Below are 72089 nucleotides of genomic sequence, written 5' to 3' on the forward strand. Positions count from 1 at the left end.
TCGCAGAGCATCGCTTCACCGCCGGCGATGGGAACGTCCTTTGCAGTGAAGCGGCAAATGCAATAACGACGATCGAGTTGATCCAGTCCATGCTCTGAAAATATGCCGAGAGAATTGGGAGAAGTTGAAAAGAGGCAGTCAAAGTGTGCACGGCATTCGTTACACGCGGTGGAGCTCTCACAACGTAGAGGAACGGTGAGTTTTTGAGGAAATCTTCGATAAGCACACTTCTCTTCGTAGTACGGGCACCGTCGTGTTTATTAGTGCAGCTAAGCCACAACATCAAGCACTATACTTTTTCGAATACAGGGCAATTTTTTTCATGTCAGTCGTACAAGGGCGAGGCCAGCGGGGGACACAGGGGCGTGGAAGTTCCCACAAGATTTCTGTCTGCGCCCCCCCCCCAGGAGAAAACTTAATTCAAACAAAACGCAGTTGTGAAGTTGTGACATGTGTATTACACTTTCTGCGCCCGACGCAAAAGGGTTAACTGTTCTACACATGTATAAACCACACACACACACATGCACACACACACACACACACGCACGCACGCACACACACGCACACACGCACGCACGCACGCACGCACACACACACACACACACACAGGTGATGTGTGTGTGAGAGTGTTTGTTCGCTATGTGCCATATCGTGCCAAAATTATGTTTCCATACCGCGATTGTTACATGTTGTTATAATTACACTTTCTATTGTTTTTGTGTATTATCACATCAGTGCACACAGACTTCGCATAAGCGTCCTCCACCCTAATGCCAGAGAGGCGTTGCAAGAACCATGCAAATGAAAATACAATAACTTCTCCACCTCTATACCCTCCTGACAGAACTCATTTGTATATTCGGTGCCCCCCTTTTCTCTAACAGTAAGGAAATATTGAAGCCATCCCTGCACTCGTATTTAGCTATGGACCTGCATTCACGGTCTTATCTGGCGAAAGTACAAAGCCAATACATTTTCTCTGTAGCATCGTATATCGTTGTTCAAGCAGCACCACGCGCATTTGTGCAATAAATGTTGTTATTTGCGGCAATGTTATACAACATAAACGAAAATAACCACACCATTAGTAAGGCTAATAAAGAAACGTATGGCAGCTCCATACGATGACACCTGAAGAAGCGCGTCACAGGGGCAACAGCCATTTCCTTCGTAGAGTTTCTCGCTGCTCCGTTTACCAAGGCGGCAATGACGCCAATGTTTGAGGGGAGCATGTGTGGTGTCCACGGCGCGTTAGGTAAAATCTTGTTAAACTGATTCTCAAAGTCGATGTGCGACATGTGGGAAACATTTTTCCTGTGCATTATAGTATAGTGCCTAGAATAGACTGTCTAGTCACTATAATTATAGACTTCATGCTTGTGATGGCAGTATAGATACGCGTCGTTACAGCGAGTTCCGTCAAGCTGTTTCCCCACCAGGTGTAACCACGTGGCGACGCGTTGGTGCAGAGGCATTCGCTCTCTCAGCGAGGCGTGTTATCTGTCGTTAAACCGAATAACTACTTCAAAATAATTTAGCTGTACACGTGTGTAAGGTTGTTATGGAAAATGCCTTGCACGTAAGAAGAATGGCTATTCGGGCTAGTTGGTTTGAATTCATGGTAATAAGGGCTGCAGCGCGAGCACGAAGGCGCGAGAAGAAACAAACGAAAGGCGATGCAAGAAAAGCAAAGAGGACAATACGAGCGCTGCTTGAGAATACGGGTCCAAAAAGGTAGGACTGCCCTGTGTACTAGAAATGCATTGAAGAAGAATGGCTATTTGGGCTAGTTGGTTTGAATTCATGGTAATAAGGGCTGCAGCGCGAGCACGAAGGTGCTAGAAGAAACAGACGAAAAGCGAAGCAAGAAAAGCAAAGAGGACAATTTTTGGTCCTCTTTGCTTTACTTGCCTCGCCTTTCGTCTGTTTCTCTTTTAGCACCTTCGTGCTCGCGCTGCAGCCCTTATTCCTTGTACGTACCCGCACAAAAGAACAGGCTCAAGATCAATGGCTTCCACGCTTCCCGGCTCAAGAGCAATGTTCAGACTGCACTACCCAACCAAATTGGGTAGTGCAGTCTGAAATTGGGGGAGATGGCAGCACACTCTCTCCTGTGTGCGTTCGCACTTCTTGCCGAGTCTCACTCTCCTTCGTCACTGGTTCTGTGTTCCTTGTAGAGACCCACTTTTCTTGCTTATCGCTTTGTCTGGCTCGAGATGTTTGCTCTCAGAGTTTGTTACTAGCGTAGGCGACCTCGTTTGAACCCGCTCTAAAGTGGAAATCCGTGAATTAGTATGACTACTTCTTTGCCATTTCTGGTGATTACGTTCCTTTACACCTCCAAGAAAGTTAGACGACGCAAAAAACCGGAGGTAAAGAATCAAGCGAAATGAAAGAGCGTCAGCTTGCAACTGATGCTTATCTGAAACGAAAGACATAATATACCCTCGCGTCAATCTCGTGCATATGCACAAATCATCCTATGAAGGGTTACATGTAACAATCTTACAGCGGGAAATTTGATGATTTGATTTCTTTTTTACGCGCTGTAAGATTGACCAGTGTAATCTCTTGTTGGATGATGCGTGCATATGCACGAGATTGATGCGAATGTATATCATGTTTCTCCTTTCAAATAAGCGTCAGCCGCAAGTTGGCGCTCCTTCCTCTCGCTTATTCTACTGCTGCTTTGCGTCGTATAATTTTCTTGCAGTATGGACCAACTCACCTAATCCAAGGTAGTGTTTACACTTTGTTCGTTCATTTTAACCCTGCTTTCAACATTGCAACACATTGAAAGTCAATTATTGAGCGTTTTACTGTAAAAGCAATCACGTCTCACTATATGCATTGATTCACGACAGGACAGGGCCCTAAAGTGGTCCACACTCAAAATAGTCGGATATCACCGGGAATGATGCCGACTTTTTACTGATAGCCCACCGTAGGTGCACTCACTGGTACATTCAGTTCAGATATTACGTTGATGGATAAAGTCATCGAGATGAAACTGTATCAATCACACAACCATGATCACTGCGAGTTATTTATTTGTCACCAACACCTGGCAAAAACGTTGGGAACAAATTTAAGCTTTTGATCACGTGTATCTGAAACATTATGCATTTTGTGCATGTCTATTAGGAATAACAAGTGCCTATCATCAAAAGTAGGTCATTGCGTAAATTTATCCGTTTTTCGCTACACCTGGATGACTGAATTCTAGCCAAACTGTAAGACCATTTATACGCATCATAGCCTCCATCAGCAGACGGGAGTGCCCTTGACGTCGCTCTTCCACAAACTCACGTCGGATTGCTCGGTATACTTCTTCCACAGCGCACCAAAAACGGATGGAGTAGTTTGCAAGAACAACAAACCTGGACGCAAGCTGCAGCTGCAATCACTTCACCGAACGCGTTACTGACAAAGCCGACGTTGATTGAAGTGACTATGAACAATGTAACACGATCGTTAGCTTCGCTAATACTCTTTCACGTCGTCTGGCTCATTTTGATGTGTTCTTCCAAAGTATTAGTGATCGGTGATTCAACCATATATAACTATTATAACGATACCGCGTACTGAAACTGATGACGCCTATTGTAGTGTTTGCATACATTCTAGGTAGCTTTAGATAATCCTGACTACATACTGAACGAAATTTGAATAAAATGAAATAGACCAACCCATGAAAATTCCAGGAAAAAGTTTTCTAACCGAAACATTGTTGGAGATGTTGTTACATGAAGGGCGAGAAATTTGAACTTGAATTTAGCTATATACACATGAACAGTTTGCAAAAGAAAAGTACAAAAAACGTCAAGGCGCCAAACACCCAAGATACACACCTACTCGCTTCTTTAGGTATATGGCGGCGTTGGGGCGGCTTGATGTTGTGGTCACGACTGACGACTTTTGGGAGCTATGCAACAGAAGAATAGAAATTGGAGATGCGAAACAAGTTTTCTCCGCGCGCAACAGCTGAGTGCGGCCTCTCCAAACTTGATGTGAAACTAGGGCTGTATTTGTGAAAAGTGCGTCTGTTTTTATTCCTGACAAGGACACGTGGTCCTAATGAGAGGCGTTGGGGGCGTGTATTTTTACTTTCAAACGAAGCTTGACTTCAGTTAACCGATTTTGGCGGCGGCAGAAAACCCGCCACCAAAGTGCTTTGGCGTTCAAACGCGGCGCCTGTCACACACGTCTGTCTGTCTGTTTGTCCGTCTGTCTGTCTGTTCAGCTGGTTAGCCATCAAATAAATGCTTCCGCGCTTTGCTCTCGTTCTCTTTTCTTTCCTCTCTGTCTCATCTTTATGCCCCCTTCCATTCCTCCAGCGTAGGGTAGCAAACCGGGCGTGTGCCTGGTTAACCTCCCTGCCTTCCCTCCTGTTGTTTATCCTCCCCCTCCCCCTTCTGCGTTTTCCTGAAGTTCGTAATCATAAAGGAGGTGAAGCGTCATGGACGCTATCACCCACCACGGACAACAGGACCAGGTGAGCTTACATGCAGGACACAAAAATCACGATCATTATCCACCATAACTGTAACGCTCGCGAAGCAAGACGAAAATAGAGTAGAGGGTATGTCCACGAAGCAGGAGAGTGGGCAAGAGTTCACAAAAGGATGAAAAAAAGGAAGCTACGCGTAAATGAAGTCTTTCCCTATACTTTCTACTATACAATCTTTATTCTTCTCATACTGCCTACTATTTTTATAAAACCACTCAGTTCTTGGCCAATCTCCCTCAGTAGGTCTGCGCCACGAATGATATGTGCACAACAGGGAGGTTTTAAAAAATTGCTGGAAAGAAAATCATCACCAGGAGTGAAGCCGTACCTATGGTAAGATGGCAGCTGCGGTGGCCATCTTACTAGGGGCATGATAAAGTATCACCGCTCAGCGAATAAGAACGAAGCGTTTCCCTCGCATGCGCAACGAGTTTAATGTGCAATCTTTTTTGGGTCACATAGTGCTTCAAGTGCATCCCCTATTGTTACTAGTTTCCCCTCGTAAGCCTCTGATTGGAGGCAAAGTTCTTTGGAGATTCAGTCACCTATAAATGTTTCCATGTGTTTCGTCGGGAACATCTTATAATATAGAAGTAACGTAGCATTCACACTAACATATCAAAGCCACTTGATGCCTAAGTGCGCACTACCAGAAAAGGACATGTTTGCGACATCTTGGCAGTGGCAAAAGCTGCTTTCACCTCTACTGGCAAGGCATTCCGTGAGCTTCCGCTCTTGAAATTTTCCTCGAATCCTCCTTGGCGAACATGAACAAGAACAATCTAGGAAGAAGAGGAAGTGCCATGGCGGCTGCGTTGCCCTGGTGTCTAGCCATCGTATTTGCCACGGCACCATTTGCAGTGGGATGTCCTTGTCCGGACTACGTGTGCAAAATGTTCCGCTACAACTGTCGGCCACTGCCTTCGTGGTGCAACGGCCGCGTCGCACACGGAGCCGGCTTCTGCGGCTGCTGCTTGCAGTGCATCAAACAGATCAGTGAGTTCACCGGAAAATTGAAAGTTGAAACGATCTTTATTTACGTAGTATCCAACAATAGTAATCGTAGCCGGAAAGATCTCCTTGCGACCAGTGCCATACCATGAGAACGATGCAAATAGTAACTGGTTAGAGCGTAAGATTGAATACAAGTTCCACACACAGCCCTCTCTCATCCAACCGCATCTGATAATTTTCATGACGTCATTCACTAATCGTGTGATTCATGTGTTAGATGTACTCATGCAGGCATGTTCGTCTCACTGGTCTGAATGTAAGTCCTTAAACGTTCTGATCAAGTTCATGAAAGAAGCTTACATCGTTGCTTAGCAAATGATAAGGTTTTGGGTACAGAAGCAATAAAACTTTATTTTTTTATATGAATGGTATTTATATACTTGGCGACAGCTATCCTTGGCATCGGAGCGAAGGTTACAAAGTCACAATGCATGAATCCTACCGCCAGTGAATGTAGTCTAACAATAACGCTCGTAATTTCAACGTGAAACACAAACATTTCCCTTTAATTTTCTACGTGAAGCTATTCGAGACTGCACGCAGCTCACACCATTAAGGAATTCGTAATTCTTGTAATTTATTCGTTGTCACTTCGCGTTTTTGAACGCGTGAAAATTCTCCCCTTTTCACGTGCGCCTCAAACGCTAAGAGGCGTCTGGGTCTAAATAAAACGCTGATGGTGCGTCCCCGTCACTTTCCACGGCGTTACGAGACGCGCAAGACGAACTCTATACTTCGTAGTGCTGCATGCGCAGAAGCTCCGCCTCCATAGCTATCCCTTCGGTGCCTAGAAAAGTTGTCACCATTATAGAAACCCAGAAAAAATACGCATTACTGAATAGAAAAGGAAAACCACATCCACAATTCTTTTACCTCAAGATCGACAAGTGCGCGGAGGTTCTGCAGGCGGAATTTATATTTATTCCAGGTTGTAACCACGTTTAGTGTGTCTTACGGGTGTGGCTAAGACATGACAGCTTCTTCAATCTAGGGTGGACACCAGAGCGTGTGTGTTCGGCATGATTTGAGGTTAAAGGTGCCAAGATGATTATGGGCAAGGATGAAGAGGGACACAGACAAGGTGCCATCGACTTCCAACAATGTTTATTCCAGAGAAAAAAAAGTGTGCACTATTTGTACAGACAGCACTGTCACAATTCAATGGAGCTTTCATAATATTCTTTTCACGAATACGACGGTTCGCCGACAAAATGAGACAGCACTGTGTGTGTATCACCCGTTTTTTTCGTTTTTTTTCCTCTGAATAAACACTGTAAGGTGGTGCATTGAGTATGTATTTGTGTCTGCTTGTTCATAGCCGTCTTCGCTTTATTAAAGATGATAGCCTATCATGGTATACTCAGAACGCAGAAATGTGGTCTGTCTGTCTGTCTCTCTGTCTGTCTGTCTGTCCGTACGTCCATCCATCTGTCCATCCATCCGTCCGTCCGCCTGCCTGCCTGCTTGTCCGTCCGTCCGTCCGTCCGTCCGCCTGCCTGCCTGCTTGTCCGTCCGTCCATCCGTCCGTCCGCCTGCCTGCCTGCTTGTCCGTCCGTCCGTCCGTCCGTTCGCCTGCCTGCCTGCCTGCCTGCCTGCTTGTCCGTCCGTCCGTCCGTCCCGTCCGTCAGTCTGTCTTTCTGTCTGTCTGTCTGTCTGTCTGTCTGTCTGTCTTTCTGTCTGTCTGTCTGTCTTTCTGTCTGTCTGTCTGTCTGTCTGTCTGTCTGTCTGTCTGTCTGTCTGTCTGTCTGTCTGTCTGTCTGTCTGTCTGTCTGTCTGTCTGTCTGCCTGCCTGTCCTACAATTCAGCCACTCGTCGAAAGTTTAATCCGGTGCTCAACGAGCAGTCATCTTGATCTAGTTGTGGTGTTCATACTTGTGAACATTGTCAATCAAACAGCAAACATAACGATACTTGAAACGCGTCATCACTACGTAAGTATTAGGTAATGTGTTTTGTCGTTTATAAAATGCACAGATGCACAATTCTAAAGGCGGAAGAGTTTATTTCTCGTATACGCTGACAATGTGAATCAATGAACCAAAAAACGTGTGTTTCCTCGCTAAAACGACACGGTGCAGCCTCCTACCAGTAGCTTGTGGGATAACATAGCTTTAATGTTTCCGCACTGAAGGTTCTACAACAACTACCCCTGAATTGGGGCACACACTCGGTTTTCTTGCTTCTTTCGGGCGAGAGTGTTCTTATCGCCAGCGCCCGTGTTTGGGGGCATCGCCGCGACGTGCAGGCGCAGACGCGGCGCCGACCCGTTTCACCCCCCCCCCCCTACGCAGATTGGAGTCGTCAAGGTTGAAGACGTTAGGGGACCCGCACCTGGCGTCCAAGGCGAGTGGTGTAGGGCGCGAGCCTAGGCGTTGCGGGCTGTTGTCGGCGAATGACGGGAGGCGTGCGGGGGTTGGTAGGCTCCTGGGAAAGAATGTATGATGGCTTTAGGTGGTCGATGGAAACGCGTACATTCTTCCCACTGATTTGCAGGGTGAATGTTTTGTCGTCGCGACAAATGACTTTGTATGGTCCGGAGTAAGGCGGTTGGAAAGGTGCGCGTACGGTGTCGTCACGCAGGAAGGCATGCGAGCATGTTGCCAGGTCCTTAAACACGAACGGGGTCGGCTTGGTGTGGCGAGCCGCTGGTGAAGGGCGTGCCGTTCCGATTGTGCGACGGAGTCTAGCAACAAAGTCTGCAGGGTCCGAGCTGATTACATCAGAGGTTGGAGCGGATAGGAGTTCTCCAGGTAGGCGAAGCGGCTCCCCGTGTACGAGTTCCGCGGGCGTGGCTTGAATTTCTGGCCTGAAAGTTGCACGCAAACCAAGAGCGACGGCGCGGAGAGCTTGGAGCCAGGTTGAGTGATGGTGGCACATGATGGCTGCCTTGAACTACCGGTGAAACCGTACAATCATCCCGTTGGCGCAAGGGGGGTAGCTAGTTGCCCATGAACGCTCGAACCCGGTGGAGAGCCCGAGGAGCCTGAAGAGTTGAGATTTGAATTGCCTTTCTTGATCGGTTGTGATTCGACGAGGAGAGCCGAAGCCTGATACCCAGCCGGAGAAGAACGCTGATGCGATGTCTCCTGCGGTGATCCTTTCGAGCAGCCACACCTCGGGCCAACGAGTGTAACGATCGATGGTGGTGATGCAATAGCGGTAAGGGCCGGCTGGTGAGAGGGGGCCAATGATATCGATATGGACGTGCTTGAACCGTTCCGACGGGAGGGGAATTCTCCGAGTGGCGACGTGACGTGCCGTGTGATTTTGGGGCGCTGGCATTGAATGCATGTGCATGCCCAGGTGCGGCAGTCTCATTGCATTGAGGGCCACACGTACGAGGCGTGTAGAAGCTCGGATGCCGGGATGACTGAGGTTGTGTAACTGGTTTAAGGGGCTTTGGCGATGCAAAGAAGGGACGTATGGTCTCACTCGTCCTGTTGATATGTCACAGTAGAGAGCGTCCATTAACCCAGGGATGGTAACTTTTTGAAGTTGAAGGGAAGAGCCATTCTCGAGGAGCTGCTGGAGTTCGGTGTCCGTTTTCTGAGCTTCGGCGAGAGCGTCGGTTGTAACGGTTCGTAGCTCGACAGCCGAGACACGAGAGAGTGCGTCGGCGACCATGTTTTTCTTTCCGCTGATCTGGTGGATATTTGTGGTGAATTGATCGATGAAAGACAGCTGGTTCTGCTGGACCGGTGGAAGTTTTTCGCGGCGTTGCGAGAAGGCGTAAGTGATATGTTTATGGTCAGTGTATATGGTGCAGTGCTGTGCCTCGAGGATGTGGCGAAAATGTTGGACTTCTTCATAGATGGCAAGAAGCTTTCTGTAGTAGGCTGCCCAGGTCGTCTCCTCAGGGGGCGAGGTTGCATCGCCGATGCTGCCGGAAGGTGGGGGCGGCTTCGGGGAAGAGAGTTTCTTCGAGAAGAACGCCAAGGGGCGCTAGTTGTTTCTCACACGCTGCATGAGAGGCTCCGACGGTGGTGCTAGAGGCATCTGTGAAAAGACCCAGGGGCGCCTCTGGCTTGGGCTGGGAGAGCAGCGTAGCGTTGCAGAGGGCAGTTTTGAAGTCTTCGAACGCTTGCGTTATGGCTGGGGTACAAGTGACAGAATGGTTGCCACGTTAGCCGGCCAACGCTTCATGGAGAGGGGCCTGATATGTGGCCGCTTTAGGCACGAAGCGCCTGTAAAAGTTGAACATGCCCAGAAAACGGCTAAGGTCTTTCCCTGTGGCAGGCGGCGCGTATTTTTCAGGGGCAATGTGGTCAGGCAAGGGTCTAGTTCCTTCTGAAGAGATTTCATGGCCAAGAAACGTGACGACGGGAGCGCCGAGCATGCTCTTCAGAACGTTTATGAGTAAGCCGTGTTCGTCGAGACGCTGTAACAGTTGACGAAGGTGTTGGCGATGTTCCGTTTCGTTGCGGGAGAAGATTGAGATGTCTAAGTAGACGAAACAGAAGTCCAGGCCGCAGACGACGTCGTCGTTTAAGCGTTGAAAGGTTTGCCCCACGTTGCGGAGACCAAAAATCATGAAAGGGAATTCGAATAGGCTGAAAGGCGTGATATTGCGGTCTTAGGGACGTCATCCGGGTTCAGAGGAATTTGTGTGTAGGCCTTTACGAGGTCCACCACTGATAAGATAGTGCTGCCGTCTAAGCGGTGTGCAAATTTCTGTATATGACGGATGGGGTGCCTTTCGGGAACGGTGCGGGCGTTGAAGGCGCGATAATCTCCGCAGGGGCGCCAGCCATTGGTCTTCTTTGGTACCAGATGAAGCGGTGAGGCGTAAGGTCCCTTCGAGCGGCGGGCAGTACCTTCGTGGAGCATGGCTTCGAATTCGGCCTGTGCAGTTCGTAGGTGGTCTGGGGCTAGCCGACGGGCACGGCATGAAACCGGGGCGCCGGGAGTAGTACGAATGTTGTGCACAGTTGAGTGGCGCACCTCTCGCGGACACCCACTAGGTCGAGTCAGGTCGGGAAATTCTGCGAGGATGTCATGGTATGGCGACTGGTTCCCAATGGTGAGTGCCTTGACGTTAGTCTGTTGGGTGGTCGCACGTTGGCCCGGCATGGAGAGGCCTGTTGTAGCGTCGATAAATTGGTCATATCGGCCGTCAGAAGATTGTAGTACGTCAAGAAGTCGGACCAGATGATCGGCTCTGCGACGTCGGCGATGAAGAAATTTCATGGATAATCTCGACACAGGCTTTTGAAGTTGATGTTGAGGCGGAGCGAGCCGTAAGTCTTGATGATCGAATGGTTCGCCATGCTGAGCTCAAAGGACGTGCAAGGACGCTTGTCACGCAGGAAGGTTCGGACAAAGCAACAGATGTCGGAGCCACAGTCGACGAGGAACCACCGCTTTGCGACTTGGTCGGTGACAAATATGCGACGACCTCTAAGTTGGCAGCTCGCGGCCGTCTCTACGGGCTGCCGTTGAAGTTTCCCTGACGTCCAGCTGCACAAAGTGGTTGACATTTCCGAGCTTTGTCCCCGAAGCGGCGATGGTTGTAACAGGGGCCGTTATTACCGTGCGATGAAGCGGCGTTGTTGTCTTGGCTTTGGGAGCATTTTTGTGGACGCAGCTTCGGGTTTTGATTCAAGCGCCTTTGAATTGAGTCCAGCTAACGGGTGATTTCGTCGACACGGCGCGCGAGCTCGCTGCTGAACTGTCGGGTGTCAACGGCGTTTACGGTGAGAGGTGATGCTGGCAACGAAATCTCGACGACTTAATCGGCGATGTGAGAGAGCTGGTCCAGCGGCGGATTCGGTTGCACCTGGAGGATGGCCTGCGCATGTGAGGGTAGACGCTGAAGCCAGATGATACGGAGGCGGGAGTCGTCAACTGGGGTGCTGCCCAAGAGGTCACGCATGTAACGCAGGAGCTGCGATGGCTTGCGTTCACCGAGTTCTTCGTGCTGGAGTAGATGACGCACCTTCTCGTCTTGTGAAGGTGAAAGCCGGTGGATCAGTTTTCTCTTCAGGTGTAGGTAACGGTCATCAGCCGGGGGATTCGCAAGTCTATCGCGAACCTGAGCCGCATAGCGAGAGTCTAGATGGGTGACGACGTAGTCGTAGCGCGTCCTGTACTGGGTGATGCATGCCGTGGAAAACTGCGCCTCAACTTTAACGAACCACACGTCAGGCGCCTCTGCCCAAAACGGTGGAAGTTTGACGGCGACGCGACAGACGTCCGTGTCGGTGGCGGCCGCAGCAATGGAGGCGCCCGAGATGGCAGCGACTGCTGCAGCGAAGTTTTGGGGGCCGTGGCCCAAGTGGGGTGGTGCACGGTCGTCAGACGAGAGTGCTTCATATTCATTGCGCTGCTGCTGTTGCCGAAGCTGTTGCTCTTGGTTCTGGATCACTTGTTGCTAGGCCTGCAGTTGTTGCTGCAGTTGTTGTAATTGTTGTTGAAAGGCAGCAAGGATTTCCTCGTCGGCCATGGCGGTGTGGTACGTTCGTTTTCCGGGTCACCAGATGTGGGATAACATAACTTTAATGTTTACGCACTGAAGGTTCTACAACTGCCCCTGAATCGGGGCACACACACAGTTTTCTTTCTTCGTTCGGGCGAGAGTGTTCTTATCGCCGGCGCCCGTGTTTGAAGGCATCGCCGCGACGCACAGGAGCAGAAGTGGCGCGGACCCGTTTCTCCACAAGCTCTTTGTTCTAAAAAACTTTATTTCTTCCCATTACCGCCACAGAGCAACATAGTAAACTCTATGTTACCATGGAGACGTAGGTGCAGTGCTGGTAGTAGCAAACGCGTGTTTCGTAAACTCAGTGTTTTGAGAATTGCTGTGTGCGCCACTTTGGGCTTCGACGCCAAACCCAAGATCCTTTGATTTCACTAATGACGAGGAGTCCACGGACACCAAAACATCCATGTGGGCAAGTTATTTTGGAGTCTTATCTACGAAAAACCTCGACGAGTGTGAGAGACACTGCTGGGCCTTGGGCCTAGCAGCAAGTATACGAACGCATGATTGCCCCTCAAGCCATGTCGACGCAACATCTGCAGCCCATTATTCATGGCTTCGACTTGGAAAGTATGCAAGTTCGAGAAATCCAGCTGGCCGCTCCATCATCGGCCAATTTTCCCCCTCATTACAAGGGTGTAGTTCGATAAATGCGTTGCAACCACGTACACTCCTTAAAAAAATAGTAGTGCTTGCAAACCCCCGCATAGTAGTGGTTTGTCACATATGTCACAACCCTGGTAGTAAGTGCAGTTAGTAACGGCGAGGGTGGTAACAGTCACTACTTTTGGCGTTACTAACAGCTTTAATAACTGTTACTTTACTAGCCGTTACCACCCATGGGCAGTAACTTTAGAGGTCTTCAAAAAATAAAAGTTGGACGCGATACTACCGTACTCATTTAGCCACATTATTTCCCCATTGTTAACAATAGTTAAATTATGTCTCGTTACTACACAACTTTTGGTAATCTTGCATGACATGTGAACGCGAGCAGTACATGTGTTTAGAAAGAGTGGGTAACGATTTAGAGTACTAGGTACTCTACTATGGGAGAGCTTAAAGCCGTCCCTCTTCGGGCGAGGCAACACTCAGGGTCTAATGCTATCAGAGCAGTACATAGCCGTAATATCGTACACTGTACTGCTACATTGAGTGATCGACTCGCGCAGTTCATATAGCCCCTACTTTAAGATGCATTTTTGGCACAGGTGAGCACTCATTTTTCAAAATGAATTATAATAATTGCGAGCCGAGAACACTATAGCATACTACCTGACTATGCGTCTTTGAAGACGCAGCACAAGACATTTAATCAACCATACTTATAAAAATGATGTGCCATATCTATTCATTATGAAAGTGCAACAATAATGCATTAACTACAACGGTCGAAAGAAGGTACCGAACTTATTAACATAGTCTCAATGCATTGATTTGTGAGATTTAACGTCCCAAAACCAACATATAATTATAAGAGACGCCGTAGTGGAGGTCTCCGGATATTTTGACCAGCTGGGGTTCTTTAACGTACACCCAAATCTGAGTATAGTCTCAATGCAGTTGAATATTTCGCTTCACTAATATATCGTTGGTTAGAAGGTAATAATATGTTCTGGGGTTGAATGTGCCAAAATCACACTAATATGAAACACGAGGTAATGAGAACTCCTGATTAATTTTGACCATCTGGTTAATTTTGGTCAGCTTGTAATGTCAGTGGGTTGTAATTTACTAAGTTTGGTGTAATTGCCTATTACAACGCGTGAATCACTTGATTATGGTCCGTAACCTTACTTTTACGTTGTGATAATAGTATAATGCTGCTTACATAACTAGTTTCGTAACTTAAAATAAATGTTTTTCTTTATCCCTAGATATCTAATACGTCTCTTTTCCGTTTCAAGATGGTATGTAAAAAGGACTTCTTTCATGAATCATTAGAATATGTATCAGTTTTTAATTTAGGTTAGATAGTTCATGGCCGGGTAGCAAAAAGGTAGTAACCGTGCAAGAAAGTAACGGCTTCAGTTACAACCTGTTTCATTCTAGTTACTGTTTACTAACTTTGGTAAACAGGTAGCAAAACCGTAGATACTGTTTCAGGTAGTAACTGTTTACTAATGTAGGTAGTCAACAGGTTGCGAAAGGTTAGTAACGGTTTAATAAAGGTAAATACCTATTTGCTTTCAGTTACTACCTTTTTACTAACTTTTTTTATGACTGTAGGAACTCACATCACCTACGAATGCGGAGACGTTGACAACCACAAGCTGTGCTACAGGAGCTATTTGCAATCTTTGCGGGGGTGGACCCTGCAAAAATATCGGCGCACCCCGCTACACGCGTCACAAGACTTCCGATAAGCACGTAATGAAACTCAGGCGAACTTGCAACTTGAGGCAATAAGTATACAGGCAAAGGCAGCATTGGCAACGCCATACGGGCAGCCATCTCTCAATGTAGAGTCAACGCAGAAGCAGACCCGAACCTGACAGATCAATGCAGCCTACACCAAGTGTAGACCTTTTCTTTGGAAACAGAATGTGACCGTCATGGGCTCCAGAAATGAGTGTGTGCTGCGCATTTTCCTTAACTTGGAACAGCTGTGGTTGACTGACAAACTATCAACGTGCAAGTCTACCTCAATGCAACAGGCAACATGGGCAAAGGCGCAATCCAGCTGGCCAACACATTCACCGTAGATTACATTCTAGAGAACACCACCTCGGCTAGCAACCCAATCATCGGGGACTGGAGACGTGGCTTCCCCAATGTAGTGACGCTCTCCCAAGTCTCTTCTTCCTCAACGAAGCCGCCTTATTGCAAAAGTATAGGAAAACCAATGCAGTTTGTGCCATCTGCGAAAAGCCTGGACACCAAATGGACGTGTGCCTCGAGCCCGTGCCGAGAACCGAACGATATGCGCTCTGCGGCAAAACGGGGCCGGACGTGTCGCTGCCATGCGAGTGCCATCTAATTGTCTGCTCTGTGGGTGGTCGCACGCTACCTGCTCTCGGAACTGCCGGCGCAGATATCACCAACCTGCAGCCTCCACCAAGCCCTCAGGCTAGCAGGCTTGGCCAAGCACGCAACCACAGCCGGACACCATCTGGCAACCATGCATACAGCCACAAGAAACAGCAAGAAAGCATCAACGTGGCCGCTTAGTGACACGGCGCCACGCACTTTCTCCATGGAGAGAAAGCAAACAATGCGCGTGGCATGCTGTGCGTCCTCTCTTCATAGGGAGAGAACGCGTTGACATGCGCTGGCACGCTGCATCAGATACGTGTGGTCGGGTCTTAAGAAGCGTTGCACCTTATAATGTTGCACCTAAAATAGTTGTGTATGAGGCATGCCGGCGCGAAGCTTTGCGTGCTCTTAGTTTTTCGATAAGACTAGAGCTCCTCAACATTTTCTTCTTGTGCTCTCTCTTCTTCAGATGAGAAATCATACCTACTAACACATCTTTACACACTACATCACTGTTGCTATTATGAGCAGTATGCGATAGCCCCTGAAAAACGACAACAGTATTCGGACGTCTGACCTGAACGCGACAATTGCCTTTCAGGTATTGGAAATTCCTGTGTTCCTTCTGGGCTTTGTCCTGGTCCTTCAGAGTGCAAGGAGTCTCTGTACTGTGACCCGGACCAAAGGGCCTGTCTTCCTTTTTCAATGCCGCCCTCTGAAGAGATTCTAGGCTACAACGACACCCTCCATTCCATACTACTCGGACCAGCCCAGAAAGAGCCACGGAAGCCTAATCCCGTAGACACTGTCAAAGTGATGAACAATGCTTAAGCGTAATAATTTCATGTTAACCGAAAATGTCCCAACTAAGTGACAAATGTTCAGTATAGGATAAACAACCAGCAGTAAATGAAGAAGTGCTGTTTCCGAAGCTCAATCATTTTTTTAGTTCTACGTGCTATAACCACTGCACGATTGTGGGACTCGCCATAGTAAGTGCTTGGCTTCATGGTATTTAAGACCATGGCCTCTGAGATGGCGGGCTCGTCGTGCGCCCGCTATCTCTGAGGCCATGGTAAGACCAATTAAAGATAACCAAGGTGCACTAACCATCAGAATGTGGGCATTTTCGCGCTTCTCTTCTGTTAAAATTAGGCTGCCACAACACGGAATCCAATCCTAGTCTCATAGTTCAGCACCACTCTATAGTAGTCATGTCATGGAGACCTTATGGTAATTGAAAAACGTAGTGTCGCCTTTGGCACAGCTGCTTCTTACAGCCGGAGTGTAAGGTTACAGTCGACGCTCGTTTGACACTCAGGCGTTGGACTCTCACTTAACATTTAACCCGCTCTTCTAAGTTGCGCGATTCATTGGTATGTGCAATGTTTAGGCTTCGTTACAAGAGGGATTCCACATACACTACCGCATATCACTGCTTCATGTATACTATTGCCTGCTATATGCTTGTGGTGCGGGCTGAGGATTTCTTTTTCATACCTCACAAGAATGTCTAAACGCGGGAGCACGAGCAGCTTTTGCTCTGCTGGATGGATGGGCGAGTGTCAAACAATCAAACAGATAAATGGTGTCATGAAGGACTCTACTAGTCCTACTTAAGTTCTGTAGCTTGCTCTACCGAGTTGTGAATTCTCACAATCACCTTCTTTTTAATTTTAATCGTCACTGCAAGCTTCTTTTCAGTCAAAACTCTGCGTAATTTTTCGCATTCGTTCGATTATTTTTTTCTGGTCTCAAGTACAAATTCATTCCTCTTCACAAAACTGTCCTTGCAGCGGTTTACCTGGGGTTGACTTAATCGTCTTTCGGTTATTTTCTGCTATTTTCTATTTCTGCTATAGATACCTAGGCTTCAGTGAATTTACTAAAACAAAACCCTTCAAAAACACAAGTCATTTTATATACGCCTAAAGGAAAAACCTTGATAAATAAGATGAGCTTATTTCTGGGATCTCAGCAGTTAGACATGGTTGATTCTGTTATTATTCTTTGTGTATATTTTTCACGACACCTTACGTGGAATGTACATGTTTATGTTCTATACTCTAAGATGTCATTGGCCATTGGTTTCCTTGCACGTATGCGATCTCTTCTTCCCACTAAGGTCAAAATTATGATATACAATGCACTGGCATCATCTTTGTTACAATACTGTAGCCTAGTGTGGTGCACAACCCGAGTGACGAATTTGTGCAAGTTGCACTTACTACAGAAAAGGGCCGTACGGCATATTGCGGCTGAACACTATCTGTCCTCTACAAAACTTCTTTTTCTAAAATAATATATTCTTCCAGTTTCTTCTTGTACAATTACAGGCTGATGTTACGCTATAAATGGTTAGTCAAACATGGTACCAATACCACAATACATCTTGCTAAACTTGGCGTAAACACAAGTGTTCGACTCACCAGACACAAAGAAGTTTGGACTGTACCCACCCCAAGAATTCTTTGTTAAACGTTTTAAACTGCGAAGATTTCGATCCTTTCTTAAAACAAAACTGTCAGATTAAACACTTCGCCCAACTGATACATTATCCTCAATGATACATCTCTGAGAATTTATGCCCATTCTTTCCTTTTTATTATTGCTTTTCATGTTTATGCCACTTCATGACCATACATTTGAATTACTCTCTTTTTGTGTTAGCACGGTTTTCATAAACTTTTTGTATTACTTTTTTGTGATGTTATACCTGTATGTTTTTTCTTATTTGTTGTGCATGATTTACTGCCATTCCTGCTGCTTTGCCAACTTGTGAACGGGGTCAGGACCTCGTCAAGCTCTTGAGCTTTTAGTCCTGTACTCCACCTTACCTAAAGGAAATTGATTGATTGATTGATTGATTGATTGATTGATTATTGTGCGGATATATTGACATTCGCCTAGAGTACGCTTCATGCCATCTCGAGGTTGCTTAGCATGCCGGCAGGTGGTAGCAATAGGAAACCAACTTCACTTTTGGTGAAGTCTCTTGGTGGCCAAAACAATTAGGCAAGACTGATACGATAGCGCTTGGTAGATTCCCTTCTCTCGATAGAAGTTTGTTCTAGCCGCAAATCTGGGTTGGCGATGGGTAGATACGAAAAAGAGCAAAAACTCACGCCACAAGTAGCCAAAGTGGCCATGACATTCAGCTGTAGCATGAAATTCGTAGCAATATAGAAGATAAGTGATATCTGGAGCAGAGTTTCGTTATTGAACAATAAATAATATGACTTTGAATAACGACTGGACAAGATACATAAAGAGCTCAACATTTTCCCTTTGATACCACTTGAAGCCTAAGGTTAGCGAATAACTTTAGGTGAGTTACATGCGCCTTAATGCAGCCCCGCGGCGGTGGTCTTGTGGCTAAGGTACTCTGTTGCTGACCCGCAGGTCACGGGATTGAATTCTGCTTGCGGCGGCTGCATTTCCAATGGAGGCGAAAATGTGCTCAGATTTGGGTGGATGTTGTAGAACCCCAGGTGATCGAAATTTCCGGAGCCCTCCACTACGGCGTCTCTCGTAATCATATGGTGGTTTTGGGTCCCTAAACCCCATATATCAATCAATACGCCTGAATGCACCCTCTCAACAATATATGGCGTTATTGCGAAAGTCGTTTTGGGTGAACCTAACTGAATCAACCTAACGGCTTGATTTTGACAATCCGGGACTCTTTAAGGCGCACCTAACTAATCTAAGTACACAAGTGTTCCTCAGTTTCACCTTCATTAAAACGCGACCACCGTGACAGGGAGTAGAACACATCGTCGAACTTATCAGTACGACGCCTAACGTGCTAAGTTATCACGACGTTTAGATAACTCCAAAAGCGGGTGGGCCTTGTCTTTCAGCGACTGGCTAGCGCTCTCAGCAAGCCTCGCTGCTGGGGAACACAAGTCATGCTCCCGCATGCTCTATTTTAGGGGCTGGCTCTATATTGCAGTAGTCGCGTAAGGGCCGTTCTACGCGTTTCCCGCACAGCCGCAACGCACGAGCCGGGACCCCTACCACACGCAAGCGGGGGACAAGTGAGCCCATTGGCGACACTGCGGAGGGTGAAAGAGCGTCGACAATTGGCTTATTTGTCCCCCGCTTGCTTGCGGTAGGGATTGTGGCACGTGCGTTGCGGCTGTGCGGGAAGTGCGTGGAACGGCCCTAATACTGCCCCGAGCCGCATGCGGTCCGCAAGCCAGTAGTATGCAGCTCCCGGCACCATGTCGTAGCGCCACCCTTGTCAGGTTCTATCTGAGGTCTGACATGTCAGTTTTGAGCTCCAATACAGATAGACAAGCAGATCGCTTCCTGTTGCATCTTTCACCGTCTCCACATTTTGCGATTGTTGTCATGCGTATTATTGCTAAATCACCCCTTTCGCTGATAATAGATAACGAGACTCATCTAGTGACAACTATAATTATAACAGCTACCTATATCTTTTGATTAAAGATGACGGTTCCCGTCGATTCATTGAACTTTGTCTCATACCATGCAAAGCCCTCTTTCTCCTGTCCCTCCTCCCATGCGGCAGAAGGCCTCGCTGCTCCCGCTCTTCCGCCCGCGACGCTGGAATGTGTCAGCGTATTCGATCATTCCAACGACTATTCACGGCGAGATTGGGCTAAATAGTAGTTTTAATACGCCCATGCAAGTTGTTAGTGTACATATATCGAAGATGAAACTACATATATGGACATGAAGTCCTCAGCACAAACGTTTCCTTCGTTGTCACAATCAGGGATGTCGCACAACCGTCACTGACCTGCAAGGCATTCTCGTGGTTCAGTCTTGCTGCCCAAACGCAGTTTTGCTGAGCACTTGAAATACTTCATCCGCAGCACGGCACACGAGTCTACGCACTGTTGAGGCTCCGTGGCTTTGTAAACGTTGCTGGGAGTACAACAACCACAGAAGAACACTGCGTAGCTAGCAGCGTGGTACAAAGCATTGATATTCTTTGCTATGGGTCAGTAGTTCGAAACCTACCGACTATAATACCTCGATGCCCGCTCTTCCGCTGAGCTTGAAGACATCTGCGGCGGCCACAATTATCACTCCCACTGCATACAGGTTGTGTTCTGGCGAATAGTGGCCCACTCACTATACACAAGTGGTTGTAGCCCTGAATAACTCAAAACTCGGGTAAAACATGCCCAAGAAAACCGGCACGTATGCTCTACAGCTTGTCAAAGACGCTGCAGGCCCCACAATGGTGGAGGACGCAGTACAAAAGATGGCAGCACCCTTATACGGAGGCACACATGCTGCCTCTATTCCACCCTGATGCCCCCAACACTCATTGCTAGACCAGCTGCACTGCACAACCGCGGCCGCTGGATGAAAAAGCGGAAGCTTTTTCATCGAGTGGCCGTGGCACAACACGTAATCATATAGCAAGGCCGCAGTTGTGCCCAGTAGATATGGGTGCCATGACGCCATTACCTCTACACGTTTCCCGTAGCACGTCTGCTGGACATGCATCCTCTCCTCTCATTCTGTTGCTCGGAGGATTTAGAGCAGAACGATTCTGCCGCCCGTGATCTCCGACGCCAGCGTAACTCTCTACAACTGGTTTGCCCTACGCGACCTCCTGACACCATACAGCTTCCGCCATGTTTGCCCCTTCATCGGACTTCTTCAACCGGCTCCCACTTTTCAAAGGGTCAGTCAACATGCTCCGAAACGCGCAGGATAAGCTCACGCATTTTTTTTCCTGCGCGTGACCAACCTCCTTCAACGCACAGTGACGTCAACTCGGCAATCCGTGACGTGACGTAGCACGCAGCTCGTCGATCGGTCTAAAACAGGTATCAATAAAAAGTAATTGAGTCAACGTCACCTATCGCCGAGTTGACGTCACTGCGTGTGAAAGAAGGTTGATCAGGCGTTTGAAAGATGCGCGAGCTTTTCCTGCGCGTTTCGGAGCCAGTTGACTGGCCCTTTAAAGACGATACGATGCTCTTTTTTAGAGTACTTCAACGCAAAAAATTTGGTCTGTCTGTCTGTCTGTCTGTCCACCTAACGATACCCCAAACGGCCAACCCTATCTGCAGCGCCCACCAATATTGCTTAAGTTTCATCGTTAATACTTGTGTGATTGTCAAATAAAAAGCAATTGTTGCATATGTCTGAGGCACCATAACAACACGTCAATATTTTGTATAAAAGTCTTTATACTAGAAAAAGCATACTTAAGTAATTTTAAGGACCATAGCGTTTATCAGACTGCACTGACGATACAACACGATGCTCAAAAAGACAAGTGTTTCCAATACTTTGCTAAAACGACACGGTGGTGGCACCTGCCAAACGCTTTTTGTTCTACACCTTATCACCTCCAAGATAGGTGTGCATGCATTCCTTCGTTTTCGAAGATAACGGCCAGATAGCGCTCGTGTCCAACGTGCCTCGATGCGCTCATTGACCTTCGCTGCAGGCTCGAGCCACTCTAACGCAGCGCCTCCAGAATACAATTCACCCATATTTTCGCGCAGCAAATCAAGTAATCGTTTTGTTCACTCTCTCCACACGCAAGACTGTCGTCTTTCGACGACATTTACAGTGAAACATGCAACAACGGGGCCAATTTTTTTATCTCCTCCTTTTTCGGCTGCTTGCCTGTCCTATTTCTTTATCTTTCAACTATTATTTTTACCCCTCTTCTCCTTTCCTCTTTCCTCCACAAGGCGCTGCGCCGTGTCACCCAAGAGACAGACAGAAGATTAGGTGCCTATTTCCTCCCCTCAACAATCACTCATTCACTGATTCTTTCCTCCACGGTTCCGGAGAAAACGTCACTACAAAATTCATAGACTCGTAATTAAAAAACCTACTGTTTCTTAGGCTGCACTAAAAACGTGACGCCACATACATAAAAGCCCTCTGCTGGCAATCGGTGCAGCCTACTTACGCAGGCGTCTACTCCAGCGCGCCAGTAGTTCGTGTGCACACCCTTTGAGCCGTTCACGCAATAAAATAAATGCATGTCTTATAAATAGTTTTTGTTTGCAAACTAGTTCTGGTTTGCAAACTGCCGAGCTGAATTCAGGAGCATGATAATGGTCAGTAGGCATACGCAGTTTCGTACCGCTCTGCAAGTCTCATTGATTGATATGGGGGGTTTGGTGTCCCAAACCCACCATATGAGTATGAGAGACGCCGTAGTAGAGGACTCTGGAAATTTCGACCACCTGGGCTTCCTTAACGTGCGCCCAAATCTGAGCACACGGGCCTATAGCATTTTCGCCTCCGTCGAAAATGCAGCCGCCGCAGCCGGGATTTGATCCCGCGACCTCTGGGTCAGCAGCCGAGTACGTTAGCCACTAGACCACCGTGGTAGGGCTGTCTCAGTCTCGGCGTTAACGCGTTAGCAAGAAACGAACACTCCACCCTGCATGTTTCCTGCATCGTAGAACAAACCGGACCCTCCATGGCACGATAATCATGATACGTTCTTGCGAGACGTGAAGTTTTCATGAAAATGAGCGACAACTCGTGCTTTCGATGATTGCCCACAGAGTACGCATTTTTCTGTAGCAACGTAAGTTAGTTAAATGTTGACGTCGACCTTTTGAGTTCAAACTCGCATTGCTTTGCATGCATATAGCATTGTTCAGTGCTTCTTTAGTGCACGAATTCCATAACGTCGTACGCGGAAAATCACGCGGGCCCACAAATGGCACTTATATAACTGAGCCACTTTAAATTCGACAGTGCTGTGCCACTTGTTTGTTTATATGATATGGCAGAGTCCCAACCGGTTGTGTGGGCCGTGAGCACTCTTGATGCTCTCGTTTATCCCTCTATCACAATTGTGCGCTCATAAATGTTGCTGCGCTCGCTCGTTGCGTTACACTATCCTAGAAGCACTGGATCTTCACATTGTGGCACGCACAAGGTAATACGCACAAATTGAAGGGGGGTTAACATACGCGGTACAAAAAATAACTCCACACACAAATGAAAAAAACACTCAAACATACAAATAAAAAAACTAGTGAACACCAGCGCTGCTTCGCATAAACACATGATTCCCTTTAGTTGGATATGGTGTAATTTTTCTTTGTTCCTTGTTTTTTTAAAGACCTGAGAAAGAGAGGCTGTTGTCAATTGGAAACATTCCACTGATGACCTTGACACCAGCTCGGCCCGAACATCTCTAGTCGTGGTAAAGCATCGTCGGAATGCGGGGCTTCTTTTCGCATCTGGACGCAGCTTCGTTGCAGCGAAGGCCTTCTTTGCATTCGCCCCACTTTCGTACGCCGTACTGTGCGAAGGAAACGCACACTTCTCCCTCGTCTGAAACAAAACAAAGTTTCGTTTTAGCCATAAATGCGTTGATATGCCCATGCATATAAATTATTAAGTAATCATCAACGTACTTACTTGTTACTTATTAATTCTCTCCGCAAAACTTATTGCCAGTGCAGGGAAGACGAGCGCGTAAAAAAATCATGAAGTTCTCATCACACAAGGTAATATTTGAGGTTGTCCAAATATTCTAAATTTAGAATGCGATTTTCGAAAAAATATGGCAGGCCTGCAGCCCTGCGCGCCACGCGCAGCGCAGACACAGCTCAAGCTGGAAAAGTGGTCTTTCACAGTCTCTTGTTAACACTCTTTGGGTAACTGCTACAAACGCACTTGCCGGGTACCCACACTACCATGAGTCATCTTATAACTTTTGTGTAGTCTAGAGGGATTCACTGTGCCATCCTTCGTCAATCTTTGTAGAAGCGTGGCACCCGCTACCTTGTGTATTTTGTGTATTTTTATGCTGTTGCAGACGACAATGAAAAATTATGTCTGAAGATTTAGTAATGGGTTGCCGAACTTGAAGACCAACTCGTAACGCAATTCACAATGTTTGACGCCTTGTTGTTCCTTGGGTGTTCCAAAACGCTTTATGACGCAGACTAACGCGATTCCTTTCCCGTCATCAAGCCTGCCTATATAGGGTCAGTTTGCGGTGAACTTTGAAGGACCACCAATAAAGGAAAATGGCAGCATATCCACGGAGTGCATGATGGAGAGTGGGGCGAAGCATCCGTCTGTCCACTCGTTCTTGCATTCGTCCGTCCATGCGTTCGTCTGTGTGACCATCCGTGCGTATATTCGCCCGTCCGTGCGTGCGTCTGTTCATGTGTCCGCACGTCCATGTGTGCGTCCATAGCTGCGTTTGTCCATGAATCCGCCCCTGCGTTCGTCCATGCGTCCATCCGTCCGTGCAGCCATCCGTGAGTCCGTCCATGCATCTGTCTGTGTGTCCGTTCGTCCATTTATTCAACACTCCAAGTACTACCATCTCCCATCTTTTCATCATATATTCCACATATGCACTGCCATACAGCGGACATTCCAAGGTATAAACGAGAGGTGGCACACGCACACTTTCTTACGGCTTGCGCTCGTGTCTACTTCCCACCGTTAATCACCTCCAGTTCATGGTATATACTAGTTCACTGTATTAATGGCACTGCGGCCCAACGCTCGCTAAACCTTTCTAAAACCAAGGAGGTTATGCCCCGCGAGTATAACATAGCAACCCTTTCTTGTCAGATAGTGCTCAATGTACATGCCAAAGGCTGCTAAGGGGGAATGAGAGACAGGAGAATTCATCTTTTGGTTAACGCGCACACTGCGAATTTTTTATCGTTCAACAACGCACACAATAAATCTCTCACCGGCACCACCTTGTAGGTCAAAATGTAAGACAGGTTACACACTGCGACTACGACTACGAGGGACAAACGGGTGCCGCTATAAGGAGCTTCGCCCCTAAAAAGCCGCCAGGCCTGCGCTGAACGCGCTGCACTGTCAGAACAAAAGCTGTAAGATTGGTCCTTAAGAGCTTTTTTTAACACTGTTTTGGTAGCTGCTGCAAGCATACCTTCAGGGTACCCACTACACTTTTAGAAAAAATGTAGTACTTACAAAGCTCGGTTTACGAAGTACTTGTCACATATGCTACTAACTGGTTAGTAAGTAAAAACATTTTGATATATCACTGAGTAATTGCGCACATCATGTCACAAAGGCGAACACCATAAATACACAGGTCCATGCGAGAAGTACGCCTGCTAAGCGGTTCCAGGAGTATTTATAGCCCTAGCTTCTGAGAATGCAGTTGGTGCTGGTGGGCGGCTATGCTGTATGTTGTATAATTTAAGTTAGGCGCCTTTATTGATAAAACGTACAGTTTTTTGTTTCAGATGAGTGAGGTAAAGTAGTGTAGGACATTTAATCAAGCATATTACGAAAACCAATTAGTTATGTCTATTTTGCATATTACCACGTCAACAAGGCCTAATATACAAGACTTAAGATTAAGTAGTAAGCTTACATACATTGCCTCAACGAACTTGAATGCATCTCCGTGCTACTAAATAAGTTGTTAGATGCTCGTAGCAATAACCTCCTAGGTATGTTCAACAGGCTCATTAAATACGTGCATGACGAAAAGTTACTAACAGTGCGCAAAATTTAGTAACCGTTGTAACCTTCAGGCGTTTGCTAACGTGGGTAGTAGAATGGTTGTAAAAAAGTTAGTAATGGCCCAAAAAGATTAGTAACAGCTGCTGTTACTAACATTTCGCTCGTGGTTACAAGCTCTTTACAAACTTTTCTTTAGGAATGTACGCCATTAGTCATTGTGTAGTAGGCAGGCATTCACTATGCCATCCTTCGTCATTCTTCGGAGAAGCGTGGTTCCTGCTGCATACTTCCAAGGAGCTTTGTGCAATTTTTTTCGTGTGCTGTGGCTGACGACGATGAAGAGTTATGCCAGAAGCTTTTGTACCCACAGTCCCCCACATTGAGCGTGCGCCACCATTAATAGGTGAAAACAATCAAGCTTTTGTAAAAGGTTGGACCATTCGACGACCCACTAGTTGCGCAATTCGCATTACCTGACAGCTGATTGTTCCTCTGCTGTTCTACCAGGGCCGTACCCAGGAATTTTTTTCTGGGTACGGCCCTGGGTACGGAATTTTTATACTGGCTTATTTTCGTGAATAAAACAAGTACATCGCTTACGTGTAATAATTCGATGGTACTTTTCACTTATTTGTACCAAAATAAAGAAATTGGTACGTCCACCTCAAATTCTGGTTAAAGCAAGAAATAAGTTTGAACAATAGCACCTCCAAAGCTGCGGACACCACGACTGACGGCTCCTGATGAAGTAACACAATGTAACCGCGGTACAAAAACGGTATGTATGTGTTACAAGCTGCCACTCTAGCGTCGAGAGCGCGGAGGCGGCGACGGGAATGGCAGCAGGTTAGGTCGTTCCGTACGTAAGCAGAGACAGTCAAGAGATCAGAGACGTATGTGGGGAAAAACAAAACTCTAGTGATATTGCAGCACTGAAGAGGAATCTAGGAATATTGCAGAGGAATCTAGTACAACACTTAATACCAACTAACAAAATACATATAAAATCAATAATTCAGCTTACAAGAGAGAAGTATTACAAACTACACAAAACTAACTAACAATAAATAAACAGATGAGAAAGTCTGAAGGTATGAACACGTGAAGGGATACCTGTGATGACCAGCAGCATTGAGTCCACGACGATCGGATGCGAGAAGTCAGAGAGAGTTCTGGCACAACTGCGATGTCGGCGGTGTTGCAGCGCTGGTGTTTCCGGGAGGCTAGTGCGTGAAGCCGATCGCGGGCAGGTTGAGCCTACTCGAGATTCAAGTACCGATGCCTACGTTACAGGCGTTAATTTCGCGTCACAACTAGACGAATGGCTAAGTTTAGGTGGCCAGCCGACACGGAACCACAACCACTTAAGGCATACTTCTTGATCTCCTTCTACACCATGTTGGTCAGCAACTAGACTGCTTAGCAAGGCGAAATCCTGCTCTTGAATCGACCTCCGTGTCCCCTGATTCTCGTCCTGGGAGAAAAGAGGCCTCTACATGGGTCCAATCATGCACGTTTCATTGTTAGAAACTCCACCCTAAAAATATATTGACCACGTCCCTTTTTAATTAGGAGAGGGTCCTCAACTGAGCGAGAGTGACAACCTGTTGGGGTTCTCTCATACGGCTTGTCCACAAGCAGTTTTGCCCGTGGGAATGGTCAGTTTCCTTGGTTTCAGCCAGTGCGTCTTGCAGTCTACAGCTAGTTCGGGGTGCATCGCGGCCTTTGACGACTCTGCCGACGCCGCCGTAGGTACAAAGGATCAAACATCGGCGACTAACGTTTGAAGAAGAACACGCCATTCAGTACTTCCCTGCAATAAAGGCCAGTCTTTTAATGAGCGAATGGTTCCGCCGGTCAGCGGGGGAGTGCGGCGCCCGTTAATTTCCCGTTACGCCGGGTCGCAAAAATGGCAGTCCGTGACAGCATGTATGCAAGCAATCAAACAAGTCACCCGACATTCCGATCTTCTTGTTACCGTTCACACATTCTGCTTGCTGGATAATTTCCTCGTAATTGCAAAAGAATAGAAGGGTTGAAGCTTGGGCTAGCTGGGTTTAGCTTTTAATCGACTCTTCAAACAAAGAGGGAAGTTTAAACGAGGAAGATTTTCTTTCTCGGCAACTTGCGAAATTCTGTGAGGACTTGTTCTGGGGTCACTTGAAGTTCTCGATGGATGCTGAGCAGTGCTAGTCCGGTCAATCTGTCATGGTTCATATGATTTCGAAGGTAGCTCTTCAGCCTTCTCAGTGTGGAAAAAGTCCGTTCCGGGGTCGACGTCGACACGGGTAAAGTCGCCAGGATAGAAAGTAGGCTGTGGATGTTCGGAAAAAAGTCGCGGTTGCGCATCTCTAAGGCCTGTAGAGCACAAGCTGGGCAATTCTTTTCTTCGATCTGGCAGCATTTGTTCACCCACAGTGTGAACTCTGCTTCGATGACATTAGCCGAAGGAATGTCACCAAGGTAAAACTGCACTGCACCATCAATATCAGAAAGGCTAGTCGATGCGCAGAATTTCGGCAGCAGCAAGTTAAGGCCAACCACGACCTTCTTATGGGCATCGAACCGGTCTCTTAATTGATTTTCGAAGTCAGCCAGCAAAGGCAAATACACATTCCTCCGGTAGTACTCTTCGGGAGTAGCAGAAGGTACGTTGCTTCCTTGCATCTGCCTTCCAGTGATGCGAGGTAGGGCAATCTCAACATTTGTGATCTTCAGCAAAGAGAGCGACTTCAGAAAAATTTTATTAAATTCCGTTTCCGCACTAGTCCTTTTTGTGGAAAGAATGTCTATAACGTTTTTTTACGTGATCGAACGCTTGAGCCAAGTCACAGTCAATATTTGAAGAAACTTGCAAAGTGGCAGTGTCAAAGAGAAGAGGTCGCTACAAATCTGAAGCGAAACGACAAACTCGGGCTTCGTAATGGCATTGAGCAGTTGAGAAGCTTTGATGAAGTATCAGATGACGCGGCCTCTTCTTCCAAATATTCGAGGAATTGTACATTAGGCACGTACAGTTCAAGTAAACACTGAAGTGCATCGTGACTCTCTACCCACCTTGTTTGGCGAAAAGAGGGAACTGATTTTCTTTTTTCTTGTGTTAAATCTTTTACTTTGTCTCGCAGTTGGTTCGTCTTCTGTGGCGAAGCTCTCACAAACGTACAGGTTGAGGATACAGTTCCCAAACAGTTGCTGATGCTGGGGAGTTTGCATGCGTGAAGCAGAGCAAGGTTCAACGAGTGGGCGCTACAATGCACGTACAACGCTTTGGGCGCTGTTTGACGAATGAAGGCTTGAACACCGTTAAAGTGGCCACTCATTGATGCCGCGCCGTCGTATCCTTGCCCGCAAAGTAAGTTCAGGTCAAAACCATGACCTATAAGGCTGTTCAGGATTGTGCTCGCCAGCGCTTTGCCAGTGAGATCGTACACGGGAACGAAATCTACAAAATCTTCTTTAAGAATGGGCACTCCCGACGTGTCGTGTCCAACGTACCTTACACATAAGGAAATGTGGGTGGTGTGAGATATATCAGTGGCCTCGTCAGCTAGAACTGAAAAACACGAACCTGAGTTGACGTTTTCCACTATCTTTCTTTGCATAATTTTACCACAGAGGGTGATCAACTCATTTTGATTTTTTGGGCTCGTGTACAGTGCATTCGCCGGAGATGTTTCCATGTGAGCTCTCAAAACGGCATCTCCACATTTTGCTCTCATCCTAAGCAGTGCGCGGAAATTTCCATTATTTTGAATGGCAGCACTTCAGACATAATTATCGGACCAGAGTCGTCTGTGCCGCGAAGCGGTACTTCTTGCCTGCCACAGAAAAGGATTGTTTATATTATTGGCAGCAAAGTCTTGCGGTTTTCTTCCGCCTGCTTTTTAAGGCCGTGGTCAAGTTGTGTTAGGATGTCATGCTGTGAGCGTTACCGGACTGCTAAAAAGTTCTCCGATAGCGTTGTTGACAGGCGTGATAACTGCTGGATGCGTGGCTCTTAAAGGCGTCCATGGCTTTCTTGTAATTGGTGAACCTCTTAGTTACAAAACAGCCCGAGCGCTGATGCTCCCCTTTTCCTGCACACTCGCTTGCGAAAACTACGCAATATTTGCATAATGCTCCTTGAAGCTTCTCTGAATAAACAAGCCATGGGTAACGATCTACCCAGTGAGGTTGGAACTTCAGATTCCTTTTCCCTGTGGCTGGATAATCATAGTTAGCCGGAGGGGTCCACGGATTGAGCAGCAGCTTCTCCGTCGTCTCTGGATCATTTACATCATTGCTTTTTGAGAAGAACAGTCCCAAGTCGAAAATATTCGCACTCGTCGCACAGAGGGGAGGTGAACCAGAATGTGTAGGTGCCATGCCACTCACCCTCCTTGGGCATTGCCCAGTGGTAAAGGCGTCACTTTGCCCAGCGTTGACTGTGGAACAAAGATCACTTGGAGTTGCACTGCGGCCACCATTATTTCCAGGCGGCGCATGGGTGTCCTGCTTGTGTTCGTTCTCAGGTGATTCATATAAACCGGTGCATTCTCCTGAGTCACTACAAAAGTTCGGACGCGCTTGGCTTTCCACCAGTGCTGAGGAGCGCGAAGTTTTATCCTTCGAAGGAGGCGGTTCTTCTCCGTCCGCTTCATCGGTTCGAACTTTCTTGAAGTAATACGCAAGACTCCTTTGCTACGTTGTTGCAGAGTGTCTTTTCATTTTGCTGCCGCAATCCTGTGCACGCACACAGAAGTGGCCAGTGGCTCCAAAAAGACGTTTGTGACTGCTTCGACTGCCTGGCGCGAATGGCGGGTGATGTTTCCTTCCTCTCTTATCCACTTTACAGTGGCTAGAATGTGCAAGTGTGATGAACGCGCCGGCTCCCGCGTGGCGCATGTGTTTTCTGAACGCCGCTACAGCTGGTGTGCATGCAGGCCCATTATTGTACTCCAGCAGCAGCAAACTAGATTAACGCTACCTGAAGACCTTTTCACAGAAGACTCCATGGGCACTGCATACTCCCCTTAATATACGTGAACCCCCAAGAATGCACTGCCGAGACATTTGCACTCCCGTGGTACATTCCAGAAAGAAGGTGTTGCTCCGTTCCGGTGAAAAAGTCACCTTTTCACAGATGGCTCTCTGGGCGCCTGCATATTTCTCTCTGGGCTGCGCTAATTAAATAGCGGTGACCCCCCAAAAATGCACTTTGTAGGCTCTGACGTCAGCCTCTGTACTCTCGCGCGCAGCCTAGCTTGGCAGCGCTTTTTTTTTCTCCTGTGAAAGTTGACCGCTGGTGCCGGATTGTGTGCCGGCTGTATCCTCGCTTTGTGCGCTTCGTAGGGATGCGCATATACCTTCTGTGTACAGAAGAGGTAGATTTTCTTGCGTGTGGTTGAGGTTGTTCGAAGTTGCTCGGATATGCCAGTCTTTCAGTAGATGTCATTTTCGATGATTCCTTTCGGTGGCGAGGACTACAGTTTGAGAAAAGTTTGCCCTGCAGCCTGCGTCCTCGGAGTGCGCCGCTCAGTTTTTCCGCTTAGGGGTTTCGTTCCCTGGCAAATTTGCGCACGTCGTGTTGGTGTTGCCATTGCTGTCGAACTGTTTACCTTCACAGAAGTAGACGCGCTTTTCGTAGGAACCCAAAGCCGACACGTGCGCTCCAAACAGACAGATAACTTCTCCAGCGGCAATGCACAAGGAAAGCATCTGGAATCAATAAAGGAGCTGCTACGGTGTGAAAGACGAAAAAAAAAAGACTCGAAGGAACGCGAGGGCGAAGTGCAAAGCTGTACAAATAGGGCAGGTGCGCGTGCGGGGGAGGGAGCGCTGAGGTGTTCGGGTAAAAGGATGTCACAGAACGAGCGCTCAAAAGGGGCGCGCCGCCAAAGTCTTGTGATGAAGCGCCAGAGTGACGCCGCGAGGTCAACGATAAAAAAAGGAAAATGAAAACAAACATCCAAAGACCCCCGGGCGCGTGCCTCTCCCCTCGTAAGCGTGGCTTCGCCGACGAACCTCCTCACGCCACGTCGGCGGCCGAGCAAGCACTCGAAATTTCTCGATGGAAAGAGGCGTGGCGATGCCGGGTTAAGTCATCCGTCGCGGACGGCCCTCGTGTCGTCTCGACCTTTCCCCCAGCCTTCGCTGCGCATCGCGCCGACGAAATGATGAGAACTCTCTGGAATCTCACGTGGAAGGTATTTAATCGAGCAGCCGAGACGAGAGATCAGGAGAAGACGGAAGTAAGCGCCAGAGCGCGTAGGGATTCCGCCGTGCAGTCGGCGAAGGTTTTGTCCGTAGCGACGAAGCAGGAAAAGAAGAGGATTTCCACCTGAGGGGTGAAGGCTCGAGCTACAGGCAGGAGCGTGTGTCTACCGCTATCGAGCGAGGACGTGTGGCAACAGCTGCGTGTGTGAAGCCGACGTGTTACCGGCGAAGAAGTTTGCAGCATGGAGATAGGCCAATTGAAGACGCGAGGTTTCCTGGAAGAGAAACTTCGGCGAGGTTTCCTGGAAGAGAAACTTCAGGGGCAGCCAAACGACAACAACGCTGGACTTTGAGTGAGTGATTCTAGGAAGAGTATCATCCAGACTTTTGTTCCAAGAACTTTGGATTGAATAGGTTTTCTATCTCTTTAGTCTTTAAGAGTCTTGGTTGTTCAATTCATGCGACTGCATTGTAGTGCGTATTGTTGTCTGTGTCCGTTGTTTCGAGTGTGGCTGATTGTACTGTGTAGTACGTTGTTTTGTTTGATTGGTGACATATTGTTTGCAACTATTGTGGAGTGTGCATTCTTGTGTATTGTTTTCGATCTGTCATTATTGAGAATATAATTTTGTTTGTTTATCAACTCTCGGCTCTGACTTGTTCTTTGGGCCACAGCCGGCGTCCACTGGCGCGCCAAAAAGGACCACTTCTAAATTGTCGACGCTTTCGTGGTGCCGTTCGGGGGGCCGACACTTCGGCCCTTGGAATTAGCCCGGCGATCGCCTCCCTAATTAACGGGACCTGTGACAATTATTCTGGCGTCCGCGACTAGGACCTTTTGGTGCACAGTGTGATCAAAGTAGTGAGAAAGAGCCTCGAGTTGTTGATATTGCTATCGGAACGATTTTGTGTGTTGTTCAGTGTTCTCGTTACCGAGTGCAGGGGAGCGTTCTGATAGACTGATTTAGGCAGATACTTTTTGCACGCGGCAAGGTTTTATTGGGGAGACACGATGGATCTCGAAATGTTAGTCACTCTTGGTGTGAAGATGTGGCTTTCTGGCGCCGAACTATGGAAGTGGGTAAGCCAGAAGGAGAAAGAGGCGTTGGAACGAGAGAGGTTGGCAGCTGAAAGGGCCAAGGAAGAAAAAGCAGCTGAGGTAGAACGAGAGAGGTTGACAGCTGAGAGGGCCAAGGAAGAAAAAGCAGAAGAGTTGGAGAGGGAAAGGCTGGCCACTGAAATGGCGAGAGAAGAAAGAGAGGCAAAGAAGCGACAGCTGAGAGAAGAAAGAGAGCAGAAATTGAAGTTGGAGCTGGAGAGAGAAAGACTGGCAGCTGAGAGGGCGATAGAAGAAAGAGAGAAAGGGGAACGGCAGCGACAGCACGAGATAGAACTCGAGCGGCTCCGTTTGCAACAGCGAAGTGAAACTCCCGTCCAAGGTATAGTTGAAAGCAGCGATAGGGAAGATCATGGCTTCCGCTTGAACCCAAGCAAGCTGCTCGTAGCGTTTGATGAAAGGAAGGACAACCTTGACGCGTACCTTCACCAATTTGAGACGATTGCAAGGAGCCAGAATTGGGCAGAACATCAATGGGCAACTGCTTTGAGTACCTGCTTGAGCGGTGAAGCGCCCAGTGTGTACGGTAGGCTGACGCCGACCGATGCAGCCAACTATGCAAAGGTGAAAGCTGCTTGGCTGAAGCGATTTAGATTTACTGTGGAAGGATTCCAGGACAGATTTCGGACAGGAAAGCCAGCTGATGGTGAGACGGCGACGCAGTATGCCGCCCGACTTTGCCATTATTTTGACAGATGGATTGAACTTTCAGGGACAGCGCAGGAGTACGATGAACTTAGAGAGCTCCTAATTAGAGAACAATTTCTTACTAGTTGCCACCCAAGCCTGTCGCTGTTGTAGCGGCCGGAAATGTCGGCTGCCGGAGGCAGCGAGAAAGGAGACGTGAAGCAGGTTTGGAGTTGCAGGGCAAGACTGTTTATTTCCACTCCGTGCGAGTGACGAGAGCTCCCCTCGACGAGGGAGAGAATGAGGCACCCCCGCGTTCTTCCACAAGAAAGAGGAAAAGGGGGCCACCGAGCGAGCAGGCGTAGCATGCCGCCGGTCTAATCCCCGGAGCCGGCCCCGACAACACGTTGTTCCCCGAACACGGAGGAGGAGGAGCTGGCGCCGCGAGTAGGCGCGCTGTCGACGGCCGGCTGCAGACGGGATAAAAAAGAATGCGGTGGTGCTTAGCAGCTTCCGCTACAAAGGCTCCCCCCCTAGATTGCGGAGCTTTTAAAGAAGGACAGCAGTTACGGGCTGAATAGTGAAAGGTTACAGTCCAATGGTTAGCACTGAAATCGTACGTGAGAGGCTGCTTGAATGGAAACTTCAATATGAGCAGGCTTGGCGCGGTCAACGGCGACGACTTCTCGTTTCCCCCGCACGTCGATTGCGATGGTTTTGTTAGTACGTCCCAAAACTTTGAATGGGCCATCGTACGGCGGAGTAAGGGGCGGCTTCGTTGCGTCGTGTCGCACGAACACATGGGTAGCAGAGTCCATGTCAGGAAAAGTGAAAACTTTCCTGTTGCGGGCGATGCGAGGTGCTGTTGGCCTGAGTTGCGCGAGCCATGCGCGCAGCTTCTCGATGTGATCGGAGGCTGTTGGGGCGGAAGGTGTCTGGTCGGAGAAGAATTCTCCCGGGAGGCGCACTGTTGAGCCGTAGACCATTTCCGCTGCGCTGAAGCCAAGGTCTTCCTTCACCGTTGAGCGTAGGCCAAGAAGAACGAGCGGGAGCTTCTGCACCCAGTGCTGGCGGTCGAGTTTCGCTGCCAGTGCGGCTTTGAGTTGCCGGTGGAAGCGCTCAACCATTCCGTTGCTGGCGGGGTGGTAGGCGGTTGTATGCTGCAGCTTCGTACCGAGGAGCGTTGAAAGTGCGGAAAAGAGGTTGCTCTGGAATTGCCGTCCCCGGTCAGTTGTTATGCGGGCGGGGCAGCCAAAGCGGGACACCCATGTTTGAATGAAGGCCTGCGCGACGGTCTCAGCTGATATGTCCGCAATTGGTATAGCTTCGGGCCACCGGCTGTACCTGTCGATGCATGTGAGCAGGTACCTAAATCCTTGGCAGGGCGGTAGTGGTCCCACGAGGTCAAGGTGAACGTGGTCAAACCGCGACTCAGGAGTCCGAAATTCCTGTAGTGCAGCCCGATTGTGGCGAGTCACTTTCACTTGCTGACACGTTTCACATGTCCGAGCCCATCGTCGCACGTCCGCGTTGACTCCGGGCCAAACGAAGCATTGCGTTATCAGCCGCTGGGTGGCACGGACACCTGGGTGGCTGATGGAGTGGAAAGTGTTGAATACCACTCGGCGAAAGTTCAGTGGGACAAAAGGTCGTGGTGCTGCCTGGGAGGTATCGCAGGTTATCGTGCTCTGGACGTAGGGAAGTGCAACCTCCGAGAGCACGAGTGAAGATCCCCCTCCCTTCAGTCTTGTCAACTCGGGGTCGTCCCGCTGAGCTGCGGCCATAGCTTCGAAGTCCAGGACTTCTGTGCTGGAAGCATTGACGCGAGACAAGGCGTCAGCTGCTTCGTTTTCGACCCCGGGAACGTGGCGGATGTCTGTAGAAAACTCGGAGATGAATGAGAGCTGACGGATCTCTCGTTCTGAGTAGGAGGAACTGTTGTTTTTGAATACGTAGGTGAGGGGCTTGTGGTCTGTCAAGATGTAGAACTCACGGCCTTCGAGGAAGTAGCGGAAATGCTTAATGGAACAATATATTGCGAGCATCTCCCTTCCAAAAGTGCTGTACCGTGCTTCTGCAGGCTTCAGACGTTTCGAAAAGAAGCCCAGTGGCTTCCACTGGGCGCCCTCCTGTTGCTGCAGCACTGCTCCGACCGATGTGGAGGAAGCGTCCACCATGAGGCGTGTAGGAGCTTCAGGCCGTGGATGAATGAGAAGGGTAGCCGCGGCTAGCTCGTCCTTAGCTTTCTGGAAAGCGTTCTGGTGTTCGTCAGACCAACAAAATTCTGGTGCCTTTTGGTCGTCTCGGCGCAGCAGGTCGGTCAATGGCTGGAGCACTCGAGCACAAGACGGAATGAAGCGCCGGTGGAAGTTTAAGAGCCCGAGGAACTCCCTCAGCTTGCGAAAAGATGTTGGAGCTGGAAACTTCTTGACGGATTCCACCCTCGATTCCAATGGCATAATGCCTTCAGCAGTGATGTGGTGGCCGAGGAAGTTGAGCGCCTCTACTCCAAACACGCACTTTTGAGGTTTCAACACCAGACCGTGCTCATCCAAACGCTGAAAGAGCTGGCGGAGGTGCTCTTCGTGCTCCGCAGGCGTTCTGCTGGCCACCAAAATGTCATCCAGGTAGACAAAGATGAAAGGAAGACCCCGGGTGACCTCATCCATGAACCTTTGAAAGGTCTGTAGCGGCATACCACCAAATCCCCGTCGAACCGCAGGACATACCAAAAACAGCCATAACAACTCCGTTCGGCCTGTTTGAGTTTGTCCGCATGCCCTACGGCTTGAAAAATGCCGCACCGGCCGCTACACTGTACTTGAAAGAGAGGAGAGCTAAGTCACTTGAAGACATGCTTGAATTAGCGGATCAATTCTTGGAAGCGCAAGCTGGCACTAATTTGGCCAAAGTCAAGAAGGAGTGTCCCGAAGGTTCCAAAAATTCGGCACCCGAAAAAAAGAAGCGTGCACCGGAGAGTGTTCCGCGATGTTTTCTGTGTAACCGAGTGGGTCATCGCACTAGCAACTGTCGAACTAACTTTATGAGTCCCACGGTCGTAAAATGTTTCAAGCGTGGTCAGACTGGGCACAAAGCAGACGCATGTCGAAACGGAGCGAGTCGAACTCACCAGGTATCCTGTGTGCTAACAGCACCGAAATTCGATGATAATGCCATCACCGACGGATTTGCAGAATTGAAAAATGGGGAGAAAATCCCTATTGTGGGTGTTCTAATGACAAAACAGCAAACAGGTGCTACGAAGGGAATACCAACGCTGCCTGGAAAAGTTGCGGGCAAAAAGGTTATGGTTTTAAGAGATACCGGTAGCTCTACTGTTATCGTGCGAAAAAATTTGGTGCGTAAAAGTGAGTTAGCAGGCAAAACGAAACCAGTTTGCCTAATTGACCATCCGGTTCGGATGCTTCCCGAAGCAGAAATTGAGGTTGAAACCCAATACTTCAGCGGGAAGGTTACTGCTTTATGCATGACGACCCCCCCTGTACGACCTCGTTATCGGAAACATCGACGGGGCGCGAGGGTCGAATGATCCAGAACGTTTGGGGGAAGACCCGAAGATAGAGCCCTCGCGAACCCAGCGACCGCGAGATACAGTGGAGGAGCATCCCGTGACGGAATTCACTCGAGCCCAAGGTGAAGCCGTGGCGCAAGAGACAGCGAATGAGAAGATGATCGTGTTGAATGAGTTCACGGGCTGGGCAGCTGGACGTACGTCGGCACGACCTCAACCGACAGACAGTGTAAAGGTGACGGAGTCGGCCAGCCAGGCCCAATGTCGTGACATGAACAAGCGGGTGACAGGATCGGTTGAGCGTTATCACCCGTTCACAGTGTCAGAAGTGACAACGATGGCTGAGACGCCGCCTCAGACCCCGTCGTTGGAAAGGGCTCGCCGAAAAAGAACGAGGAAAAACAAGAAGAGATCGAGCGAGCACCGCAAGAAAGGACGCAAGCGCAGCTCGAAATACACAGGATAGGTGCTGAGGTGGAATCGGAATGTGTTTGGCCGGGCTGAGTGACATGTGTTGTGTTAATGTTCTTGTTATCCTGTGTCGCAAGTGTATGTCGAGCGAGTAAAAATGTTTGCTATGGTGATGTGATGTATAGTAATGATGTGAGTATAGTGGTTGTTGTAATGAGAGAACTTTGTACATTTGTATTGTCTGAAATATGTGATGGAGGGTTGTACTCATGTAGCGGTGGTTATATTTCATGTGTTGTGAGATTGAATTGCAATGTACATTTGTATTGAGTGATCTACTGTGAATGTGAAGTGTCAGTAGCGACGGAGTGTGTTACAGTCTGTTAGAGTGTGCGGTGACTGTTCGAGCTCGTTGTGTGGTTTCGAATATTATGATATAATATTCTTAAAGTGGGGGGCAGTGTCGCAGAACGAGTGCTCAAAAGCGGCGCGCTGCCATAGTCTTGTGATGAAGCGCCAGAGTGATGCCGCGAGGTCAACGATAAAAAAAAGGAAAATGAAAACAAACATCCAAAGACCCCCGGGCGCGCGCCTCTCCCCTCGGAAGCGTGGCTTCGCCGACGAACTTCCTCACCCCACATCGGCGGCCGAGCAAGCACTCAAAATTTCTCGATGGAAAGAGGCGTGGCGATGCCGGGTTAAGTCATCCGTCGCGGACGGCCCTCGTGTCGTCTCGACCTTTCCCCCAGCCTTCGCTGCGCATCGCACCGACGTAATGATGAGAACATTCTGGAATCTCACGTGGAAGGTATTTAATCGAGCAGCCGAGACGAGAGATCAGGAGAAGACGGAAGTAAGCGCCAGAGCGCGTAGGGATTCCGCCGTGCAGTCGGCGAAGGTTTTGTCCGTAGCGACGAAGCAGGAAAAGAAGAGGATTTCCACCTGAGGGGTGAAGGCTCGAGCTACAGGCAGGAGCGTGTGGCTACCGCTATCGAGCGAAGACGCGTGGCAACAGCAACGTGTGTGAAGCCGACGTGTTTCCAGCGAAGAAGTTTGAAGCTTGGAGAGAGGCCAATTGAAGACGCGAGGTTTCCTGGAAGAAAAACTTCGGCGAGGTTTCCTGGAAGAGAAACTTCAGGGGCAGCGGAATGACAACAACGCTGGACTTTGAGTGAGTGATTCTCGGAAGAGTATCATCCAGACTTTTGTTCCAAGAACTTTGGACTGAATAGATTTTCTATCTCTTTAGTCTTTAAGTGTCTTGGTTGTTCAATGCATGCGACTTCATTGTAGTGCGTATTGTTGTCTGTGTCCGTTGTTTCGAGTGTGAGCTGATTGTACTGTGTAGTACGTTGTTTGATTGGTGACATATTGTATGCAACTATTGTGGAGTGTGCATTCTTGTGTATTGTCTTCAAGCTGCCATTATTGAGAATATAATTTTGTTTGTTTATCAACTCTCGGCTCTGACTTGTTCTTTGAGCCACAGCCGGCGTCCGCTGGCGTGCCAAAAAGGACCACTTCTAAATTGTCCACGCTTTCCTGGTGCGGTTCGGGGGGCCGACACTTCGGCCCTTGGAATTAGTGCGGCGATCGCCTCCCTAATTAACGGGACCTGCGACAAAGGGTAGGTTTGAAGAAAGGAAGAAGAGGGAAGCAATGCCAGGAAAGTTGCAGTGTAACTTTGGCAGCTGGTGGCCGCTGTGAAGGCGTGTAAATATTTTAGTATCACCCGAAAAGTTAAAGCATCAAAAATATTTTGAAAGGGGGGTCAGAACCCCCTCAACCCTCCCTAGTTACGGGCCTGTGTTCTACAACGGTTTATTACTCATATTGACTCGATTTTTTTCCTGATATTTTGCCTGCCTAGGTCCAATTTGCATGGATGTTCTAAGCACTGGCGTGGCTGAGTGGTAAAATACTGGGCTGGCACGCAGGTTAGGTTAATTTGGTTTTTTATGGCGCAAAAGCAGCTAAGGCTATGCTGCGCCAGACACAAGACTTTCAGAAATGGACACTTAAAAGATGAGATTTTAAAGCTTATTTAACAGGTTACATTCCTTAAGAAACTTTAGCTAGTCAGGCAGAGGTACTAGAGGGTCATCTCCTAGGAACAAAGCAGGGTGTAAAGGTACGTGTTGTTTGTATAGCTTGCTGAAATGTTTTTGTCTCTGTGTTTCAATGATAGGGCATGTGATTAGGATGTGCATAAGTGTTAACGCTTCTTGGCATTTTGCACACGTTGGTTGTTCTTCCTTTGCGAGTAAGAAGTTGTGCGTCAGGTGTGTGTGTCCAATGCGAAGTCGGCATAATACAACTTCAATAAACCGTTGCTGGTGACGGCAGGTCTTCCATTCCCCGAGTGTAGGTTTCACCAGGTGGAGCTTATTGTTCGTGCTCGTGTCCCATTGCTTTTGCCATTTTGCTAGTAGGGCCAGGCGAATTGTTCTCTGGATATCTTTAAGGGGAATTTTTACTTTTGTTACTGTTTGATGGGCTGCCTGGGAAGCATACTTATCTGCTTTTTCGTTTCCGGGTATCCCAACAAGACTTGGGACCCAGCAGAAACGGATGTAGGCTGCCTGGCTGTTTAAGTATACCATGTTTAGAATGTCGCCTACTATAGGCTCACATTCGGATTTTATATGTAGTGCTTTTAGTGTGCTTAGGGAGTCGGTGTATATGATTGCTTTCTTGTATTTTTCAGCGATGATTTTCCGAACTGCTTCACTCAAGGCATAAGCTTCAGCTGAAAAAATAGAAAAACTTCGAGGAACTTTCATAGAAACTGCGCTTTTTGTCGTCACAATCCCAATACCCACGTGGTCCTCCGTTTTTGAGCCATCTGTGTAAAATTCTTCGTAATCCCTATATTCGTGCTGAAGTGTATAAAATTCTTGGATAATGTGTTCTAGTGGGGTGCTTTTTTTGTTGAAACGGCTTAGTGAAAATTCGCATAGCTGTGACAGGTCAAACCATGGCGGCAATCTTGGTGGTTTAATAGCGACATCTAGTGATTCATCAGGGATGGTATAAAAGTGGCAGTATTCCTCGAAACGCAGGACAAGTGGTTTGATTAGGATCGGTTTGTTGAGGTAGTGTGAGCGCGAGTCACATTTTGCGGCAATTTCATAGCAGATGTGTTCAGGTGACGACCTTATTCTTAAAACATATGACAAGGTTAGTAATGCTCTTCGATCACATAGAGGGGGCTCATTGCATTCTACGTATAGACTTTGCACAGGTGACGTTCTGTAAGCACCACTTGACAGACGAAGGCCGAGGTTGTGTATAGGGTCAAGACGGCGGATGTATGAGTTACGCGCCGAGTCGTAGACTATGCATCTGTAGTCTAAAATGCTGCGTACAAGGGATCGGTAAATACGTATAAGGCAGAGTCGATCGGAACCCCAGTGTTTATGGGAGAGTACTTTCAGCACATTGAGTGCTCTGTTTGCCTTAGTTTTCAGTGCATTTATGTGTGGCAGAAAGCTTAGTTTTCGGTCGAATGTGATTCCTAGAAATTTGTGTTCTTGTTTCACCGGCATGTTGATGTTGTATAGTTTGAGCGCGGGTTTAGGGAACAATCCTCTCTTTGGCGTAATGAGAACAGCTGTGGTGTTTTGGGCTGAAAAGCGGAAACCATTTTGGTCGGCCCATTTCGTAAGGCGATTTATTGTAATTTGGAGTTGCCTTTCGCAGGATGATAGGCTGGAGGCTCGGCATGCAATTTGCAGATCATCAACATAGATGGAGTGCATGACTGTACGGGGTATAGCCCTGTTGATGGAGTTCATTTTCACTATAAACAGGGTGGTGCATTTTCACTATAAACAGGGTAGATTCTTCCGCGAACTCTAAGTTAGCTAGATCTCTGAGAATTCCGTATCTCCAAGTTGTGTCATATGCTTTCTCTAAGTCAAAGAAAACCGAGAGACAGAACTGTTTGTGTAGAAATGCTTGTCGTATTTCTTGTTGCAGCCTGACAATGTGATCAGTGGTGGAACAGCCCTTTATATATCCGCACTGGTGTGCGTCTATTAGGTGCTTCGATTCCAGAGTGAAGGTAAGTCTAATATTTATGATGCTTTCGTAAGTTTTTGCGAGGCAACTTGTTAATGCAATGGGTCTATAGCTACTTGGGGTTGTTGGGGGTTTACCAGGTTTTAGGAATGGTATGACTATCGCTTTTTTCCAATCTTCAGGCATTATGCCAGAGTCCCATATTTTGTTGAAGAATTGGAGAAGTGTCTTCGCGGATGCTTGGGATGGGTGTGCCAACATTGTGTAGTGTATCTGTTCAGACCCTGTGGCCGTTTTTTGACCGGCAGGAAGTACCCTGTTCAATTCATGCAGCGTAAGCGGAAGGTTATAACTTTTGTTTGAGGTACTGCTAGTAGGCAATCTTTGTCTTTCTGCATTTTCTTTATATTTCAGGAATGTATTGGTGTAATTTGCTGAGCTAGATACCTTATAAAAGTGTTCTCCTAATAGGTTGGCCTGGTCTTCTAGTGTTGATTGTGTGTCTGGACTTGTAAGCAGTGGTATTGTGTAGGAGGAGTACTCTCCCTTGAACTTCCTTACCTGGTCCCAGATGTGTTTAGATGTCACTGAACTGTTAATTGATGATATGTATTTTTGCCATGAATCCTTTTCTGCCTGTCTTCGAATAAATCGGGCTCTGGCTTTTTCCTGTTTGAAGTTGATGAGTTTGGCGTAGGTGGGGTATCTTCGTAGAATTCCCCAGGCCTTATTTTGTAGTTCTTTGGCATCAGTACACTCGTTTGTCCACCAAGGGTTGAATTTCTTGCGTACGATGCCTGATGATTGCGGTATTGCTTTTTCTGCTGCTAATATTAAAACTTTGACGAACTCTTCGTTTAGTTCCTCAACAGAAAGCTCCGATGAGAAAACTTCATCGAGCTTAGCGTTTTCTGTGAAAACTGGCCAGTTCGCTAGCTGCAGTTTCCACCGGCGTGGCCTGCTTGTTAAAGTTGGGTAAGATGGTATGAGTTTTATGATGCCGGGTTGATGATCACTGCCATAAGACGTGTTGACGACGTCCCATTTAAAATCATTAAATATACACGATGAACACATGGCGAGATCTAAGCAACTAAAAGTGCGCGAGGTTGGTGAAAAGTAGGTAAAAGCACCGGAATTAAGAAGGCAGATGTCATTCGATAAAATGAAATCTTCCACGGTTTGCCCTCTTGCGTCAGTTTTGTCGCTACCCCAAAGGGTTGAATGAGCATTGAAATCCCCAAATAAGATAAATGGTTTTGGCAACCGTTCCACTAGATTTTCTAGGTTTTTGGTGGTGAAAAGGGTGTGAGGTGGGATATACAGTGAGCAGATGGTGATGGTTTTGTATGGTAGGATGGTGACGGCTACGGCCTCAAAAGATGTGTTTATTTGGACATCTCGCGTAGGAGTGCTGCCCTGCACCACTATGGCTACTCCTCCTGAAAGACGGTTGCAATGTTCGCGGTCCTTTCGGGCAACTTTGAAGACTTTTAGGAAATGGCTGTGTTTTGCACCAAGATTTGTCTCTTGGAGGCAAAAGGCTACTGATGAGAATTTCCTTATGATGTCCTTTGTGTCACCTAAGTTATGAATTGAGCCTCTGCAGTTCCAATGTACGATAAAAGCCATGGCAGAATAAAGTTAAGTAAATATACTTCTGGGGATTGATCGGTATAAAAGATGATAGGTGACAATAATAAGAAATAGAAATACAGAGAAATACAATAACCATTACGGTTATCGCTTTTTCATTGTGGTTACTTGGACTTTGTCCTTGTCCTGTTTGGTACGCTCGAGAGAGCGCTTGTCCTTCGGTGTCGATGACACCGGAGTTTTGTGGTCGATCTCCATTGCCTTGTCTGAGGCGCTGTAAGATCGAGTTTGAGGCGCTGAGAAACTGACTCAGGCCTTGGCATTCTATTGAGTTTAGGGCCCAGGGAGACCGGAGTCTGCGGGCCCTTTGATGTGCATGGAGCAGCTGGCGCTGCTTCTTTTACGGGGGCGGTTTGAGTCACCATGAAACCACTGGTTGTGGTAGCGGTCGACTCCTGAGGTCTTTGTGACGCTGCCTCCGACTGCGTCACATCGGCGTAACTTCTGTGGAAAAGGTACGATAGCCGTATTCGCGCTTCGCTGAATGATATTTTATCTTTGACGGTCAGAGCGATCACTTCTTTTTCTTTTTTCTAACATGGGCATGACCGGGAATACGCTGGGTGTTCCCCGTCACAGTTAACACAGTGGGGTGAGGATGAACAGTTTTCTGATTTGTGGTCGTTTGCGCTGCATTTTGCGCATGTTTCTTTGCGCCTGCAAGAGTGCGAGGCGTGTCCGAATCTCTGACATTTGAAACAGCGTCTGGGGTTGGGAATGTAGGGTCTGACATTTATTTTTAAGTACCCAGCCTTAAGAGAGGTGGGCATTTCACATGTTCCAAAAGTTAGCATTACGTGTTTGGTGGGCAATTCCTGATTATTGCGACGGATTGCAATTATTTGGACTTTGATGACGTTTTGGTCTTGGAAACCTTCGAGGAGCTTTTCGTCACTAAGGCCTAAGATGTCTTCCTCAGATATCACTCCCCTGCTGGTGTTTAGAGAGCGATGGACCGAAACGGTGACAGCTGTTTCTCCAATGCTGGTTAGTTGGGATAGCTTAGGCACTTGGTCTTTTTCGGTTAGCTCCAAAAGGAGGTCACCGCTTGACATTTTGGATGCTTTGTATGTGGGTCCTATTTTTTTTAGGCATTTAGCCACCAAAAATGGGGATAATTTTCTTAGAGGTGTGCTGTCACTGTGGATAATGTGGTACTTCGCGAAAGTAACTTTAGTTTCTTTCGAGCCGTGATAACTTGCTTCGGTGCGGCCTCTCTTGCGAGACCGATCAAGGTCGGCGGATGCTTGTAAAGCCATACAAGTATGAATGTGTTCGGTAACAGCGGCGACCACCCACCACAGAGCCCAACAAGGGGACGTGGTTGGACTTGTTAAAACAAGCCCTCCCGACGCCAGCCGTACGCTGTCACTATAACCCAATGTAATTATCCAAGGTGAGATACCTACACAAGGTTAACCCTTGCCGCCATGAATATCGGAAGTAAACGGAAGAAAGTAGAAGACAGGACAGACAAATAGTAAGAGATAAAGACGAAGATGTAGGGAGAGAGAGATAGGAAAAGGCGGCTGCCGATTTCCCCTGGGTGGGTCAGCCCAGGGGTGCCGTCTACGTGAAGCCTGGGCCAAAAGGGTGTGTTGCATCTGCCGGGGGGCCTTAAAGTTCCAATCACCCAGCGTCAGCTCAACCCCCAGGATCCCCTTTTCCTCGGACACGGCAAAGCCACGCACGGCTAGGCGTGGGAGGGAGTAGAAACTCCCCCGTTAGCTCGGGTCCGTGGTGTCGCTACACACCGAACGCCTACTTGCGCAGGCGCCCCTGCGGGGGCTGGCACGCAGGGCACTCGGGTTGGAATCCCATTTTGCCCTTGGTGCTTTTTTTTGTTTACTGGCCTTTTATTTTACTTATTTTGTGTGATAGTAGCTACAGACACCGGCGGCGGCAGCGACGGTGGCGTGCCCATGACCCGGGTTGTGATCTCGCAACAGCTTTCGCTGTAAAAAAGCACCAGCACGACTCAGTGGTGGAGCATTGGGCTAGCAGCCGGGCCCCCGGGTTCGAATGCCATCATGTCTTTGGTGTTCTCTATAATAACTTTATTTATTTCGCGCAATGGTGGTTACGGACACTGGCGGTGGCGGCAGACAACTACAGTGCTCGTCACACTTGTTGCGATCTCGTAATAGCTTTCACTGTTAATAAAATCACAGATCCCACGTACCATGGGAATCGATGTTATGCTCAGCTCGTGGAGAGAAGGTGCGTGTTGTGTAAAAGTTCTGCTCAACCAAGCGTTATGAAATAACGATGAAAGTATGTACAAATGTCGGACGCACAGACATGTTGAACAGTCACGTATGTTTTACATAATAAGTAGTTGACACTTGCACAACGATGCCAACAGCAACATGAGTACTACGATATGTATCATTGCATGATGTATTGGGTGGCAGCACTGGAGAGTGCTTCGTCGACCAACCTCACTGATGATGATTGATTTGAATGACTGATATGTGAGGTTTTATCGTCCCAAAACCACCATATGATTACGGCACACGCCGTAGTGGAGGGCTGCGGAAATTTCGACCACCTGGGGTTCTTTAACGTGCACCCAAATCTGAGCACACGGGCGTACAACATTTCCGCCTCCATCGGAAATGCAGCCCGCGCAGCCAGGATTCGATCCCGCGACCTGCAGTTCAGCAGCCGAATACCTTATCCACTAGACCACCGCGGTGAGGCAACCTCACTGCAAGGCACTCCAGTATACAATTGACGTTAACCCGACGCAATGCATGTATCATAAGGGGGCGTTCCCATTTGGCCTCGAAGAGAGAGAAAGCAGAGAAACTATCTGGAAACTGACTCGTTTCGCCGCCCAAGCGGCCGGAAAACCACGCCGTGCGGCAGGCGCGCGAAAATTGATACGAGACCGATTTTCCTGCTACGCGAAACTGGATCTGATTTCTGCTTCACGGCCTTGGCTGCGCTAGATCGAACCACGTTATCTAACCAGCCAGCCAGAGATTCAACATTGCGCAAAGGCGTCGGCGGTGGCTCCCATCGGCTCAAATCACAAATCACTCGTGCAGCACGACGAAGCTTCACAACCTCAACGAGCACGCGTACACCGAGAGCTTTATTTGGATTATGATTGCCGAGAACTCTGAAATTAGACAGTGCAGCATCAGCGAGTCGGTATACCACAACGTGTCTCGCGTTTGTGTACAGCCAGCTGAATCCGCCACCGCCGCTGCCGGTGCGTTCACTCGTGTCGTTTCGGCTGGCTTATCTCCAAAAACAACCTTCGAAAAGGTTCGAGCTGTTTCTTTTCATTACTTTGCGTGAATAACTACAATTCGGCGAGAACTTCAGTTCTTAGAAAGCAGGCAAAATTGAATCAATTGTCAAGATATCGACGACAGCGGCGGCGGGATGGCGCTCAACGAATGTGAACGTCTTCGACGTACGTGGTCGTGGTTTTCCGGCCGCTCTGGCGTTTTCGTTTTAAGTGTGAATACACTTTATAAGCGACCCCAAACCATCCACCGCCGTCGGCGGCGTCCGCAGTCTTCTCTCTATCTTTAAAAGAAAGAGGACTTGGCGGGCCGCAGCGCGACGCTCTACCGAATTAGCGACGAACGCGACGCTGATATCGGTGTCAGTAACGCGCCTTATACCCCCTCCCCCTACGCTCGCTCCTCCACTCTCCTCGCTCGCTGCAGCTGCGCGCGCACCCCTCTCTCTTGCGCGCCCGCCTTCTCTCTCAGTCTCTCGTCGAGAGGGGGTCGTGCGATGGATGTCCCGGAGGCAACGCTACCATCAACAACGAATGCAGTACAACCGAATGCCAGCACTGCACCCGTCGTTGGAGGTGACGGTACCGCGGTGGTTTCGCCGACGTTGGAAGAAGAGGCGGCGCTGCGAAGGGCTCGTGAGACCGAACGTAAGCGGGCGAAGCGTGCAGCGGATGCCAAACTGCGTGCTCGCGAGGCTGAGTGCAAGCGGGCGAAGCGTGCACCGGATGCCGAACTGCGCGCTCGCGAGGCCGAGGACAAGCGGGCGAAGCGTGCAGAGGATGCCGAACTTCGCGCTCGAGAGGCCGAGGACAAGCGGGCGAAGCGTGCAGCGGATGGTGAACAGCGCGCTCGCGAGGCCGAGATGAGGCGTCAGCATCGAGCCGCAAACGCGGCCCAAGAAGCGGAACGACAACGCAAGCGTCAGGCGGAGAAGGGCGATGAAGGCCGCCGTCAAGACGCCGCTCGCAATCGTCAACGACGAGTGGACGTTCCCGAAGCCATTCCAGCCAGTAAACGTGCCGTGCGGGAGAGGGTGCGAGCCCTGGACTTTGCTCGTCCGGACGCGTCGTGAAGTGTAAATAAATAATACACCGTATATAATGTATCTGTGTACAAATGCTTCATGACAAACAACACTTACAATTCATTAATTACACTTTAATCATCATAATCAGTAATAAAACTCCCGAGCATTTCCCCGAGGGTGAACATGGTTAAGTGCGAATGCACGGGGTGATGCTATGAGGGGGAGTAAAGTTAAAATCCGTTGTCATTCGCCAGTGAGTTAACGTAAACTCCCCCGTGCGATCAAATTACCATTCCCAGGAACCATTACACCATAAAGGCACCGTAGTGTGATTAATAAATATCATAGTGCGAATTAATAAGTACCCCTCATAGCATCACCCCGTGCATTCGCCCTTAACCATGTTCACCCTCGGGGAAATGCTTGGGAGTTTTTCTCTTCACTTCTCAAGTGTGAACGCGCCCTAAAGGCTCATTCACATCGAACGCGGGGCGGCCAAGGCGGCGAGTTGGCAACGCGTAAAGCGGGCAAAACTCCCTCTCCGGGTGGCAACATCGATCGCTCCCCGACCAATCGTTTACCGCCCGTCGAAGCTCGCCGCTTTGCCACAGCCAATCAGAAAGCCACGCTCTGGAGAAGCATTGTCACGTGATTGTGACACGTTCGCAAAAACGCGAGATGCATGCTTCTTCTGCCACGCGGCCCGACGAAGGAGGCCTGCAGTCTCAACCAACGTTTATAGATACTTTTTTTCTATATATAAACGTTAAACGTTGGTCTGGAGAGGTTCAGCAATTCGCCACCTCACCGCTTCAAAAAGCCCGCTTGGTCGCTTTGCCACGCCGCCTTCGGTGCGAGTGAGCCTTACCAGTAACTATGTAATGTTCATAAAATTAGATAGTCAGTACTGCAACCCCAACTAACGTTTCACGTACATTAGTACTGCCTCAGATCTCTTTTCCAAAGCCTTTCCGAGGCCCATCATAGCTGTGTGGTAGAATACTTGGTTGCTGCGCGGAATGTTTGGGTTTGATTCCTGCTAGGACACAGGTACTTATTCTATGCATATACCGGGACGACGCTGCCGATGTGAACTTCCTCTATAGGGCTCTCTCATTTAAGTCACCAAACTCTGTTTTCCCCGTTCCTGGGGAAAAATAACTGTCAATCACCAGTAGCGCATACCCGCATACTATGGCCCAGTGTTACTTGGTTATGCACCACACATCACCATTACAATACTCGGTAAAATTTTTGCGCTGTCTAGCACGTGCTCACCGAGCTGCATGACGCACGCCTCACAGCATCCACAGTCACTGGCATTGGCCTCCACCTTTCCGTTACATTCGCTGGCGCTAATTTTCTTACACGTCACCGTTGAGCAGAAGTTCTCAGAGCATCGCTTCACCGCCGGCGATGGGAACGTCCTTTGCAGTGAAGCGGCAAATGCAATAACGACGATCGAGTTGATCCAGTCCATGCTCTGAAAATATGGCGAGAGAATTGGGAGAAGTTAAAAACAGGCAGTTAAAGTGTGCACGGCATTCGTTACACGCGGTGGAGCTCTCACAACGTAGAGAAACGGTGAGTTTCCGAGGAAATCTTCGATAGGCACACTTCTCTTCGTAGTACTTGCACCGTCGTGTTTATTAGTACAGCTAAGCCACAACATCAAGCACTATACTTTTTCGAATACAGGGCAACTTTTTTTTTTCATGTCAGACGTACAAGGGCGGGGCCAGCGGAGGACACAGGGGCGTGGAAGCCCCCACAAGATTTCTGTCTGCGCCCCCCCCCCCAGGAGAAAACTTAATTCAAACATAACGCAGTTGTGAAGTTGTGACATGTGTATTACACTTTCTGCGCCCGACGCAAAAGGGTTAACTGTTCTACACTTGTATAAACCACACACACGCACACACACACACACACACACACACACACACACACACACACACATGCACGCACACACACACACACACACAGGTGATGTGTGTGAGAGAGTGTTTGTTCGCTATGTGCCATATCGTGCCAAAATTATGTTTCCATACTGCGATTGTTACATGTTGTTATAATTACACTTTCTATTGTTTTTGTGTATTATCACATAAGTGTCATCAGTGCACACACTTCGCATAAGCGTCCTCCACCCTAAGAGGCGTTGCAAGAACCATGAAAATGAAAATACAATAATTTCTCCACCTCTGTACCCTCCTGACAGAACTCATTTGTATATTCGGTGCCCCCCTTTTCTCTAACAGTAAGGAAATATTGAAGCCATCCCTGCACTCGTATTTAGCTATGGACCTGTATTCACGGTCTTATCTTGCGAAAGTACAAAGCTAATACATTTTCTCTGTAGCATCGTATACCGTTCTTCAAGCAGCACCACGCGCATTTGTGCAATAAATGTTGTAATTTGCGGCAATGTTATACAACATAAACGAAAATAACCACACCATTAGTAAGGCTAATAAAGAAACGTGTGGCAGCTCCACTACGATGACACCTGAAGAAGCGCGTCAGAGGGGCAACAGCCATTTCCTTCGTAGAGTTTCCCGCTGCTCCGTTTACCAAAGCGGCAATGACGCCAATGTTAGAGGGGAGCATGTGCGGTGTGCACGGCGCGTTAGGTAAAATCTTGTTAAACTGATTCTCAAAGTCGGTGTGCGACATGTGGGAAACATTTTTCCTGTGCGTTATAGTATAGTGCCTAGAATAGACTGTCTAGGCACTATAACTATAGACTTCATGCTTGTGATGGCAGTATAGATACGCGTCGTTACAGCGAGTTCCGTCAAGCTGTTTCCCCACCAGGTGTAACCACGTGGCGACGCGTTGGTGCAGAGGCATTCGCTCTCTCAGCGAGGCGTGTTATCTGTCGTTAAACTGATTAACTACTTCAAAATAATTTAGCTGTACACGTGTGTAAGGTTATTATGGAAAATGCCTTGCACGTAAGAAGAATGGCTATTTGGGCTACTTGGTTTGAATTCATGGTAATAAGGGCTGCAGCGCGAGCACGAAGGTGCTAGAAGGAACAGACGAAAAGCGAAGCAAGAAAAGCAAAGAGGACAATTTTTGTCCTCTTTGCTTTACTTGCCTCGCCTTTCGTCTGTTTCTCTTTTAGCACCTTCGTGCTCGCGCTGCAGCCCTTATTCCTTGTACGTACCCGTAGAAAAGAACAGGCTCAAGATCAATGGCTTCCAGGCTTGCAGGCTCAAGAGCAATGTTCAGACTGCACTACCCAACCAAATTTGGTAGTGCAGTCTGAAATTGGGGGAGATGGCAGCACACTCTCTTTTGTCTGCGTTCGCACTTCTTGCCGAGTCTCACTCTCGTTCGTCACAGGTTCTGTGTTCCTTGTAGAGACCCACTTTTGTTGCTTATCGCTTTGTCTGGCTCGAGATGTTTGCTCTCAGAGTTTGTTACTAGCGTAGGCGCCCTCGGTTGCACCTCGCTAAAGTGGAAATCCGTGAATTAGTATGACTACTTCTTTGCCATTTCTGGTGATTACGTTCCTTTACACCTCCAAGAAAGTTAGACGACGCAAAAACTGGAATAAAAGAATCAAACGAAATGAAAGAGCGTCAGCTTGCAACTGATGCTTATCTGAAACGAAAGACATAATATACCCTCACGTCAATCTCGTGCATATGCACAAATCATCCTATAAAGGGTTGCATGTGTCAATCTTACAGCGGGAAATTTGATGATTTGATTTCTTTTTTACGCGCTGAAAGATTGACCAGTGTTATCTCTTGTTGGATGATGCGTGCATATGCACGAGATTGATACGAATGTATATCATGTTTCTCCTTTCAAATAAGCGTCAGCTGCAAGTTGACGCTCCTTCCTCTCGCTTATTCTACTGCTGGTTTGCGTCGTATAATTTTCTTGCAGTATGTACCAACTCACCTAATCCAAGGCAGTGTTTACACTTTGTTCGTTCATTTTAACCCTGCTTTCAACATTGCAAAACATTGAAAGTCAATTATTGAGCGTTTTACTGTAAAAGCAATCACGTCACACTATATGCATTGATTCACGACAGGACAGGGCCCTAAAGTGGTCCACACTCAAAACAGTCGAATATCACCGTGAATGATGCCGACTTTTTACTGATAGCCCACCGTAGGTGCACTCACTGGTACATTCAGTTCAGATATTACGTTGATGGGTAAAGTCATCGAGATGAAACTGTATCAATCACACAACCATGATCACTGCGAGTTATTTATTTGTCACCAACACCTGGGAAAAACGTTGGGAACAAATTTAAGCTTTTGATCACGTGTATCTGAAACATTATGCATTTTGTACATGTCTATTAGGGATAACAAGTGCCTATCGTCAAAAGTATGTAATTGCGTAAATTTACCCGTTTTTCGCTACACCTGGATGACTGAATTCCAGCCAAACTATACGACCATTTATACGAATCATAGCCTCCATCAGCAGACGGGAGTGCCCTTGAGGTCGCTCTTCCACAAACTCACGTCGGATTGCTCGGTATACTTCTTCCACAGCGCACCAAGAACGGATGGAGTAGTTTGCAAGAACAACAAACCTGGACGCAAGCTCCAGCTGTAATCACTTCACCGAACGCGTTACTGACAAAGCCGACGTTGATTAAAGTGACTATGAACAATGTAACACGATCGTTAGCTTCGCTAATACTCTTTCTCGTCATCTGGCTCATTTTGATGTGTTCTTCCAAAGTATGAGCGATCGGTGATTCAACCATATATAACTATTATAACGATACCGCGTACTGAAACTGATGACGCCTATTGTAGTGTTTGCTTACATTCTAGGTAGCTTTAGATAATCCTGACTACATACTGAACGAAACTTGAATAAAAAGAAATAGACCAACCCATGAAAATTCCAGGAAAAAGTTTTCTAACCGAAACATTGTTGGAGATGTTGTTACACGAAGGGCGAGAAATTTGAACTTGAATTTAGCTATATACACATGAACAGTTTGCAAAAGAAAAGTACAAAAAACGTCAAGGCGCTAAACACCCAAGATACACACCTACTCGCTTCTTTGGGTATACGGCGGCGTTGGGGCGGCTTGATGTTGTGGTCACGACTGAAGACTTTTGGGAGCTATACAACAGATGAATAGAAATTGCAGATGCGAAACAAGTTTTCTCCGCGCGCAACAGCTGAGTGCGCCCTCTCCAAACTTCATGTGAAGCTAGGGCTGTATTCGTGAAAAGTGCGTCTGTTTTTATTCCTGACAAGGACACGTGGTCCTAATGAGAGGCGTTGGGGGCGTGCATTTTTACTTTCAAACGAAGCTTGACTTCAGTTAACCGATTTTGGCGGCGGCAGAAAACCCGCCACCAAAGTGCTTTGGCGTTCAAACGCGGCGCCTGTCACGCACGTCTGTCTGTCTGTCTGTCTGTCTGTCTGTCTGTCTGTCTGTCTGTCTGTCTGTCTGTCTGTCTGTCTGTCTGTCCGTCCAGCTGGTCAGCCATCAAATAAATGCTTCCGCGTTTTGCTCTCGTTCTCTTCTCTTTCCTCTCTGTCTAATCTTTATGCCCCCTTCCATTCCCCCAGCGTAGGGTAGCAAACCGGGCGTGTGCCTGGTTAACCTCCCTGCCTTCCCTCTTGTTGTTTATCCTCCCCCCTCCCCCTTCCGCGTTTTCCTGAAGTTCGTAATCATAAAGGAGGTGAAGCGTCATGGACGCTATCACCCACCACAAGACAACAGGACCAGGTGAGCTTACATGCCGGACACAAAAATCACGATCATTATCCACCATAAATGTAACGCTCGCGAAGCAAGAAGAAAATAGAGTAGAGGGTATGTCCACGATGCAGGAGAGTGGGCAAGAGTTCACAAAAAGATGAAAAAAAAGGAAGCTACGCGTAAATGAAGTCTTTCCCTATTCTTTCTATTATACAATCTTTATTATTCTAATACTGCCTACTATTTTTATAAAACCACTCTGTTCTTGGCCAATCTCCCTCAGTAGGTATGCGCCACGAAAGATAGGTGCACAACAGGGAGGTTTTAAAAAATTGCTGGAAAGAAAATCATCACCCAGGAGTGAAGCCGTACCTATGGTAAGATGGCAGCTGCGGTGGCCATCTTACTAGGGGCATGATAAAGTATCACCGCGCAGCGCATAAGAACGAAGCGTTTCCCTCGCAAGCGCAACGAGTTTAATGTGCAATCTTTTTCGGGTCACATATTGCTCCAAGTGCATCCCCTATTGTTACTAGTTTCCCCTTGTAAGCCTCTGATTGGAGGCAAAGTTCTTTGGAGATTCAGTCACCTATAAATGTTTCCATGTGTTTCGTCGGGAACATGTTATAATATAGAACTAACGTAGCATTCACACTAACATATCAAAGCCACTTGATGCCTAAGTGCGCACTACCAGAAAAGAACATGTTTCCGACATCTTGGCAGAGGCAAAATGCTGGTTTCACCTCTACTGGCAAGGCATTCCGTGAGCTTCCGCTCTTGAAATTTTCCTCGAATCCTCCTTGGCGAACATGAACAAGAACAATCTACGAAGAAGAGGAAGTGCCATGGCGGCTGCGTTGCCCTGGTGTCTAGCCATCGTATTTGCCACGGCACCATTTGCAGTGGGATGTCCTTGTCCGGACTACGTGTGCAAAATGTTCCGCTACAACTGTCGGCCACTGCCTTCGTGGTGCAACGGCCGCGTCGCACACGGAGCCGGCTTCTGCGGCTGCTGCTTGCAGTGCATCGAGCAGATCAGTGAGTTCACCGGAAAATTGAAAGTTGAAACGATCTTTATTTACATAGTATCTAACAATAGTAATCGTAGCCGGAAAGATCTCCTTGCGACCAGTGTCATACCATGAGAACGATGCAAATAGTAACTGGTTAGAGCGTAAGATTGAATACAAGTTCCACACACAGCCCTGTCTCATCCAACCGCATCTGATAATTTTCATGACGTCATTCTCTAATCGTGTGATTCATGTGTTAGATGTACTCATGCAGGCATGTTCGTCTCACTGGTCTGAATTTAAGTCCTTAAACGTTCTGATAAAGTTCATGAAAGAAGCTTACATCGTTGCTTAGCAAATGATAAGGTTTTGTGTTTAGAAGCAATGAAACTTTATTTCTTTATATGAATGGTATTTATATACTTGGCGACAGCTATCCTTGGCATCGGAGCGAAGGTTACAAAGTCACAATGCATGAATCCTACCGCCAGTGAATGTAGTCTCACAATAACGCTCGTAATTTAAACGTGAAACACAAACATTTCTCTTTAATTTTCTACGTGAAGCTATTCGAGACTGGACGCAGCTCACACCATTAAGGAATCCGTAATTCTTGTAATTTATTCGTTGTCACTTCGCGTTTTTGAACGCGTGAAAATTCTCCCCTTTTTACGTGCGCCTCAAACGCTAAGAGGCGTCTGCGTCTAAATAAAACGCCGATGGTGCGTCCCCGTCACTTTCCACAGCGTTACGAGACGCGCAAGACGAACTCTATACTTCGTAGTGCTGCATGCGCAGAAGCTCCGCCTCCATAGCTATCCCTTCGGTGCCTACAAAAGTTGTCACCATTATAGAAACCCAGAAAAAATACGCATTACTGAATAGAAAAGGAAAACCACATCCACAATTCTTTTACCTCAAGATCGAGAAGTGCGCGGAGGTTCTGCAGGCGGAATTTATATTTATTCCTGGTTGTAACCACGTTTAGTGTGTCTTACGGGTGTGGCTGAGACATGACAGCTACTTCAATCTAGGGTGGACAACAGAGCGTGTGTGTTCGGCATGATTTGAGGTTAAAGGTGCCAAGATGATTATGGGCAAGGATGAAGAGGGACACAGACAAGGTGCCATCGACTTCCAACAATGTTTATTCCAGAGAAAAAAAAGTCTGCACTATTTGTACAGACAGCACTGTCACAATTCAATAGAGCTTTCATACCATTCTTTTCTCGAATACGACGGTTCACCGACAAAATGAGACAGCACTGTGTGTGTATCACCCGTTTTTTCGTTTTTTTTCTCTGAATAAACACTGTAAGGTGGTGCATTGAGTATGTATTTGTGTCTGCTTGATCATAGCCGTCTTCGCTTTATTAAAGATGATAGCCTTTCATGGTATACTCAGAACGCAGAAATGTGGTCTGTCTGTCTGTCCGTCCATCCGTCCGTCCGTCCGTCCGTCCGTCTGTCTGTCTGTCTGTCTGTCCGTCTGTCCGTCCGTCTGTCTGTCTGTCTGTCTGTCCGTGCGTCCGTCCGTCCGTCTGTCCGTCCGTCCATCCTTCTGTCTGTCTGTCCGTGCGTCCGTCCGTCCGTCTGTCCGTCCATCCGTCTGTCAGTCTGTCCGTGCGTCCGTCTGTCTGTCCGTGCGTCCGTCCGTCCGTCCGTCCGTTTGTCTGTCTGTCTGTCCGTGCGTCCGTCCGTCCGCCCGTGTGCCTGGCTGTCCGTGCGTCCGTCCGTCCGTCCGTCCGTCTGCCTGGCTGTCCGTGCGTCCGTCCGCCCGTCTGCCTGGCTGTCCGTGCGTCCGTCCGTCCGTCCGTCTGTCTTCCTGGCTGTCCGTGCGTCTGTCCGTCCGTCCGTCCGTCTGCCTGGCTGTCCATCCGTCCGTCTGCCTGGCTGTCCGTGCGTCCGTCCGCCCGCCCGTCCGTCCGCCCGTCCGTCCGCCCGCCCGTCCGTCCGTCCCTCCGTCCGTCCGTCCGCCCGCCCGTCTGTCTGTCTGTCTGTCTGTCCTACAATTCAGCCACTCGTCGAAAGTTTAATCCTTTGCTCAACGAGCAGTCATCTTGATCTAGTTGTGGTGTTCATACTTGTGAACATTGTCAATCAAAAAGCAAACATAATGATATTTGAAACGCGCCACCACTACGTAAGTATTAGGTATTGTGTTTTGTCGTTTATAAAATGCACAGATGCACAATTCTAAAGGCGGAAGAGTTTATTTCTCGTATACGCTGACAATGTGAATCAATGAACCAAAAAAAACATGTGTTTCCTCGCTAAAATGACACGGTGCAGCCTCCTACCAGTAGCTTGTGGGACAACATAGCTTTAATGTTTCCGCACTGAAGGTTCTACAACAACTGCCCCTGAATCGGGGCACACACTCGGTTTTCTTGCTTCTTTCGGGCGAGAGCGTTCTTATTGCCGGCGCCCGTGTTTGGGGGCATCGCCGCGACGTGCAGGCGCAGACGCGGCGCCGACCCGTTTCACCCCCCCCCCCCCCTACGCAGATTGGAGTCGTCAAGGTTCAAGACGCTAGGGGACCCGCACCTGGCGTCCAAGGCGAGTGTTTTAGGGCGAGAGCCTAGGCGTTGCGGGCTGTTGTCGGCGAATGACGGGAGGCGTGCGGGGGTTGGTAGGCTCCTGGGAAAGGATGTATGTTGGCTTTAGGTGGTCGATGGAAACGCGTACATTCTTCCCACTGATTTGCAGGGTGAATGTTTTGTCGTCGCGACAAATGACTTTGTATGGTCCGGAGTAAGGCGGTTGGAAAGGTGCGCGTACGGTGTCGTCACGCAGGAAGGCATGCGAGCATGTTGCCAGGTCCTTAAACAGGAACGGGGTCGGCTTGGTGTGGCGAGCCGCTGGTGAAGGGCGTGCCGCTCCCATTGTGCGACGGAGTCTAGCGAAAAAGTCTGCAGGGTCCGAGCTGATTACATCAGAGGTTGGAGCGGATAGGAGATCTCCAGGTAGGCGAAGCGGCTCCCCGTAGACGAGTTCCGCGGGCGTGGCTTGAATTTCTGGCCTGAAAGTTGCACGAAGACCAAGAGCGACCGCGCGGAGAGCTTCGAGCCAGGTTGAGTGATGGTGGCACATTATGGCTGCCTTGAACTGCCGGTGAAACCGTACAATCATCCCGTTGGCGCAAGGGTGGTAGCTAGTTGCCCATGAACGCTCGAACCCGGTGGAGAGCCCGAGAAGCCTGAAGAGTTGAGATTTGAATTGCCTTCCTTGATCGGTTGTGACTCGACGAGGAGAGCCGAAGTGTGATACCCAGCCGGAAAAGAACGCTGATGCGACGTCTCCTACAGTGATCCTTTCGAGCAGCCACACCTCAGGCCAACGAGTGTAACGATCGATGGTGGTGATGCAATAGCGGTAAAGGCCGGCTGGTGAGAGGGGGCCAATGATGTCGATATGGACGTGCTTGAACCGTTCCGTCGGGAAGGGGAATTCTCCGAGTGGCGACTTGACGTGACGGGTGATTTCGGGGCGCTGGCATTGAATGCATGTGCATGCCCAGGTGCGGCAGTCCCATTACATTGAGGGCCACACGTACCGGTCAGTCACGAGGCGTGTAGAAGCTCGGATGCCGGGATGACTGAGGTTGTGTAACTGGTTTAAGAGGCTTTGAAGATGCAAAGAAGGGACTAAGGTCTCACTCGTCCTGTTGATATGTCACAGTATAGAGCGTCCATTAACCCAGGGATGGTAGCTTTTTGAAGTTGAAGGGAAAAGCCATTCTCGAGGAGCTGCTGGAGTTTGGTGTCCGTTTTCTGAGCTTCGGCGAGGGCGTCGGTTGTAACAGTTGGTAGCTCGACAGCCGAGACACGAGAGAGTGCGTCGGCGACCATGTTTTTCTTTCCGCTGATCTGGTGGATATTTGTGGTAATCGATCGATGAAAGACAGCTGGTTCTGCTGGACCGGTGGAAGTTTTTCGCGGCGTTGCGAGAAGGCGTAAGTGATATGTTTATGGTCAGTGTATGTGGTGCAGTGTTGTGCCTCGAGGATGTGGCGAAAGTGTTGAACTGCTTCATAGAAGGCAAGAAGCTCTCTGTAGTAGGCTGCCCAGGTCGTCTCCACAGGGGGCGAGGTTGCATCGCCGATGCTGCCGGAAGGCGGGGGCGGCTTCGGGGAAGAGATTTTTCTCGAGAAGAACGCCAAGGGGCGCTAGTTGTTTCTCACACGCTGCATGAAAGAGGCTCCGACGGTGGTGCTAGAGGCATCTGTGAAAAGACCCAGGGGCGCCTCTGGCTTGGGATCGGAGAGCAGCGTAGCGTTGCGGAGGGCAGTTTTGAAGTCTTCGAACGCTTGCGTTATGGCTGGGGTACAAGTGACAGGATGGTTGCCACGTTAGCCGGCCAACGCTTCATGGAGAGGGGCCTGATATGTGGCCGCTTTAGGCACGAAGCGCCTGTAAAAGGTGAACATGCCCAGAAAATGGCTAAGGTCTTTCGCTGTGGCAGGCGGCGCGTTATTTTTTAGGGGCAGGATGTGGTCAGGCAAGGGTCTAGTTTCTTCTGAAGAGATTTCATGGCCAAGAAACGTGACGACGGGGGCGTTGAGCATGCTCTTCTGAACGTTTATGAGTAAGCCGTGTTCGTCGAGACGCTGTAACAGTTGACGAAGGCGTTGGCAATGTTCCGTTTTGTTGCGGGAGAAGATTGAGATGTCTAAGTAGACGAAACAGAAGTCCAGGCCGCAGACGACGTCGTCGATTAAGCGTTGAAAGGTTTGCCCAACGTTGCGGAGACCAAAAATCATGAAAGGGAATTCGAATAGGCCGAAAGGCGTGATATTGCGGTCTTCGGGACGTCATCCGGGTTCACAGGAATTTGTGTGTAGGCCTTTACGAGGTCCACCACTGATAAGATAGTGCTGCCGTCTAAGCGGTGTGCAAATTTCTGTATATGACGGATGGGGTACCTGTCGGGAACGGTGCGGGCGTTGAGGGCGTGATAATCTCCGCAGGGGCGCCAGCCATTGGTCTCCTTTGGTACCAGATGAAGCGGTGAGGCGTAAGGTCCCTTCGAGTGGCGGGCAGTACCTTCGCGGAGCATGGTTTCGAATTCGGCCTGTGCAGTTCGTAGGTGGTCTGGGGCTAGCCGACGGGCGCGGCATGAAACCAGGGGGCCGGGAGTAGTACGAATGTTGTGCACGGTTGAGTGGCGCACCTCTCGCGGACACCCGCTAGGTCGAGTCAGGTCGGGAAATTCTGCGAGGATGTCATGGTATGGCGACTGGTTCCCAATGGTGAGTGCCTTGACGTTAGGCTGTTGGGTGGTCGCACGTTGGCCCGGCATGGAGAGGCCTGTTGTAGCGTCGATAAGTTGGTCACATCGGCCGTCAGAAGATTGTAGTACGCCAAGAAGTCGGACCCGATGATCGGCTCTGCGACGTCGGCGATGACGAAATTTCATGGATAATCTCGACACAAGCTTTTGAAGTTGATGTTGAGGCGGAGCGAGCCGTAAATCTTGATGGTCGAATGGTTCGCCATGCTGAGCTCAAAGGACGTGCAAGGACGCTTGTCACGCAGGAAGGTTCGGGCAAAGCAACAGATGTCGGAGCCACAGTCGACGAGGAACCGCCGTTTTGCGACTTGGTCGGTGACAAATATGCGACGACCTCTAAGTTGGCAGCTCGCGGCCGTCTCTACGGGCTGCCGTTGAAGTTTTCCTGACGTCCAGCTGCGCAAGGTGGTTGACATTTCCGAGCTTTGTCCCCGAAGCGGCGATGGTTGTAACAGGGGCCGTTATTACCGTGCGATGAAACGGCGTTGCTGTCTTGGCTTTGGGAGCAGTTTTGTGGACGGAGCTTCGGGCTTTGATCCAGGCGCCTTTGAATTGAGTCCAGCTGACGGGTGATTTCGTCGACACGGCGCGCGAGCTCGCTGCTGAACTGTCGGGTGTCAACGGCGTTGACGGTGAGAGGCAATGCTGGCAACGAAATCTCGACGACTTAATCGGCGATGTGAGAGAGCTGGTCCAGCAGCAGATTCGGTTGCACCTGGAGGATGGCCTGCGCATGTGAGGGTAGACGCTGAAGCCAGATGATACGGAGGCGGGAGTCGTCGACTGGGGTGCTGCCCAAGAGGTCACGCATGTAACGCAGGAGCTGCGATGGCTTGCGATCACCGAGTTCTTCGTGCTGGAGTAGATGACGCACCTTCTCGTCTTGTGAAGGTGAAAGCCGGTGGATCAGTTCTCTCTTCAGGTGTAGGTAACGGTCATCAGCCGGGGGATTCGCAAGTCTATCGCGAACCTCAGCCGCATAGCGAAAGTCTAGATGGGTGACGACGTAGTCGTAGCGCGTCCTGTACTGGGTGATGCATGCCGTGGAAAACTGCGCCTCGACTTTAACGAACCACACGTCAGGCGCCTCTGCCCAAAACGGTGGAAGTGTGACGGTGACGCGACAGACATCCGTGTCGGTGGCGGCCGCAGCAATGGAGGCGCCCGAGATGGCAGCGACTGCTGCAGCGAAGTTTTGGGGGCCGTGGCCCAAGTGGGGTGGTGCACGGTCGTCAGACGAGAGTGCTTCATATTCATTGCGCTGCTGCTGTTGCCGAAGCTGCTGCTCTTGGTTCTGGATCACTTGTTGCTGGGCCTGCAGTTGTTGCTGCGGTTGTTGTACTTGTTGTTTAAGGGCAGCAAGGGTTTCCTCGTCGGCCATGGCGGTGTGGTACGTTCGTTGTTCGGGTCACCAGATGTGGGATAACATAACTTTAATGTTTACGCACTGAAGGTTCTACAACCGCCCCCGAATCGGGGCACACACACAGTTTTCTTCCTTCTTTCGGGCGAGAGTGTTCTTATCGCCGGCGCCCGTGTTTGAAGGCATCGCCGCGACGCACAGGAGCAGAAGAGGCATCGACCCGTTTCTCCACAAGCTCTTTGTTCTAAAAAACTTTATTTCTTCCCATTGCCGCGACAGAGTAACATAGTAAACTCTATGTTACCATGGAGACGTAGGTGCAGTGCTGGTAGTAGCAAACGCGTGTTTCGTAAACTCAGTGTTTTGAGAATTGCTGTAAGCGCCACTTTGGTCAGCGACGCCAAACCCAAGATCCTTTGATTTCACTAATGACCAGGAGTCCACAGACACCAAAACATCCATGTGGGCCAATTATTTTGGAGTCTTATCTACGAAAAACCTCGACGAGTGTGAGAGACACTGCTGGGCCTTGGGCCTAGCAGCAAGTATACGAACGCACGATTGCCCCTCAAACCATGTCGACGCAACATCTGCAGCCCATTATTCATGGCTACGACCTGGAAAGTATGCAAGTTCGAGAAATCCAGCTTGCCGCTCCATCATCGGCCAATTTTCCCCCTCATTACAAGGGTGTAGTTCTATAAATGCGTTGCAATCACGTACACTCCTTAAAAAAATAGTAGTGCTTGCAAACCTTGGCATAGTAGTGGTTTGTCACATACCGGGTGTTCAAAATTAAGCTTTATGATTTTTTTAAAATTAGGCGCTCGAAGGCACGTGAGAACCACTTGTGCAAATAAGTTAAGCGGCCAGGGGGACAGAAAGTTAGATGATAATTATCGCTGTCAGCAGCCCAATTAACTAAAATTTAATAATTAACTTTTTACTGGCTGCGGTAAGTTGGCATGTTTATATTGAAAAAATGTAGGCAGTGGTGTTTGTACACAGTTTCAGTTGGAAGATTTTTTCTAGCACGCCTGTGTTCCGAGATATCCGGCTCCAAATTTTAATTGTCTTTCGCACGATTACGCATGCAAGAGGGTGAGGGTCCGCGCAAAGCTCCTCCCTAAAGTGACGCATCTGTTGCGTGTGGTGTTTAGTGTGTGAAGAGGGTGGAAGCGTAGGCATAGGTGATAGCAATTACCCTTGCCCTCTTCGGCCGGCGAAATCAAAATGTGACAGCGCGGTGCGCCATGAGCCTTACGCATGATCCTGATGAACGCGATAACAGGAGACCATTTTTCGCGACGTTTTTTCGTGACTTTAGATCACACTGAGACATCTTCTTGTGAACGCGTTAGCAGGACCGTCCTGCACTAGGGTGCCTCCGGTTAGAGCACAGCGTCTCTGCATTGAAGGTCTACCAAGGAAATCCACGTGGAGTCCTTTCGAGCTAATATGGCTGCTTCTGGCGTGAGGTATTCTACCAAAGTAAAAGTAGACGTGGTGCTTGCAATGGCTGAAATGAATGGCAACGCTTCGTTAGCAATGGAGCTTTACGCGTCTCGCCACCCACACCGTCCCCTTCCAACAAGGCCCACTTTCACAAACCTGTTTCGACGCTTCTGCACAACAGGCTCTGTCCACCTTCCGAGACGGACCAGGAAGGCAATCGTCGATGAAGACTTTGAAATCGACGTTGTCGCGTGCGTAACCTCGATGCCAGAGCTCAGCATCCGACAGATTGCCGATCAGTGCGGTCGCAGCATCGGAACAGTCACAAATGTTTTAAGAAAGCACAAGTTCCATCCATATCACGTTTACCTTCATCAGGACCTAAATGAGGCGGACTTTGAAAGGCGAGTTGACTTCTGCAATTGGGGCCTCATCAAAACTGATCAAGAAAATGACTTTTTGCACAGAATAATTTGGACTGATGAAGCTCGGTTTTGCCGAAATGGAAGTGTTAATCTTCACAACGCCCATTATTGGGCACAAGAAAACCCACACTGGCTGAGGCAGCACAAGCATCAAGTTCGCTGGAGTGTGAATGTGTGGTGCGGCATACTCGGGGACAGGATCATCGGACCTCACTTTTTTGAGGACAACTTGAACGGAAAGATGTACACAGAAGAAATATTAGGTGTTGTCATTGATGATCTTGTCTGCAGTCTTTCCCTGAATGACCTGCGCCAAGTATGGTTTCAGCACGATGGAGCACCACCACATTTTTCTACCAGGGCGAAGAACTGGTTGGACAGACGTTTTCCACAACAGTGGATTGGGCGCGCAGGAGCGATGTTTTGGCCACCAAGATCACCTGACCTTTCTCCGCTCGACTTTTTCCTTTGGGGCTACGTTAAAGATCGAGTTTACGTAACAGAGCCCAGCGATGTTAATGACATGAAGGACAGGATAACATCTGCCTGTGCGAGTATTCCTGCAGAAGTACTGCGCCGAGTCATCGAGTCGACGCGACAGCGGTTCATGCTTTGCGTTGCTGCCGAAGGCAGGCATTTTGAACACTTTTTGGGGCATTGACGTCTTGAGAGGTGAAGAGTTTCGATGAGATTTGTGCATGACCGAAATATGCTTATGTAGCAGCAGGAAATATGCGTTAGCAAGGATAAAACTGTTTCAGTTATTATTGGTGGAGTTGTTGCTCTTGTTTCAATAAAAGTTACAGTACTCGGACATCAGCAGTCACGCTATTCGCGTAGCCCAGGCAACGACCACGCATGCTTCTCTAGTGATTATTACGCACGCGCACTGGCATCCAGATTCTCCGCTCGCACCATTATCTCGGCATGGTATCTGCCACTATCGTTAGAGGCTCTGCAGTTGCGTGTTACGACACTGGTTGCAAGCGTTCTTCGATTTTTGATTTCGACGGCCGAAGAGGGCAAGGGTAATTGCTATCACCTATGCCTACGCTTCCACCCTCTTCACACACTAAACACCACACGCAACAGATGCGTCACTTTAGGGAGGAGCTTTGCGCGGACCCTCACCCTCTTGCATGCGTAATCGTGCGAAAGACAATTAAACTTTGGAGCCGGATATCTCGGAACACAGGCGTGCTAGAAAAAATCTTCCAACTGAAACTGTGTACAAACACCACTGCCTACATTTTTTCAATATAAACATGCCAACTTACCGCAGCCAGTAAAAAGTTAATTATTAAATTTTAGTTAATTGGGCTGCTGACAGCGATAATTATCATCTAACTTTCTGTCCCCCTGGCCGCTTAACTTATTTGCACAAGTGGTTCTCACGTGCCTTCGAGCGCCTAATTTTAAAAAAATCATAAAGCTTAATTTTGAACACCCGGTATGTCGCAACCCTGGTAGTAAGTGCAGTTAGTAACGGCAAGGGTGGTAACAGTCACTACTTTTGGCGTTACTAACGGCTTTAATAACTGTTACTTTTCTAGCCGTTACGACCCATGGGCAGTAACTTTAGAGGTCTTCAAAAAATAAAAGTTGGACGCGATACCACCGTACTAATTTAGCCACATTATTTCCCCATTGTTAACAATAATTAACTTATGTCTCGTTACTACACAACTTTTGGCAATCTTGCATGACATGTGAACGCGAGCAGTACATGTGTTTAGAAAGAGTGGGTAACGATTTAGAGTACTAGGTACTCTACTATGGGAGAGCTTAAAGCCGTCCCTCTTCGGGCGAGGCAACACTCAGGGTCTAATGCTATCGGAGCAGTACATAGCCGTAATATCGTACACTGTACTGCTACGTTGAGTGATCGACTCGCGCAGTTCATATAGCCCCTACTTTAAGATGCATTTCTGGCACAGGTGAGCACTCATTTTTCAAAATGAATTATAATAAATGTGAGCCTAGAACACTATAGCATACTACCTGACTATGCGTCTTTGAAGACGCAGCACAAGACATTTAATCAACCATACTTATAAAAATAATGTGCCATATCTATTCATTATGAAAGTGCAACAATAATGCATTAACTACAACGGTCGAAAGAAGGTACCGAACTCATTAACAAAGTCTCAATGCATTGATTTGTGGGTTTTAACGTCCCAAAACCAACATATAACTATAAGAGACGCCGTAGTGGAGGTCTCCGGATATTTCGACCACCTGGGGTTCTTTAACGTACACCCAAATCTGAGTATAGTCTCAATGCAGTTGAATATTTCGCTTCACTAATATATCGTTGGTTAGAAGGTAATAATACGTTCTGGGGTTGAATGTGCCAAAATCACAATATTATTATACACGAGGTAATGAGAACTCCTGATTAATTTTGACTATCTGGTTAATTTTGGTCAGCTTGTAATGTCAGTGGGTTGTAATTTACTAAGTTTCGTGTAATCGCCTATTACAAAGTGTGAATCACTTGATTATGGTCCGTAACCTTACTTTTACGTTGTGATAATAGTATAATGCTGCTTACATAACTAGTTTCGTAACTTAAAATAAATGTTTTTCTTTATCTCTAGATATCTAATACGTCTCTTTTCCGTTTAAAGATGGTACGTAAAAAGGACTTCTTTCATGAATCAATAGAATATGTATCAGTTGTTAATTTAGGTTAGATAGTTCATGGCCGGGTAGCAAAAAGGTAGTAACCGTGCAAGAAAGTAATGGCTTCAGTTATTACCTGTTTCATTCTAGTTACTGTTAACTAACTTTGGTAAACAGGTAGCAAAACCGTAGAAACTGTTTCAGGTAGTAACTGTTTACTAATGTAGGTAGTCAACAGGTTGCGAAAGGTTAGTAATGGTTTAATAAAGGTAAATACCTATTTGCTTTCAGTTACTACCTTTTTACTAACTTTTTTTATGACTGTAGGCACTCACACCACCTACGAAATCGGAGACGTTGACAACCACAAGCTGTGCTACAGGAGCTATTTGCAATCTTTGCGGGGGTGGACCCTGCAAAAATATAGGCGCACCCCGCTACACGCGTCACAAGACTTCCGATAAGCACGTAATGAAATTCAGGCGAACTTGCAACTTGAGGCAATAAGTAGAGAGGCAAAGGCAGCATTGGCAACGCCATACGGGCAGCCATCTCTCAATGTAGAAACAACGCAAAAGCAGACCCGAACCTGACACATCAATGCAGCCTACACCAAGTGTAGAACTTTTCTTTGGAAACAGAATCTGACCGTCATGGGCTCCAGAAATGAGTGTGTGCTGCGCATTTTCCTTAGCTTGGAACAGCTGTGGTTGACCGACAAACTATCAACGTGCAAGTCTACCTCAATGCAACAGGCAACATGGGCAAGGGCGCAATCCAGCTGGCCAACACATTCACCATAGATTACATTCTGGAGAACACCACCTCGGCTAGCAACCCAATCATCGGGGACTGGAGGCGTGGCTTCCCCAATGTAGTGACGCTCTCCCAAGTCTCTTCTTCCTCAACGAAGCCGCCTTATTGCAAAAGTATAGGAAAACCAATGCAGTTTGTGCCATCTGCGAAAAGCCTGGAAACCAAATGGACGTGTGCCCCGAGCCCGTGCCGAGAACCGAATGATATGCGCTCTGCGGCAAAACGGGGCCGGACGTGTCGCTACCATGCGAGTGCCATCTAATTGTCTGCTCTGTGGGTGGTCACACGCTACCTGCTCTCGGAACTGCCGGCGCAGATATCACCAACCTGCAGCCTCCACCAAGCCCTCAGGCTAGCAGGCTTGGCCAAGCACGCAACCACAGCCGGACACCATCTGGCAACCATGCATACAACCACGAGAAACAGCAAGAAAGCATCAACGCGGCCGCTTAGTGACGCGGCGCCACGCACTTTCTCCATGGAGAGAAAGCAAACAATGCACGTGGCATGCTGTGCGTCCTCTCTTCATAGGGAGAGAACGCGTTGACATGCGCTGGCACGCTGCATCAGATACGTGTGGTAGGGTCTTAAGAAGCGTTGCACCTTATAATGTTGCACCTAAAATAGTTGTGTATGAGCCATGCCGGCGCGAAGCTTTGTGTGCTCTTAGTTTTTCGATAAGACTAGAGCTCCTCAACATTTTCTTCTTGTGCTCTCTCTTCCTCAGATGAGAAATCATACCTACTAACACATCTTTACACACTACATCACTGTTGCTATTATGAGCAGTATGCGATAGCCCCTGAAAAACGACAACAGTATTCGGACGTCTGACCTGAACGCGACAATTGCCTTTCAGGTATTGGAAATCCCTGTGTTCCTTCTGGGCTTTGTCCAGGTCCTTCAGAGTGCAAGGAGTCCCTGTACTGTGACCCGGACCAAAGGGCCTGTCTTCCTTTTCCAATGCCGCCCTCTGAAGAGATTCGAGGCTACAACGACACCCTCCATTCCATACTACTCGAACCAGCCCAGAAAGAGCCACGGAAGCCTAATCCCGTAGACACTGTCAAAGTGATGAACAATGCTTAAGCGTAATAATTTCATGTTAACCGAAAATGTCTCAACTAGGTGACAAATGTTCAGTATAGGCTAAACAGCCAGCAGTAAATGAAGAAGTGCTGTTTCCGAAGCTGAATCATGTTTTTTAGTTCTACGCGCTATAACCACTGCACGATTGTGGGGCTCGCCATAGTAAGTGCTTGGCTTCATGGTATTTAAGACCATGGCCTCTGAGATGGCAGGCTCGCCGTGCGCCTGCCATCTCTGAGACCATGGTAAGACCAATTAAAGATAACCAAGGTGCACTAACCATCGGAATGTGGGCATTTTCGCGCTTCTCCTCTGTTAAAATTAGACTGCCACAACACAGAATCCAATCCTAGTCTCATAGTTCAGCACCGCTCTATAGTAGTCATGTCATGGAGACCTTATGGTAATTGAAAAACGTAGTGTCGCCTTTGGCACAGCTGCTTCTTACAGCCGGAGTGTAAGGTTACAGTCGACGCTCGTTTGACACTCAGGCGTTGGACTCTCACTTAACATTTAACCCGCTCTTCTAAGTTGCGCGATTCATCGGTATGTGCAATGTTTAGGCTTCGTTACAAGAGAGATTCCACATACACTACTGCATATCACTGCTTCATGTATACTACTGCCTGCTATATGTTTGTGGTCGGGCTGAGGATTTTTTTTATACCTCACAAGAATGTCTAAACGCGGGAGCACGAGCAGCTTTTGCTCTGCTGGATGGATGGGCGAGTGTCAAACAATCAAACAGATAAATGGTGCCATGAAGGACTCTACTAGTCCTACTTAAGTTCTGTAGCTTGCTCTACCGAGTTGTGAATTCTCACAATCACCTTCTTTTTACTTTTAATCGTCACTGCAAGCTTCGTTTCAGTCAAAACTTTGCATAATTTTTTGCATTCATTCGAATATTTTTTTCTGGTCTCAAGTACAAATTCATTCCTCTTCACAAAACTGTCCTTGCAGCGGTTTACCTGGGGTTGACTTAATCGTCTTTCGGTTATTTTCTGCTATTTTCGATTTTTGCTATAGATACCTAGGCTTCAGTGAATTTACTAAAACAAAACCCTTCAAAAACACAAGTCATTTTATATACGCCTAAAGGAAAAACCTTGATAAATAAGATGTGCTTATTTCTGGGATCTCAGCAGTTAGACATGGTTGATTCTGTTAGTATTCTTGGTGTATATTTTTCACGACACCTTACGTGGAATGTACATGTTTATGTTCTATACTCTCAGATGTCATTGGCCATTGGTGTCCTTGCACGTATGCGATCTCTTCTTCCCACTAAGGTTAAAATTATGATATACAATGCACTGGCATCATCTTTGTTACAGTACTGTAGCCTAGTGTGGTGCACAATCGGAGTGACGAATTTGCGCAAGTTGCACTTACTACAGAAAAGGGCCGTACGGCATATTGCGGCTGAACACTATCTGTCCTCTACAAAACTTCTTTTTCTAAAGTATTATATTCTTCCAGTTTTCTTCTTGTACAATTACAGGCTGATGTTACGCTATAAATGGTTAGTCAAACATGGTACCAATACCACAATACATCTTGCTAAACTTGGCGTAAACACAAGTGTTCGACTCACCAGGCACAAAGAAGTTTGGACTGTACCCACCCCAAGAACTTTTTATGACAAACAATCATTGTCCTACACTTTACCTTCTTTGTTAGACGTTTTAAACTGCGAAGATTTCGATCCTTTCTTAAAACAAAACTGTCAGATTAAACACTTCGCCCAACTGATACATTATCCTCAATGATACATCTTTCAGAATTTATGCCCATTCTTTCCTTTTTATTATTGCTTTTCATGTTCATGCCGCTTCATGACCATACATTTGAATTACTCTCTTTTTGTGTTAGCACGGTTTTCATAAACTTTTTGTATTACTTTTTTGGGATGTTATACCTGTATGTTTCTTTCATATTTGTTGTGCATGATTGACTGCCATTCCTGCTGCTTTGCCAACTTGTGCACGGGGTCAGGACCTCGTCAAGCTCTTGAGCTTTTAGTCCTGTACTCCACCTTAACTAAAGGAAATTGATTGATTGATTGATTGATTGATTGATTGATTGATTGATTGATTGATTGAGTGATTGATTAATTGATTGATTGATTATTGTGCAAATATATTGGCATTCGCCTAGAGTACGCTTCATGCCATCTCGAGGTTGCTTAGCGTGCCGGCAGGTGGTAGCAATAGGGAACCAACTTCACTTTTGGTGAAGTCTCTTGGTGGCCAAAACAATTAGGCAAGACTGATACGATAGCGCTTGGTAGATTCCCTCCTCTCGATAAAAGTTTGTTCTAGCCGCCAATCTGGGTTGGCGATAGGTAGATACGCAAAAGATCAAAAACTCAAGCCACAAGTAGCCAAAGTGGCCATGACATTCAGCTGTAGCATGAAATTCGTAGCAATATAGAAGATAAGTGATATCTGGAGCAGAGTTTCGTTATTGAACAATAAATAATATGACTTTGAATAACGACTAGACAAGATACATAAAGAGCACAACATTTTCCCTTTGCTACCACTTGAAGCCTAAGGTTAGCGAATAACTTTAGGTGAGTTACATGCGCCTTAATGCAGCCCCGCGGCGGTGGTCTTGTGGCTAAGGTACTCTGTTGCTGACCCGCAGGTCACGGGATTGAATCCCGCTTGCGGCGGCTGCATTTCCGATGGAGGCGAAAATGTGCTCAGATTTGGGTGGATGTTAAAGAACCCCAGGTGATCGAAATTTCCGGAGTCCTCCACTACGGCGTCTCTCGTAATCATATGGTGGTTTTGGATCCCTAAACCCCATATATCAATCAATACGCCTGAATGCACCCTCTCAACAATAGATGGCGTTATTGGCAAAGTCGTTTTGGGTGAACCTAACTGAATCAACCTAACGGGTTGATTTTGACAATCCGGGACTCTTTAAGGCGCACCTAACTAATCTAAGTACACAGGTGTTCCTCAGTTTCACCTTCATTAAAACGCGACCACCGTGACAGGGAGTAGAACACACCGTCGAGCTTATCAGCACGACGCCTAACATGCTAAGTTATCACGACGTTTAGATAACTCCAAAAGCGGGTGGGCTTTGTCTTTCAGCGACTGGCTAGCGCTCTCAGCAAGCGTCGCTGCTGGGGAACACAAGTCACGCTCCCGCATGCTCTATTGTAGGGGCTGGCTCTATATTGCAGTAGTCGCGTAAGAGCCGTTCCACGCGCTTCCCGGACAGCCGCAACGCACGTGCCGGGACCCCTACCGCACGCAAGCGGGGGACAAATGAGCCCATTGGCGACACTGTGGAGGGTGAAAGAGCGTCGCCAATTGGCTTATTTGTCCCCCGCTTGCTTGCGGTAGGGATTGTGGCACGTGCGTTGCGGCTGTGCGGGAAGTGCGTGGAACAGCCCTAATACTGCCCCGAGCCGCATGCGGTCCGCAAGCCAGTATTATGCAGCTCCCGGCACCATGTCGTAGTGCCACCCTTGTCAGGTTCTATCTGAGGTCTGACATGTCAGTTTTGAGCTCCAATACAGATAGACAAGCAGATCGCTTCCTGTTGCATCTTTCACCGTCTCCACATTTTGCGATTGTTGTCATGTGTATTATTGCTAAATCACCCCTTTTGCTGATAATAGATAACGAGACTCATCTAGTGACAACTATAATTATAACATCTACCTATATCTTTTGATTAAAGATGACGGTTCCCGTCGATTCATTGAACTTTGTCTCATACCGTGCAAAGCCCTCTTTCTCCTGTCCCTCCTCCCATGCGGCAGTAGGCCTCGCTGCTCCTGCTCTTCCGCCCGCGACGCTGGAATGTGTCAGCGTATTCGATCATTCCAACGACTATTCACGGCGAGATTGGGCTATAGGCGGCACCACCGTCCCGCGCAAGTGTGGATAGGCGGTCGGCGGCGCGGATACAAATACATGCAGTGGCGTTTGGTGCGTGCGGTCTGCGCCGATTGTCGGCAGATAAAATGCGTTGACTGTGGCTTACTGTTAATGTCTACGCTCTTCTCTACTGAATCGGTGCACGACGCCTATGCAACGTTAACATTACCCACGAGTAAAGTGCATTCAGCCTTTCATAGGGGTGCTCGCCCTGGGTGACTCTCTTCACGCTTTCGCACTATATCACGCCTTTGCTGTGTTGTTTGTACGGGGTTAGTTTGTATTTCGCCCGCGACGCACTGCTGTATCGTGACTGAATTACTTGCTTACATCTTTGTCATCTGCATACTACAAAAAAAGATAGACATATCGTAGAAAGCCCGCATATCTGTGCGATTCGTTCAGTACCGCCGTTCGCACCTATACGCATCTGATTTTGTCTCTCATTCTGTTCACCATGAAATGCGGGACATTCGATAAGTCTAGTCGGGAAAGCTAAGTGGCTGACAGCGCTTTGCTCTACACTGCGTTTATCACGTGTACGCACATGTTATTGCACCAGTAAAAATCTTATATAGGAGTTCAGCAGAAAGCTTTCATCGACGGGTTACGTGCATGACAGTGCTACAACAAAGGTCCGGTTAATAGGACAAGCATATTTTTTAGAACAAAATATTACCCTTGTCTTCGATTGATATGTCGGGTTTATCGTCCCAAAACCACTATATGATTATGAGAGGCACCATAGTGGAGGGCTCCGGGAATTTCGACCACCTGGGGTTCTTTAAAGTGCACCAAAATCTGAGCACACGGGCCTACAACATATCCGCCTCCATCGGAAATGCAGCAACCGCAGCCGGGATTCGATCTCGTGACCTGCGGGTCAGCCACCGAGTACCGTAGCCTCTACCACTGCCTACCACTGCCTTCCGTCGGTCACTAACAATGCCACACAAACGCCGAAAGCAATGTAAAAAAGATGAATTCGTCAGTGAAAATAAACATTATACAATAGGCATGGCGTCTGAACTAATTTTAAATGTGTGGGCTCATTAAAACATTCCTAAATTTTGAAATTTGAATGAAGTTATTTTTTGATATTTTTAAAAGAAATAAACTTA

At 48.1% G+C, this 72089-nt stretch overlaps 1 long non-coding RNA gene across 1 annotated transcript; it reads right to left on the bottom strand.

The window, feature by feature from the left end:
* Positions 1–23016: 23016 nt before the first annotated feature.
* On the bottom strand, positions 23017–48694 carry LOC142774472 (uncharacterized). Its single transcript, XR_012886413.1, has 2 exons — positions 48551–48694; positions 23017–23288 (listed from the first exon to the last, which is right to left on the bottom strand). It is a non-coding gene; the product is annotated as an uncharacterized LOC142774472 (long non-coding RNA).
* Between the last annotated feature and the right edge of the window lie 23395 nt (positions 48695–72089).

This window comes from Rhipicephalus microplus, chromosome 10, assembly GCF_043290135.1.
Source record: "Rhipicephalus microplus isolate Deutch F79 chromosome 10, USDA_Rmic, whole genome shotgun sequence".
NCBI classification, from domain to species: domain Eukaryota; kingdom Metazoa; phylum Arthropoda; class Arachnida; order Ixodida; family Ixodidae; genus Rhipicephalus; species Rhipicephalus microplus.